This window comes from Staurois parvus, unplaced genomic scaffold (genome assembly GCF_062004578.1).
Source record: "Staurois parvus isolate SC_StPar_1 unplaced genomic scaffold, SC_StPar_1.0 ptg000989l, whole genome shotgun sequence".
Taxonomy (NCBI): Eukaryota; Metazoa; Chordata; class Amphibia; order Anura; family Ranidae; genus Staurois; species Staurois parvus.
Genome location: NW_028318785.1, coordinates 348,388 through 411,880, shown reverse-complemented (window position 1 = coordinate 411,880; position 63,493 = coordinate 348,388). Strand labels below are relative to the sequence as shown.

Sequence of the window (63,493 nt, the reverse complement as noted above, 5' to 3'; positions counted from 1 at the left end):
TTGGGAAATAAACTTTACTATGGCAGTTAATAGATGATTGGACTACAATTCCCAATGCAAGCTGGTTTTAAAGAGAGAGGGATGTATTTTCACAGGCTGAACACTCAGAGACCTTTTCTTTGCTGCAAGGAGACTGAGATGTGCATATCGCTGCACCTGTGTGGACATCAACCTGCCACAAGCCTATGGCCATATCCTGAAAACCAGAGGCGCTCCAGGCAGATCTGGAAGTGAGCTGATATCTGGACAGTGAGACCACTGTTTCTGTATTGCTGGGATTGATGAAAGGACACTGCTGCCATTAACCTATTGCTGCTAGCAGAGACTGAGTACATAGGAACTGGCCTAACTAGCAGCATTATTTACTGCATGCAGACTTTACTGTGACTGTACTCATGTGTACCACCGTAATGATTGGGCCCCAACCCTAGCCAGGTGAAGAAGTAGTGCTAAAGACTGCGCATTCAGATTGCTACTTCAAAAGAACTTTGCCTATTGTCCATTGTAAGGAGTACCTCTTTAGTGAGTTTTAAATTTCATCACTGCTATTCCTATAGAGTTCATCAAAGTATAGTAAACTTGATTACCATCTAATCACAATATAGTGTAAACATAATAGCAAACCCCAAAAATTAGATAATCATCCCAAAAAAAAAAAATATATAAAAATAAAAATAAAATATAAAATAAATAATAAAAAAATAAATAATAAAAATAAATAAAATATAAAAAAATATATATATATATATAAAAAATAAGAATAAATAATAAATTAAAATAAGAAAAAAAGTCACAATTCAAACACCCAAAAAAAAAAAAAAAAAAAAAATGTCCAAAAAGGAGTCCCAAATTTTCCAAATCTTTATCTGTGATATCTTAATTCTTCATATCTTCCAACATTCTTAGTGATATACTTCAAACCCGATCTTCATATACCTCAAGAAAAAAGAGCTCAACATGTGTGATATCTTCAAAAAAAGGTTATCTAAACAACCGTGCCACACGTGTTTCATGCACATAGAGAATAAATGTGCCACCATAACCGTGAAAAAGAAGATAACCTTCAGCCTTAGGAGTCAATCCACTGCATACCACCAACGGGAGTTCATAGTTACCCTCAAAGTGATATCAAGGGTCTGAGTATTTCCTTCCACTTTATAGGTATTCTTTCAGCCTTTCCAGCCACTTCCCACAGACCTCAATAACAGACCATGGATCAGTATATATCAAAAAACTTATAGCACTTTATTGTAGCAACTTACATTCAAGTAAGATGACATCAGCTTCACAAACAGTATGTTCACAATCCTTCCTGTCATCGCAAGTGTACAGATTGCCACACTATATCACCTCCGCAGGAGGAGCGATTGCCGTGGGTTCCCAGTCCCTCAAAACCCCATGAGGATTGCAATAAACACATCCGCATGCACCAGGATCAAAGATGGCCGTCGCCGCACTTCCGGAAGAGCGTACCTCCGTCACCACGTCACGTGCCCCGTCACGTGCGGGGCACGTGACGTGGTGACGGAGGTACGCTCTTCCGGAAGTGCGGCGACGGCCATCTTTGATCCTGGTGCATGCGGATGTGTTTATTGCAATCCTCATGGGGTTTTGAGGGACTGGGAACCCACGGCAATCGCTCCTCCTGCGGAGGTGATATAGTGTGGCAATCTGTACACTTGCGATGAGAGGAAGGATTGTGAACATACCGTTTGTGAAGCTGATGTCATCTTACTTGAATGTAAGTTGCTACAATAAAGTGCTATAAGTTTTTTGATATATACTGATCCATGGTCTGTTATTGAGGTCTGTGGGAAGTGGCTGGAAAGGCTGAAAGAATACCTATAAAGTGGAAGGAAATACTCAGACCCTTGATATCACTTTGAGGGTAACTATGAACTCCCGTTGGTGGTATGCAGTGGATTGACTCCTAAGGCTGAAGGTTATCTTCTTTTTCACGGTTATGGTGGCACATTTATTCTCTATGTGCATGAAACACGTGTGGCACGGTTGTTTAGATAACCTTTTTTTGAAGATATCACACATGTTGAGCTCTTTTTTCTTGAGGTATATGAAGATCGGGTTTGAAGTATATCACTAAGAATGTTGGAAGATATGAAGAATTAAGATATCACAGAAAAAGATTTGGAAAATTTGGGACTCCTTTTTGGACATTTTTTTTTTTTTTTTTTTTTTTGGGTGTTTGAATTGTGACTTTTTTTCTTATTTTAATTTATTATTTATTCTTATTTTTTATATATATATATTTTTTTTATATTTTATTTATTTTTATTATTTATTTTTTTATTATTTATTTTATATTTTATTTTTATTTTTATATATTTTTTTTTTTGGGATGATTATCTAATTTTTGGGGTTTGCTTTTATGTTTACACTATATTGTGATTAGATGGTAATCAAGTTTACTATACTTTGATGAATTTTTTGTACTTCAGGGGAAGGATTGTGGTGGTAACTTGATGGGGAGTCTGTTTTGAGAGAGGATAGTGCTATTCCTTTTATATTCCTATAGAGTGCACTCTAAAGTGAATACAGCCTAATGTTTACAGAGGAGTTAACACAGTATTGATTATTGTTGCTGTTACTGTTTTCTAATGCCATTATTTATTACTGATTTTGTGTATTACCAGGTTTACTCTAATTTAGCAGCATAGAATTTCATTCTATTTCATGCTGCTATAGCTTAGTTAACATATTGTCTAGTGAGCTGTGACTGAACTAATGCTTTGCTTACTCATTTACAATATGTGCATACTGCTATTTACAGCAACCCATGGCAATATATTGGGTTCATTTACCATTAACCAATCTGATGTTTGCTTTTTGATACTGAATCTTAGTTTCGTGCAGGATATCTATATTTGTACTTCCAATAGCAGTGCAGTATCCATTTGCTTAACCTGGTATGTCAGTGGGGCTGAGGTTCTCAGATTTAAGGCAGAAGAACAGGGAATCCAATCTACCAAGCGGCTCCTGTGGGGGTAGCGCTACATAAAAGAAAACCTATTAAGAGAAAAATACAGGTGCTGCCATGTTGACCTCCTCCAGAAAATGCCTGTTTGCTAGCTATCATGCTTGTCATGTGTCTTTGGTAATTTCAATGTTACCAGAGTCTATGATGTGAAAAAAGCATGTGGCTCAGGGGGTTTTGCAGCATGCTTGCTTTTTTGTATTTCAATGATTTTTATTAGCTTATAAACATTTAAAAAAAAACAAGAGCAACAAGATACGCCCACACAGGGGCCATCAACTGCACATAAAAAAATAAAGAAAACAGTGCTCTAACACCAACAGAGCAAAAGGTGCGCCCACGCAGGGGCTATCAATGGCACATAAATGACAAAAATATTTGTATAACATCGACAGTAACTTAAACCAAAGGCAGCTATCCACCACCACACCAAAAACAAACAGAAATAGAAAAGGAAGGAGGAGTACAAAAGGAAAGAGATGACAAGGCCATGAGCAGGGGTTCAGGAACACCAATACCAAGCAACATCACAACCCCAGACTAGCCAGGGGGAGCATGGGAAGGGCATATTGCAACCACGGCTCCCATATTTTCCATCATTTCCGTTGGGAGCCATTACAGATACTTGACATCTGTTCATTAAGCATCATAGTGGTCATATGGTCCCGCATCCCCTGGATGCTTGCTTTTTAACCAGGACCTTCTTTAGAATTCATGAGCTCCTTTGCCTACTTGACATGGCCCCCTCACCTCCCCCGCTTGGTGTGACCGTCAACTCTAGTGTGTGCAATGTGAGCAGTACATAGACAAAGCGCAATGCCCAGGGCAATTGGAATTAAGAGAGGGCAGTGAAGGGCTGGGGAGTGTGGTATGTAGCAGTAGGAAAGTGCAGGGCAGCGAGCCGTATGTAGTGGCAGCGTAGGGCAGTGAACAGTATGTAGTGGCAGGAAAGTGTCAGTATGTAGTGGCAGAGCAGAGCAGTGGCAGTATGTAGTGGCAGAGCAGAGCAGTGTCAGTATGTAGTGGCAGGACAGGGCAGTGTCAGTATGTAGTGGCAGGGCAGTATCAGTATGTAGTGACAGGGTAGGGCAGTGAACAGTATGTAGTGGCAGGGCAGTGTCAGTATGTAGTGGCAGGGTAGGGCAGTGAACAGTATGTAGTGGCAGGGCAGTGTCAGTATGTAGTGGCAGGGCAGGGCAGTGTCAGTATGTAGTGGCAGGGCAGGGCAGTGAACAGTATGTAGTGGCAGGGCAGGGCAGTGAGCAGTATGTTGTGGCAGGGTAGGGCAGTGAACAGTATGTAGTGGCAGGGCAGGGCAGTGTCAGTATGTAGTGGCAGGGCAGGGCAGTGAACAGTATGTAGTGGCAGGGCAGGGCAGTGTCAGTATGTAGTGGCAGGGCAGGGCAGTGAACAGTATGTAGTGGCAGGGTAGGGCAGTGAACAGTATGTAGTGGCAGAGCAGGGCAGTGAACAGTATGTAGTGGCAGGGCAGTGTCAGTATGTAGTGGCAGGGTAGGGCAGTGAACAGTATGTAGTGGCAGGGCAGGGCAGTGTCAGTATGTAGTGGCAGGGCAGGGCAGTGAACAGTATGTAGTGGCAGGGCAGGGCAGTGTCAGTATGTAGTGGCAGGGCAGTGTCAGTATGTAGTGGCAGGGCAGTGAACAGTATGTAGTGGCAGGGCAGTGTCAGTATGTAGTGGCAGGGTAGGGCAGTGAACAGTATGTAGTGGTAGGGCAGTCAATGAGAAGTACTGTATGTATTAGCAGGGTAGTCAGTCAGCAGTATGTAGTGGCAAGTCACTTTGTAGTGGTAGGTCAGTGAGCAGTATGTAGTAGCCAGTAAGGGATGTCAATGCAGTATGTATTGGCAGGTCAGGGCACTCAGAGAGCACCATACAGCCAAAATTATGTTGCAAGGGAAGTTCACTGGCCATCTGTTTTTGTACAATGTAGCAGGTATCTGTGGTGATCTGGTAACAGCAGGTCTAGTAGTGCAGTGGTCAGGCAGCTTTCCTGAATGCATTAGCTAGTATGTCTGGGCCACTGTCATGCAAGTGATGTGTACTGTTGATCTGGGCCTAATAGCAAAGATGTACTGAGGAACCTGTAATTGTAACAGAGCTGGTGGAATGGGGTTGGGCTATGCCACTTCTTACCTACAAAGCTGAGTGGGTACCAGGACTGAGAACCGGCTTAACAACCCATCCCCTTAGTTACTGTCATGTGGGGGTGGGGGCCTTGATCCGGAGCACGGAGCATTGTCGAGTTACAGGTAAGCTTTTCTTACATTCCGCTCCAGGTACTTCTGGTTAGTATGACAGATGGTGCAGTTGCAGAGAAGGACATGGGTGGTCTGTTGTGCACCACTGCTGAACCTGAGGGGCATTCTCTTTTCTGCTGTGTCCCAGTGAAGAGATGCAAAAAGGAGTACATTTCACTAAAGTAAAGAGAAATTCCCTTTTAGACAGTTGTTACAGAACAAGTATCCCATTTCATTCTGTTCTAAGCGTTGGTGGTAGATAAACTGAAGGATGGCCCTGGTGCCCTATAAACCTTCTGCATAAAAAACTTGGGTAAACCTTCACTTTGTTCTTTTCTGCACTTGATGATGTAGAGTTATTATTCATGCACCAGAAAACCAGTCCTCCACTAGATTCTTAGTTTTGGCAGTTTTATAATGACATGCACATTCTTCCTTTTGTAAAACAGCCAGTAACATTTTGACTTAACCCTTTGTTCCTTGGATTCAAGAGCTATCATTTCATCATTCTCTGGGACAATGTGTTTTAAATAAAGAAAGAGTGACATTCTCAGAATTGTTACATGGACAGTGGCCAAAGCTGCATGCGGATATTTCATGGATAGGTACAAAAAAACGAATGTGCAGAATGTGATGCAAGGAGGTGTCTGTGTGTGTGTGGGGGGGGGGGGGGAGCAATGGCCAGGAAGAAAGTATATAATAAAAATAATTTCATAAGCATCATTTCAAATTACACAGCTTCTCACCCATATGTGTATAAAGCTCAATTGAAAGGGACCTACCTATTTCATACCATTTTACATTGTAAAAAGCTTTGAAAGAAATATTTCCCATGGCTTTTAATGATGTCCTGGTGTCTATCGGTGGAGTTGGGTGCTTTCAAATATTGCACACTATTCTTCTTTTGGTACCTGTGGCCTTGTTATCTTGCCATAATCTTCTACAGAACTTCACTGGAGCTGTGCCTGATCACTACTGCAAGCTTCCCCTTGGCCGAGTAATGAACAATCAAGATGAGACACAGCTTTTCACCCTCTACATCCCACTGGACAAGGACAAAAAGCCACAGAGGTGTGCCCGGTACCAAATTGTTGAGGGATTTTTGCTCAATGCCACAATACATCATTGGGAAGGAAAGAGCATTGAATCTTGCAAGGATGGATGGACCTATGACAGAAGTGTCTTTTCATCTACAATTGTTACTGAGGTATGAAACCTGTATTGTAGCCAGAACATTACTCATAAGTAGCTTACAGTTAAAATATGCATCTTGAAGAGCTGAATTTTAAGAGGTCTAACAGGAGGAAACTTAGGGCAGACCTTAACATAGCAGGGGGAGTGTGAACTAACTTGTTCAGCTTGCTTGTGGTGCAACCCTTGCAGTAGAAAGCATTCTGTAAACGTTTATGATGATGACCACAAATTTATAGTCACTTTCTATATTGTGGTATGGTAGATGTTAGCAATAACAGTCAAAGGATGCTGGTACACATTTTCATTGTAGCCCAGAAAAATATAGCCAATAGCTGTGACTCTAACACATTCTTATGTGACCCTGATTCAGGGTATAGAGGAAGAGTAAAGGTCACAAGCCAATGGTCCAATTTATTTTATTCTATACATTATAACTAAGTGTGACTAACTGGAATAAATGTGAGGATTTGTTAAATCTGAAAGGAATATGATTTCAGAAGGAAAAGCTTTTATTGCCGCAAATGAGATAGTAAATGAAGTAAGATCACTCGCATAGGATAGGTAAAAAATATGAAGAAGTCAATCATGTAGGGTCGGTAACAAGGTGGAAGTAAACTGTAGAAATGTTATTTGAATGCAGAGTATAAAACCTTCCAGAAGACACTATTGTTGCTTGTCTTCTGGAAGGTTGTATACTCTTCATTCAAATAAAATTTCTACAGTTTACTCCCACCTTGTTGCAGACCCTACATATTTGACTTAATGATTTGAGTGGATGGAGACTGCGGGCATCACACGGTGAGATTTATAATCCTCCTGGAATATGTTATGAGGGTTGCAGCACTTGTCTTTTACATGTGTGATTTGATAAATAATATGAAGAGATTAGAGCAATAGAAGTGGTGTGATACGCACAGATATACAGTATGTTGGAGAAAGCCATAATCATTATGGCAGGAAATAATAGAAAATAAATCAACAGATATAATTAAAACTGAACTGCAGTTATCCATTTTTTAATTTTGGAGTAGTCAGAAAAATTGATGTCTGGTTGCTATGGGTTTTTGAGTTTTATGCATCGCTTTTCGTCTTAATAAATCGGTTAATATATTGACAAAGCACTAAGTGCAAAGAACTGTTATCAAAAGCAACCATTTAGAAATAGTCTCTGGGGCAGTCACATTTGTCTGGCTATTGTGGTGCATTAAGACATGATAGGGTGAACTATGTTGTGTGTTAATGTTTCTTGCATTAAGGCAGAGAGAGAGATTGTAAAACTTTGCATAGTAATTATTTAGTTCTTATTAAAATTACGTGTATGATACTACTACTATATGACTGTATACCATTGTCATGCAGTTAGTAAAACAACCGTACATTCTGTAGTGCCAAAGAGTTTGCTTTATACAATTGCTGGTACACACATTTCTGTTTTGTAGGCAAAAGATTTTGAGAAACAAATGTTAATTTTCAGTTATCACATTTTACTTTACATAGTGGATGTTTTCTGCTAATAGGTAAACATTCTCTAAAATACTTTCAATTTCTTACAGTGGAATCTGGTTTGTAACCATAGCTCACTGAAACAGATAGCACGTTCCATCTACATGACAGGCGTGCTTCTAGGAGCTCTAGTCTTTGGCAGCCTTGCTGACAAGTAAGTAATATCACATGCTAACAAGTATAACACAGCATGCTCATGTAGACTGTCTGGTTGTAGCACCACAAGTCATCTTGTTCTATAACCAAGCATAATAGTGTTCAAGCAATTACTTGAGTTTGCTATACCCCAATATTAACACAAATGTAAAATATAAAACACTGGTTGTGATATAATTTTCATATCCGCCTTTGAACCCTATGACGAATAGCTTGAACAATGGTTCAGTGGAGAAGAGCAATCAAAGTTAAATTTAAATAATGCTCAGAATGAAATTGATCCTTGACTTGGCTGTTTTTTTAGCTGCCATGTCTCCATACTAACTAGACCAGTGGTCTCCAAAATGAGGCCCTTGCTTGCTCTTTTCCGGTCCTTGGGCCACTTTTTGCCCCACTGTCAGCAAAAATGGAGCATAGTTCCTGCCCTTGACACCTACAGTGGGGCATTATTTCTCTCACTGACATGAAGGATGGGGCATTATTCCTCTCACTGACACCAACAATGGGGCACTATTACTCCCCCCAATACGGAAAAGAGGACACTATTTATTCCCACTGACACCAAGACATTTTCTACTCCCGCTGGCCACAGTCCAACCCTCATTATTATTTATTATTATTATACAGTATTTATATAGCGCCAACAGTTCGCTCAGTGCTGTACTTTACAATGGGAGACAATACAAGAGACACTACAATGACAATACAATGTGATACATGAGGGGTTCAAGGGCCCTGCTCCTTGGAGCTTACAATCTAGGAGGGAGGGGATAGTGGTACAGGAGGAAAAGCTGTGGTGGATGGAGTGGTAGGAAGAGTGGAGGAGATCAGCAATTAGCAGAGGGCGGGATAGGCTTCCCTGAAGAGGTGGGTTTTCAGGGTGCACCTAAAGGAGAGGAGAGTAGGTGATAGTCTGATGGATTGGGGTAAGGAGTTCCAGAGGATGGGTGATGCCCTGGAGAAGTCCTGGAGGCGGGCATGGGATGAGGAGACCAGGGAACTAGAGAGAAGGAGGTCTTGTGAGGAGCGGAGAGTGCGTTTTGGGTCATATTTGTTCTTGCTAAGATTGTGAGTTTCCTCCTTCTCAGTCAAAAGGTGATGGTAGTAGCTTAAACAGTTAATTGCTTAATTAATTAACCCAGTGACAATCGCTACTGGCACCTAGATTGTGGTCCCGCAAGCTGGAAAATCTTTCTGAACCATGCAGCTGAAAGTGGCATTGTTACGGATGTGACAGTGCGGTGTGAGATTGGCCAGTCCTTTGTTACGAGTTGGTGATAAGGACGGGGGTCTGACGTTTGCGTTTGTCACACACACAACCTACCTTAAAGAAGAATCTCTGGAGTATATAATGTACAGTGGTCAGAATATGTCATATAATGCTTAGCATATAGAGTGGTCAGGAGCATGAAATATACAATATAGTGTATATATAGTGTCTATGAAGCAGGACTCAGGGGTGTATAACATACAGCATGTAGGGGTTTGGAGTGTAGGGGCCAAGAGTGTATAATGTGCAAAATTCAGGGTTCAGGAGTGTATAACATAGAGAGTGCAGAGCTCTGTAGTATGTAATACAAAACGTGCAAGGCACAGGAAGGCATAACACAAAAAGTGAAGGGCTCAGGAGTATGTAACGAACAAAGTTCAGAGCTCAGGAGCATGTAACACACAGAGTGTAGGGGTCAGGAGTGTGTAACGCATAAGCCAGTGTACAAAGTACAACCAAAAATTAACCCCCTCCTCCCAGTACAATTCCACCCACCCCCTCCCATATCCCTCATAGTACAGTTCTCCACCAACAGCCTCAGTTTCCCCCATACGAATTTCACTACACAGTTCTAACCTTCCCCCGCCCCAGGACAGGCCCCTCCTCCCAGCCCCCCCACCTTCCATGTAATAACATGTAGCATCCCAGAGCATTGTGACATCACCAATAAGCATTGGCATATGCATTGCATTGAGTGCACTATGACTTCATCAGGGAAAGTCATTGAAGATTTAAGGAAGCTGTGAAATAAGTGATTATTGGTTACTGATAACTCAAATTACAGATACTGATAACTCTTGGGGGCAGGGCAGAGCTCTCTCTATATTTCATATTATATTCCTCTGTATCCTAGGGTAGGCCGAATGGAGATCCTGACCTGGTCTTACCTACAGATGGGTATAGCTGGCACTTGTGCTGCAGTTCTGCCAACCTTCGATGCCTACTGTGCATTCCGTTTCCTGTGTGGTGTGGCTTCTTCTGCTATCTCTGTCAATAGCATCTCTTTAAGTACGTGCATTCACTTATCACACATATTGTTTTCTGAACCATTACACATGAGGTAGTTTGATATGGTTTATAAAATCAGGTAAATAAAAATAACCAGCAGGCTTGGATGTTTTTCAGCATACATGAATTCGCCAGTTGCTCAATCTGCTTCAATAAAAAGTAATTTTCAAGAATAGAGAGAAAAAAAATCTAAGTTTTATTAAATCTGAATCCAAGCACTAAATACACAGTTGAAGTACATTATACTGTATGTTAACTGTCTTTCCTGCAAAAAAATGTGTCTTTCTGTCCAATCCATCTTGTGATACAGGTAGCTCTGCCAGACAGAGCAGTCAAGTCCTGCACATCCTTAGATATCACTTGTTAGTATCCTGCAGTTGGCCGGACAGGTCAAGTAGCCTGTGATTGAACAATGAGTCAGCAGCAACACATGGTTCAGATCATTACTTTACTCCAAACGTTTACTGTTGAGGGACAGGGCTGTGCAATGCAGTTGAGTCTGATTGGCTTTCAGAGCTGTCCCTCCTAATCCTAGTATAATTGCTGCTTTACAGAGGATTAAAGGAGGCCAATATCAGGACAGGTCTACGTAGTTTTGCCAGCTGAATGCAAAAATGCTTTGAATGCTTTTTTTTTTAATTCTTTGCCATAATTCCCAGCTTGGTTGCTGTTCACATAGGAGTTTTAAGTGTTTTGGTCATCTTTTGCATTCTTCATCACCCCTTTTTTATGTCCTTTATATGGGACCCCCTCAGAATGGCCCAGCATGTGTACAAAACCAGGACAGCAAATCTCACCAGAGATTGATAAGAAACTGTCACTCTAAGTCGGCCAGTCGGCCCTGTAAATGTTAGCTTTCTATACATCCCTGGAACTTTAGTTTGAAAAAAACCTGCTCAAATAAATTGTGGAATGTGGATTAAGTCCTCCAGTGTTCTAGGACTGTGTGTAGTCTAACTCATCTCATTATTCCCCAAGTACTAGAATGGATGCCCAATCATGGCCGCACACTGGCTGGAAACTTCTTTGGTTTCTCATACTCATTTGGCCAATTAGTTCTGTCTGCTATGGCATACAAGATCAGAGACTGGCGATGGCTTCAGTTTGCTGTCTCAGCTCCATTTTGTATCTTCTTCATCTATTCTTGGTAAGATCTCACTTATTATGTTTACTGGATTGAAAATTTGTCAGATAATGTTCACAGTAAATTAAAATATTATACTACTCCTCTGCAATCTCTGTATTTTTCATATAGGTGGTTACCAGAATCTGCGCGATGGCTAATTCTCCGGGATGAGCCGGAAAAAGCTCTGAACCACCTTCGAAAAGCTGCCTTTGTTAATGGAAAACACAAGGAAGGAGAAAAATTGACTGCACAGGTAAGCGAAGTTGGTACTTTAGTTAAAAGGAAAATCTGGATGGTAGACACTTACGGAACCAAATCCTGACCAAGGACATGAATGGATCAGCTAACATCAAGTTCCATTTATGTGCAGGCTCTAAGCTGTTGCTCCACAATAAGTAGCTGTAATAATAATCATCATCAGCATGCTAATGATAACAGTAATATAAACTGTATTGTCAGCTTCTGTCATTGTGAAAATAGGAAATCTTTATAATCTAGAAGTCAGTCCGCTTACCTAGGCATGATAATCTACCATCAAAGGGTAAATGTTGATCCACTTGTATGCTTTGACATTCTAGACATTATTTTCAGCCAATCTTCATAACCAATGCACTTGTTCTTCTGATAGATACTGTGCTCTGAGATGCAGAAAGACATCCTTATAATAAGGGCATCACACTCAGTGTTTGACCTTGTCCGTACTCCGACTATGAGGCGCATGTCCTTGAGTCTCATTATAGTTTGGTAAGTCTAAATAATATGCAGGTTTTTTACATGGGGTAAAATCAAAAGTGCAGTAACCTATAGAAACCAAGCATTAAATATTTTCATTGATCTGATTGATCTTGTACACCATTGCTATTGGCACTACGTTATTAAAAAAGAACAGGGAGGGCTAATTAGACAGTGTGCACAGGACACAGGACAACTTTAAATGTCTGATCAACATTCATTTTTTTGCACTTTTTGAACAGGTAAAACCAAACACTTACAATGGTGTACAGTATAAGCAGACCAAAAGAAAGCAAATAAGAGAAGTTTGTTGGTTTACATACCCACACTTTAATCTAGGGTACAGTATTTCCATATATTTGCTGGATAAAGTTAAGTTTAAATCTCCCAGGATCTTTACCCTAGGCTTGTGCTGAACATGGTTATAAACCTAAGACATGAAATATGAACAGAGCATATCCCTCTATAGTGTGTCAATTTAGAGCAGTAAGTGTCATTTCTTTCTGCTGCCTTCTTCTTCTGCTATCAGCATGAGTCTCTTCTGACAAATATTCCTGACACCAAGAGAAAAAAAAGGTGACGGGAGGGATCTCCAGCACACAGCCTGTGGTTAAGAGCCTCAGCTCTGTGCCAGTGTGCTGTGTTAAGGGAGGGAGTGTCCCTTCCCTCCAATCAGCTAGCTCTCAGCTCTCTTGCAAACTGTCTCCTGGGATGTGAGCCGCAACCATCCCAGGAGCCATTTGCAATATGCTGTGCAGAGAACTGGCAGAAACCTGCAACGTGTCTACACATGCATTAGGGGTCTCTGCCAGGGCCCATAGATCTAGCTGAGACTCACAGTGTGTCTATGTATGCACCGGATCCTCATTACCAATGGTGGCGCTGGAGAGGAGGGGCAAGGGGAGAACGTTTTCTTCAAGCAAGACAATAATAGACTCTGCGGTCTAGTGAATACAGGGACAGGTTTTTTTTTTTATTTTTGGAGAAGTTTGGCAGAGTGAAGTACCTTTTTAACATTCTGTTAAGATAAGAGTCTTTCAAAGTCTAGATGGCAGAAAGAGAGCAGATTTTGAATAAAACTCAATTAGATATTTGTCAGGGAAGGTTCCCTTGTTGAAAGCAATATCAAATATGAAATGCACTTAATGAATTAAATAGTACAAGGAACAAAGTGAAACATTACACACTCAGAATAATCGGTTTTGTACTAATATGACTGCAGTAAAGTACATTTTGATTGATTGCAATCAGAAACCATTTTGCACCTTGCACTGCTCTTTAAATACGCTTGGTAGATTTAGTCTCTGATTCTAGGCATAGGATAATCTGGAATTCGTATAGTGCACTCCTATCTGGTGTCTTTATACTCATAAGAACTAGGGGTATTGCAGTTTAAATGTAGCTTCTACTACAAATTGCTAATTGTGTTACATTGACTGCATGTAATACAGAAAATTAATATGTTAGGGTTACCTGTATGTAATACAAAGGAATATTTTAGAGTTACCTGTACCACATTCAAAATAGGGAAAGAGAAACTGATAAAATTGTTTTACTCCTACAGGTTTTCAAGTAATTTTGCCTACTATGGGCTGAGCATGGATCTGAAGGACTTTGGGCTTGGTGTTTTCGTAGCTCAGGCACTGTTTGGTGGTGTAGAAATGATTGCGAAGCTCATAGTGATGTTGGTGATGACCTTGGTGGGCAGACGAGTCATGCAATTTGCTTCCCTGATCATGGCTGGAGTAATGGTTGTATCTTACAGCTTCACGCCTCAAGGTGACCCATCTAAATTAAATACTATTTTTCAAAAGTAAAATCTTTGATGTAATATATAAAAAAAACAACTTTGTGATTTTGTCTTTTAAATAAAAAATGAAGGTAAATACAGCGAATGCATTGAATTTCATGGTAATTGAGCAGCAGTGTTGTATAATTGTTTATATCAAATAGCACTATTAGCATGAAACAAGGTGATAATCATCATCTGTAGTAAGCACTATACTCCTACATCCTAAACTATCATGTTTATCTGCTGTTGTCACTAAGGGCAGACTGATAACTCATGGGGCCCCCGGGCAATAGGGGATCATGGGGCCCCTGTGTCCTTGTCCAAACTCAAAAAAGCCTATGAAAAAAGGTACCAGGGGCATCTCATGGGGCCCCCTACTGACCCCGGGCCCTCAGGCAGTGCCCGAGTTTCCAAATGGTCAGTCCGCACCTGGTTGTCACAAGCTAACATTTACACAAAAACTGATTATACTGGAGATCAATAAAGTGGAGAATGTGGAATGGTAACCTGGTAGTTACTAGACTGCACAAAATGGCCAGAGACTGGACTGTATGGTGTGCTGGAGGGGAGAAAAATGTAATGTTATGGCAGAGTAGACCAGAATGCCCTGTATACACCACACCTAAAACAATTAGAACAAGTTATGCCAATAGGGCTTTGCTACATGAAATAAACTAGACACGTCTGTCTGAGAACCACTGCAGTTTTTGCTCCCTTTGTAGCAATATAAGCAAACCCTAATGCTGCCATGTAGATGTGATTGAATTAACACAACACCAGTTTATCTAAACATGCATAAGACAAACAGATCTCCCAGCAATCAGCTCCAAAAGCACACACTTCTCTAGTGACCACCGCCACACGTTCATGCACTTCTCCACTGACCATTAATAAACTGACATGCACTGACCAGTGTGACCACCACTGTACCAACATCCATTTTTGAACTGATCACAACAGTACTAACACATACAAGGTAGTATCAAAAAGTTTTGAGACTAGTTTTGCCAACAGATGGCAGCACAAGGCTGCATGCACAGTCCCAGGGAGCACTGACCTACATAAGTCAATAAGCCAAAAAGACATTTTCCTGTGTACATCGGGAGCTGTGCAACTGGTGCTTGTCTGACGACGTGCGTTACCACGCCTGCTATTTCCTCATGGACAGCTAGTTAGAACATAGAGCAAATGTGAATTCATGTGTTGCCGCGCTCTATCAATCATGCACCATCAAAAACATAAACTAATCTATAAACATAATTGTGCACCATATGTGTATATATATATATCCCTTATACCGATCATTACAATGCATTAAATCTAGACACTATTATACAATAGGTTCTTTAGTTGATAATCCGGTAGTGATCTTAAACTTTATAGGAGAAATCCTGTATACAATATGTTGTCAGTCTCCCAATAAATGCAATACACCATTCAGTTCAGTATACTCTCCTTTGTGGTGATTAAGATATGGTGAATGTGGTATACAATAGAAGCTTCACCGCAGGTCAGTGTAATAAACGGAATCCTTTCCTTCCTCAGCTGGCTACTTGATCACATCCTCCTGAGGTGCAGTAGGCTATGAACTGGTGGTGTTAGGGCACCACAGAAAAGTGTAGGAATTGCTGATGATGTTGATAATGTTGCCCTCTAGCTGCACCCGTTTTATGACTGTAGTATGTTTCTGGTCTGTGCTTGAGCAAATGTGAAATTCTATGTGAAACTGGGCAAATCTGCCACACAGACATTTGACATGATTCAGCAAGGTTACGGTGATGTTGCAATGAGTCGTTCAAAGTGTTTTGAGTGGCACACATGCTTCAAGAGCGGAAGAACATCACTTGAAGATGACGAGAGATCAGGAAGACCTTCAATAAACTTAACCCCTGGAAATATCGAAATGTCGAAACCATTCGGCATGATGATCATTGGAGAACAATCCACAATATTGCTGCAATTGATGGTGTCATACGGAACAGTCTAGGCAATCCTCATGTGTGATTTGAACATGCATCGTGTTGCTGCCAAGTTTGTCCCCAGACTTCAATGATCTCATTTCCACCTTACGCAAGATTTGACTCCTGTGGACTTCACCCTCTTCTCAAAGATGAAGATCTAGCTCAAAAGTCGCCGTTTTGACAACATTGCAGAGATCCAGTGTGAATAGCAGAATTTGCTTGACACGCTTCACAAAGAAGACTTCCGGGACACAATCCAGAAGTGGCAGGAATGCTAGGAGCACTGTATTGCTGTGCAAGGGGATTATTTTGAAGGTGATGGTGTGTAAATGTAGATAAAGTACTTTCTTGTAAACAGAACTAGTCTCAAAACTTTTTGATATTACCTAGTACTTCTCCACTGGGTACTACTGTAGTGGTGGCACCATCTTCAAGAACCACCACTGAACTGACATGCACTTTTTCACAGGACACCCACTGGCCACCACTGCACCAACACTCACTTCTCCACTGACCACTACTGTACCGGTGTGCATTTCTTCACTGAACACCACTGCAAAGATGTTCACTCTTCCAGTGAAAACCACTGCACCACAATTCACTCCTCAACTGACCACCACTGTACCAACATGCACTCCTCTGCTGACCAGCACTGTAATGTGCACTTCCCAACTGATCACCACTATAACAATGTGCACTTATTTACTGACCACCACTCTACAGTCACTTCTCCGCTGACTACCACTGCACCAATGTTTCATTTCCCAAAGACTACCACTGTACTGATGCGCACTTCTCCACTGACCACCACTGTACCGACATACACTACTCCACTGACTACCACTGTGTTGACATGCACTTTACTAACTGTAAACTAACGCAATACTCTTCTGACCACCACTGTACTGATGGGCATTTATCTACTGACCACCACTTTACCAATGCACATACCTCCATTGACCACCACTGTGTTGGCATGAACTTTAGTGACCACTGTGAACCAGTGCAATACTCCACTGACCATGACTGGAACCAGACATGTCTCTACTGACCACCACCATACCAGTAACGTTTTTTTTTTTACTAACCAATACCTTACTGGTACACCTCTCCACTGACCACTGTGAACTTAACAACACATTTCTCCATTGACTTATGCCAATGTAATGGTGTACCACAAACTGCTACATTATATACATTGTGCTAGACATTATATTCTTCAGACTGCTGAACTCTGTATTATACATTTATACCATTACAAATTTTTGTTAGGATTTCTCTATTTAATCCTGTTCAACAAATGGACATGATTTTGTTGGCATCTAAAAAAATCATACTGCAGTATGAGCTGTCACTTGTAGCCCAGTTCATAGAACAGGGAAAACAGAAATTTTGAAGGGGAAACATTTTTCTGTTTTGGTACTTGAACACTTTGAAACATAAGTCATCTTTATGATTAAAATGAAAAAAAATATATTGTACATTTTAATTACTTTCTACAGAAAGATGTGAGGCATATGTTAAATGTGATGACATCCCTGTTAAATAAAATATTCTCTAGGGTCCCTTTTAGTATCTAGTCTTTAAGTTACAATTAAGTAGCCACAATCAGATTTTATTTTCCTAATACAAATAGTAGAGTGGAAGCAGATTTATTATTGCTTACTGTACTGTACATTAACACAATAACAAGGGTTATTTGTAAATTGTGTCCACCCCACCCCTGAAGAGCAGTCTGTTCATAATTGTCAGCATTTTTACTTGTAGATAAGAATTTGCTGTGTACAGCCCTGGCAGTGACGGGAAAAGCTTTCCTGGCATGTGCTATAACCTGCATGTACCTGTACACTGGAGAGCTGTACCCTACAGAAATAAGGTAAGCTTCCTATGAGTAACCTTGTGTATTTGCAGAATATGGGCAGAGGATAAATATTACATGCATTTACATGCATTGTGTTTTGTGGCCCACAGGCAAACCGGGATGGGTTTTAGTGCTATGAATGCTCGTCTGGGCTCTGCTGTTGCCTCTGTCCTGCATCTAACAGGAGATTTCTCTTTTACAATACTTCCTATGATGTTCGGGATCACTCCTATTATTGCAGGCTTTTTCTCCTGCTGCCTGTTAGAAACCAAAGATTCCCCATTGCCTGACACTATTAATGAAGTGGAAAACAGGTGAGTTATACTTCTCTCTTTTCTAATTAAACCACGTTCCCCTTTTGCTTAGCTTTGGGATGGAATCCTTTGTCAATCCCTTTTGTTCTGGCTAAGTGGCAAGCAAAACATATAGATACAAGCACTATATAGGTGCAAAGGGCTTCACAATGTAAACTCTAGTATCCAGTTATAACCAGGGGCGGACTGACCATTTGGAAACTCGGGCACTGCCCGAGGGCCTGGGGTCAGTAGGGGGCCCCGTGAGATGCCATTGGTACCTTTTTCATAGGCTTTTTTGAGTTTGGGCAAGGACACAGGGGCCCCATGATTCCCTATTGCCTGGGGGCCCCATGAGTTGTCAGTCCGCTCCTGGTTATAACAGTTGTGTTAGCATCAGATGAAGATTTGAATAGCTGTAAAATTATGTCTGTGATCAGTCATAATACGTTTCTAAAAAAAACATATATTACAGCTTACCAGAATTTAGATGAGGTGGCTGCATTAGTTTTCTTTTTCAGTCCTTTCTCCTTAATTTTCACCTGCTGTTCCTCCCAGTAACACACATCCAGACCTAGGGTGACACTGCTCACTCACTGTACTGTATCTGTGGAGGAGCAGCATTGTCACCCGAGTCAGCTCTCATCATTTAGACCAGTGTTTCTCAACCTTTTTTTCAGTCAAGGCACCCTTTAAAATTATGGATAATCTCAGGGCACCCTATTCTAAAATGTAAAACCTATTCTACACACATCCAGTACACCCAACGTTAGAGGTGATTTATTCTTCTAAAGCAAATACACCTTTGTACACTGGTACCTACTAGTATTCCAGTATGTGTCTCTTTGTTTCTCTCCCTCACTCTGCTAATGTGACCCCAGTGCTGACGGAAAGGGACATACAAAGATGATGTGCATGAACTCCACGTCCTCCTTATCAACTGATGATGTCATTGGTTGTTAGGATGCTGGCAGCTAGAAGGTCGTAACAGTGAACAATGAAAGCCTGTGGCTGTGTGTACTAAAAGGCAGGATTGATCCACTTGCTGGCTTGTATACAATTTTTTGCCATTTTGCCAAGGCACCCCTGAAGAAGCCTGAAGGCACACCAGGGTGCTTGGGCACCCTGGTTGAGAAAGGTTGATTTAGACTACAAACACTTCCCCCTCTCCTTATCTCCATAATGCAGGGGGAGGTGTTCTGTAGTTCACATAAGATAATTGGGAAGACTGATAACATTGTTTGCGATAACGCCACAAGCGCACTGGGATTCTGGCAGAGTCAAATTATTTTTTTTTGGACTTGTAAACTACAAACTGCAATATATTAAATCTTTGTTTTTATATTTTATACGTCTAATGCTCACCACGCATGTTACAATGTGACTACCAACAACTGTATAGTGCAAGGGTCTGCCAGAATAGATACAAATTGATTGTATAGGTCAGGTGGGTCCTCTTATCACAAAGGTTTGGTAAATCTAAAGCTCTCGGTACAAAGATCATACAGCCAAATTGTAACTTGTATGATGAGCTATACAGATGTGTCCATGTGAGCACCAAGCAGAGGGAATCCCTAGGACTCTTTGAGCCCCCCCCCCCCCCCCACACACACACACACTTTCATGTTTATTGGCTGTAGCCTTCTACTTGGATAAATTCCTGCTAGATAGCATCAAGTAAGAGAAAGGACTGTCTTAGGGGGTTGAGAATCACATGACTAGCATTTCCCCATGATAAAGGTCACTTTTATTTACAATTGAATTTAATGGACTTTTGTCCACTCAGAGTATGTAATGGAAATTTGTAAGATCTGTCTGTCTAATCTAATGCAATGTAAATATGTAAGATCTACATGTCCTATGCAATGTCACTACAAGATCAAAACGAAGCCAACATATTGTTATGGTTTTGATGATGAATTATTAAAATTGGGCCTTGTGTGGTAAATTTGGGGCAATGTTTGTTTCCAACTGTGTTGCCTTTGTGGTGATAACTTTAATTAAACATAAAGGGGGTCTCCTAGTGCAATGACTCTTCAAAAGGGGTATTGTCCAATCATATTACTGCTATGAAGCCCTGAAGCACGGGGAGCCCACAGCTATCCGGTTGTGCAATGACTTAGCTAGCCTTAGGCAAGTACATTTTCAGTTTACTAAGAGTTTGTAAACATGTATAATAAACATGTATAAGATTTCTATGAAAGCAAATTGAATTCAGTACCATAAGAGAAATTGCCTTGTGATAAGGATTAGTGTGACGGGATGCTTTAATGGTTTTGCTATGGGGCCACTTGTACAATATATATATATATATATATACATAGGCAACTACCAATTTCTGACCAGATACTTTTTTTCCACAGAATCATAGATACTTCATCCGATTCCGAACAGTCTGACAGTGAAGAGTGGACTTATAAGGTTAATTTAAAAGAAATTCAATGATGGCCAACAGAGTATCTAGATGAGTCCTGACCAAGGATGTCTTGAAGAGTGAACAAGGTTGTAATGGCGTCATGGAGATTTGGTCAACATGATGTTTTTAGCAGATTGAAGAATTGCTTGGGGGTTCTTTAACCACTTGCCCTCCAGAGGATTTACCCCCCTTCCTGACCGGGCCATTTTTTTTGCATTACAGCACTGCATTACTTTAACTGACAGTTGTGCGGTCATGCAACAGTGCACCCAAATTACATTTACATCCTTTTTTTCCCATGAATTGAGCTTTCTTTTGGTATTTGATCGCCTGTGCGGTTTAAATTGTTTATGCTATAAAAAAAGACCGTCAATTTTGAGAAAAAACTGTATTTTTTACTTTTTGCTATTAAACATGTCCAGCAACATTTTAAAAAATCAACTTTCATCATGAATTTAGGCCAAAATGTATTCTGCTACATGTCTTTGCTAAAAAAAAATCCCAATACATGTAAATTAATAAGTTTACGTGAAAGTTATAGCATTTACAAATAGCAGTATATATACTGGGTTTTGTTTTTTTTTCATTTTTACTAGTAATGGCGGCAATCAGCGACTTATAGAAGGACTGTAGCGGGCATTCTGACACTGGGGAGAACTGACATGGTGTCACTGACATCCCCAGTGACACCAATACAGTGGTCAGTGCAAATAAAAAGCACTGACACTGTGTACTAATGTCACTGGGCAGGAAGGGGTTAATATCTGGGGCGATCAAAGAGTTAACTGTGTGCTGAGTGTGTTTTACTTGGGGCTGTGTCTGTGTGTTTCACAGTAAGCACACTGCTTTGCATGGCTGTGCTGTGCACAGCCATGCAAAGCAGTGTGCCTGAGCTGATAGACAGGAGAATTGTTTTGTTTACTAACAGTTCTCACCCCCGTCAGAGATCCTCGGCAATCATCGGGCACCAGCGAGTAATCACCGGCCGGGACCCGGTGATTCACAGCCGCTAATGGCGGCGTAGATAGGGTGCGTGTGTCCCCTACCCAGAAATGCTAAATCACGTATATACTGTATATAGCAGTATACTGTATCTGCTATAGCACAGACAGGAAGCGGTTAAAGGTGCTTTGTGATCATTTAATAACAACATTGGGGGAGTTGAATATACTTAAGAAAAGAGGTATTTACAGTATTTTGTTTTTCTCAATGAAGTATGTAGGAGAAGAGGAAATATAACATTTCCACAGTACAAATGTCTGTAACATTTTGTCAAATTTTGTAAAATATCCCAGAGCTGGTAGGATCCAATCAACTTTCAGCATTTCATCAATGTTTACTATTAGGAATGTTTGCAGTGGGGGAATGAAACTTCACTATATTACCAAAAGTATTGGGACACCCCTCCAAATCATTGGATTCAGGTGTTCCAATCACATCCATGGACATAGGTGTATAAAATCAAGCACCTAGGCATGCAGACTGCTTCTACAAACATTTGTGAAAGAATGGGTCACTCTCAGGAGCTCAGTGAATTCAAGCGTGGTACCGTGATAGGTTGCCACCTGTGCAATAAGCCCATCCGTGAAATTTCCTTGTTACTAAATATTCCACGGTCAACTGTTAGTGGTATTATAACAAAGTGGAAGGAACTGGGAACAACAACAACTCAGCCATGAAGTGGTAGGCCAGGTAAAATGATAGAGCATGCTGAAGCACACAGTGCGCAAAAGTCGCCAACTGTCTGCAGAGTCAATAGCTAAAGACCTCCAAACTTCGTGTGGCCTTCAGATTAGTACAACAACAGTGCATAGAGAGCTTCATGGAATGTGTTTTTATGGCCTAGCAGCTCCATCCAAACCTTACATCACCAAATGCAATGCAAGTGTCGGATGCAGTGGTGTAAAGCATGCCGCCACTGGACTCTAGAGCAGCTGAGACATGTTCTCTGGAGTGACGAATCACACTTCTCTATCTGGCAATCCAATGGACATGTCTGGGCTTGGCGGTTGCCAGGAGAATGGTACTTGCCTGACTGCATTGTGCGAACTGTAATGTTTGTTGGAGAGGGGATTATGGTGCGGGGTTGTTTTTCAGGGGTTGGGCTTTACCCCTTAGTTCCAGTGAAGGGAACTCTTAAGGTGTCAGCATACCAAAACATTTTGGACAATTTCATGATCCCAACTTTGTTGGAACAGTTTGGGGATGGCCCCTTCCTGTTCCAACATGACTGCGCACCAGTGCAAGGTCCATAAAGACATGGATGAGTGAGTTTGGGGTGGAGGAACTTGACTGGCCTGCACAGAGTCCTGACTTCAACCCGATAGAACACATTTGGGATGAATGACAGCAGAGACTGCAAGCCAGGCTTTCTCATCCGACATCAGTTTCTGACCTCACAGTTGCGCTTCTGCAAGAATGGTCAAACATTCCCATAGACACACTCCTAAACCTTGTAGACAGCCTTCCCAGAAGTGTTGAAGCTGTTATAGCTGTAAAGGGTGGGCCAACTCAATATTGAACCCTACAGACTAAGACTGGGATGCTATTAAAGTTCATGTGCGTGTAAAGGCAGGCATCCCAATACTTTTGGCAATATAATGTATATTTTCAGAATTTGACCCAAGATATTGTATGTTCACATTCTTCTTGTTAGAGAAAAGGAGATAATAACTAATAGATAATACTAGATGTATTTTTTTGTAGAATACTGTTAACAGGGGCGGACTGACCATTTGGAAACTCGGGCACTGCCCGAGGACCCGGGGTCAGTAGGGGGCCCCATGAGATGCCTCTGGTACCTTTTTCATAGGCTTTTTTGAGTTTGGGCAAGGACACAGGGGCCCCATGATCGCCTATTGCCTGGGGGCCCCATGAGTTGTCAGTCCGCCCCTGACTGTGAACAGGCTGAAAATTGGTACAAACAGTGATCCCAAGTCCAATTACCAATTGAAGTCAACACTGCTGGTAATACCACTGGCAATCCCAGGTGAAGTCATTTACCAAATTTGATCAATGATATGGGATTCCAGACGGTAAATATAAATGACCACAGCCATAAATCTGTCATTTAGTGGCGGGAGTATGGCATGTAGAGATCAGTGATTGACCTGAATAATTGACCATAATTGCTGTAGATTACTTTGCTGGATGCCATGATTGATGTGGAATTCCTTTTGAGGCATTAATAAACCTTATGTGTTTGCTTTTTGACTGATTAAAGGATTTTTGATTTAGTGAGTGTTTTTTTTTATTTGTAACTCTTTTTGGGAACAGGTAAGGATTAGTGCCTATGAACTCATTCTCCTGGAAGGGGGCAGATATCAGATCACTCCCTTATTATAGAGGGGCTTCCAGATTCTCTGATTCCCCCTCCCAACCCCCATTTTTACTATTACCCCACCTCATTTTTGGGGAACATAGAAGTGGAGAAGGGGCTGTTGCCCCTCAAAATTTGGGTAAGGATGCTTTGCAAGGTGGGAGAGGCTTGCTGTTCCTTCTTGCAAGGTACCCTCCAATGTTAAAAGGTTTAAGGCCTACTACTGAAAGAAGAAGGGGTTCAAATGCTCACTATGTTCCCTCCACTGCCCATTAAGGCTTTTAAAGAGCTGGACACGTAATTAGATGCAGAATGTCTAGTATGTGCACAAAATTATGGATGCTGTTTGATTTTTAGCACATTTTTGCCAAAAATGAAGTGCACTCTAGCTTTCCAGAACTGAATCTGTGATGCCTGTGATGAATTTACGTTTGCCAAACACAAACAGCAACCCTATTTGCCAGTCCTTGTCTTATTGACTGGAAATCTCTTGTCAAACTAATAAAATTGCTACAAAAATATATCTGACAACTTGCATGCAAAAATAATCCCTTTATTTTATTAGTCCCTTTTATATTTACAACATCACTCAGGATACCATATACATATTTTAAAATTATTTTAAAAAAATGTACTATTTGACGTCCTTCTTTCCTGATATAGAATGTTCAGTTACAGTTAAAGGGAATACAATATAAACATCTCTTTCTTTCAGACATTTAACTTACCAAACCCAAAGGAAAATGGTGATTAGCTAGTCTTTACATTCAAAGATAGCTACAAAAGTCTTACAACATCATCTATAGTCAAATTATGTGGCTTGATTCATCCATTAAATGAGCATTCCACTTTCATTAGAAAGTATTGGAGTCCCAAATTGAAGGACTATTCCAGGACAGTGAACAGACTTTTTCTAAAAGTTGTTTCAGTTGACTTTAAAGATATTGCTGTATACAGCCAATCTCAAAAAGGATATCAGTAATTGTAAATTGGTCTAAAAATCTATAAGCATTCATATAATATGAATATCTGTGAAATATCATGTTTGACATGAGTGAATAAAACTGATTTTTCTCTCTTCAACATTTTAATCTTCATGTCTTGCTTCAACATGATTCCTATGTGTACTGGTAATAGAATATTGTAATAAAAAGTATTTTTTAATATCAAGCTCATATATGTTGTATTTTGTTGAATGATGACAGTAATATACAGTTTATATAGTTGCCTTGCATTACTATCTCTAGAACATGTTTCTTATCCTTAACATTTATTTGGCAAATAATGAAAACTGTGGTTTGCATCTTCCTTATCTAAACAGTGATTTAACAAAAGGTCACTTTTATTAATAAAAACCAATGAACAAAACTAATTTTAAAGTACCGGTATACAAATGTTGTAAGAGAACACCGCTTCATTAATATGGGGAATCAATTTTCATGATAAATGATATGTTCACTATACTTTGTGCCAGAGTGTATGCTACTAGAGAGTCGTCAGTACCCTGGGCAGGTACACAGGTTATATTCTGTACTCCTATATACCAGATTCAGTGGTGGTTAATGGTCAACAACCAGAAGTCCTTGTTGTAATAGTCTCTGTGCAACAGAGTGATCTCACGATATACAGTATTCTGTCCTTTTCTCCTCTAGTGTTTGGGAGCTCAAATTGCATCACCTGATCGCCTGTGCGGTTTAAATTGTTTATGCTATAAAAAAAGACCGTCAATTTTGAGAAAAAACAGTATTTTTTACTTTTTGCTATTAAACATGTCCAGCAACATTTTAAAAAATCAACTTTCATCATGAATTTAGGCCAAAATGTATTCTGCTACATGTCTTTGCTAAAAAAAAATCCCAATACATGTAAATTAATAAGTTTACGTGAAAGTTATAGCATTTACAAATAGCAGTATATATACTGGGTTTTGTTTTTTTTTCATTTTTACTAGTAATGGCGGCAATCAGCGACTTATAGAAGGACTGTAGCGGGCATTCTGACACTGGGGAGAACTGACATGGTGTCACTGACATCCCCAGTGACACCAATACAGTGGTCAGTGCAAATAAAAAGCACTGACACTGTGTACTAATGTCACTGGGCAGGAAGGGGTTAATATCTGGGGCGATCAAAGAGTTAACTGTGTGCTGAGTGTGTTTTACTTGGGGCTGTGTCTGTGTGTTTCACAGTAAGCACACTGCTTTGCATGGCTGTGCTGTGCACAGCCATGCAAAGCAGTGTGCCTGAGCTGATAGACAGGAGAATTGTTTTGTTTACTAACAGTTCTCACCCCCGTCAGAGATCCTCGGCAATCATCGGGCACCAGCGAGTAATCACCGGCCGGGACCCGGTGATTCACAGCCGCTAATGGCGGCGTAGATAGGGTGCGTGTGTCCCCTACCCAGAAATGCTAAATCACGTATATACTGTATATAGCAGTATACTGTATCTGCTATAGCACAGACAGGAAGCGGTTAAAGGTGCTTTGTGATCATTTAATAACAACATTGGGGGAGTTGAATATACTTAAGAAAAGAGGTATTTACAGTATTTTGTTTTTCTCAATGAAGTATGTAGGAGAAGAGGAAATATAACATTTCCACAGTACAAATGTCTGTAACATTTTGTCGAATTTTGTAAAATATCCCAGAGCTGGTAGGATCCAATCAACTTTCAGCATTTCATCAATGTTTACTATTAGGAATGTTTGCAGTGGGGGAATGAAACTTCACTATATTACCAAAAGTATTGGGACACCCCTCCAAATCATTGGATTCAGGTGTTCCAATCACATCCATGGACATAGGTGTATAAAATCAAGCACCTAGGCATGCAGACTGCTTCTACAAACATTTGTGAAAGAATGGGTCACTCTCAGGAGCTCAGTGAATTCAAGCGTGGTACCGTGATAGGTTGCCACCTGTGCAATAAGCCCATCCGTGAAATTTCCTTGTTACTAAATATTCCACGGTCAACTGTTAGTGGTATTATAACAAAGTGGAAGGAACTGGGAACAACAACAACTCAGCCATGAAGTGGTAGGCCAGGTAAAATGATAGAGCATGCTGAAGCACACAGTGCGCAAAAGTCGCCAACTGTCTGCAGAGTCAATAGCTAAAGACCTCCAAACTTCGTGTGGCCTTCAGATTAGTACAACAACAGTGCATAGAGAGCTTCATGGAATGTGTTTTTATGGCCTAGCAGCTCCATCCAAACCTTACATCACCAAATGCAATGCAAGTGTCGGATGCAGTGGTGTAAAGCATGCCGCCACTGGACTCTAGAGCAGCTGAGACATGTTCTCTGGAGTGACGAATCACACTTCTCTATCTGGCAATCCAATGGACATGTCTGGGCTTGGCGGTTGCCAGGAGAATGGTACTTGCCTGACTGCATTGTGCGAACTGTAATGTTTGTTGGAGAGGGGATTATGGTGCGGGGTTGTTTTTCAGGGGTTGGGCTTTACCCCTTAGTTCCAGTGAAGGGAACTCTTAAGGTGTCAGCATACCAAAACATTTTGGACAATTTCATGATCCCAACTTTGTTGGAACAGTTTGGGGATGGCCCCTTCCTGTTCCAACATGACTGCGCACCAGTGCAAGGTCCATAAAGACATGGATGAGTGAGTTTGGGGTGGAGGAACTTGACTGGCCTGCACAGAGTCCTGACTTCAACCCGATAGAACACATTTGGGATGAATGACAGCAGAGACTGCAAGCCAGGCTTTCTCATCCGACATCAGTTTCTGACCTCACAGTTGCGCTTCTGCAAGAATGGTCAAACATTCCCATAGACACACTCCTAAACCTTGTAGACAGCCTTCCCAGAAGTGTTGAAGCTGTTATAGCTGTAAAGGGTGGGCCAACTCAATATTGAACCCTACAGACTAAGACTGGGATGCTATTAAAGTTCATGTGCGTGTAAAGGCAGGCATCCCAATACTTTTGGCAATATAATGTATATTTTCAGAATTTGACCCAAGATATTGTATGTTCACATTCTTCTTGTTAGAGAAAAGGAGATAATAACTAATAGATAATACTAGATGTATTTTTTTGTAGAATACTGTTAACAGGGGCGGACTGACCATTTGGAAACTCGGGCACTGCCCGAGGACCCGGGGTCAGTAGGGGGCCCCATGAGATGCCTCTGGTACCTTTTTCATAGGCTTTTTTGAGTTTGGGCAAGGACACAGGGGCCCCATGATCGCCTATTGCCTGGGGGCCCCATGAGTTGTCAGTCCGCCCCTGACTGTGAACAGGCTGAAAATTGGTACAAACAGTGATCCCAAGTCCAATTACCAATTGAAGTCAACACTGCTGGTAATACCACTGGCAATCCCAGGTGAAGTCATTTACCAAATTTGATCAATGATATGGGATTCCAGACGGTAAATATAAATGACCACAGCCATAAATCTGTCATTTAGTGGCGGGAGTATGGCATGTAGAGATCAGTGATTGACCTGAATAATTGACCATAATTGCTGTAGATTACTTTGCTGGATGCCATGATTGATGTGGAATTCCTTTTGAGGCATTAATAAACCTTATGTGTTTGCTTTTTGACTGATTAAAGGATTTTTGATTTAGTGAGTGTTTTTTTTTATTTGTAACTCTTTTTGGGAACAGGTAAGGATTAGTGCCTATGAACTCATTCTCCTGGAAGGGGGCAGATATCAGATCACTCCCTTATTATAGAGGGGCTTCCAGATTCTCTGATTCCCCCTCCCAACCCCCATTTTTACTATTACCCCACCTCATTTTTGGGGAACATAGAAGTGGAGAAGGGGCTGTTGCCCCTCAAAATTTGGGTAAGGATGCTTTGCAAGGTGGGAGAGGCTTGCTGTTCCTTCTTGCAAGGTACCCTCCAATGTTAAAAGGTTTAAGGCCTACTACTGAAAGAAGAAGGGGTTCAAATGCTCACTATGTTCCCTCCACTGCCCATTAAGGCTTTTAAAGAGCTGGACACGTAATTAGATGCAGAATGTCTAGTATGTGCACAAAATTATGGATGCTGTTTGATTTTTAGCACATTTTTGCCAAAAATGAAGTGCACTCTAGCTTTCCAGAACTGAATCTGTGATGCCTGTGATGAATTTACGTTTGCCAAACACAAACAGCAACCCTATTTGCCAGTCCTTGTCTTATTGACTGGAAATCTCTTGTCAAACTAATAAAATTGCTACAAAAATATATCTGACAACTTGCATGCAAAAATAATCCCTTTATTTTATTAGTCCCTTTTATATTTACAACATCACTCAGGATACCATATACATATTTTAAAATTATTTTAAAAAAATGTACTATTTGACGTCCTTCTTTCCTGATATAGAATGTTCAGTTACAGTTAAAGGGAATACAATATAAACATCTCTTTCTTTCAGACATTTAACTTACCAAACCCAAAGGAAAATGGTGATTAGCTAGTCTTTACATTCAAAGATAGCTACAAAAGTCTTACAACATCATCTATAGTCAAATTATGTGGCTTGATTCATCCATTAAATGAGCATTCCACTTTCATTAGAAAGTATTGGAGTCCCAAATTAAAGGACTATTCCAGGACAGTGAACAGACTTTTTCTAAAAGTTGTTTCAGTTGACTTTAAAGATATTGCTGTATACAGCCAATCTCAAAAAGGATATCAGTAATTGTAAATTGGTCTAAAAATCTATAAGCATTCATATAATATGAATATCTGTGAAATATCATGTTTGACATGAGTGAATAAAACTGATTTTTCTCTCTTCAACATTTTAATCTTCATGTCTTGCTTCAACATGATTCCTATGTGTACTGGTAATAGAATATTGTAATAAAAAGTATTTTTTAATATCAAGCTCATATATGTTGTATATTGTTGAATGATGACAGTAATATACAGTTTATATAGTTGCCTTGCATTACTATCTCTAGAACATGTTTCTTATCCTTAACATTTATTTGGCAAATAATGAAAACTGTGGTTTGCATCTTCCTTATCTAAACAGTGATTTAACAAAAGGTCACTTTTATTAATAAAAACCAATGAACAAAACTAATTTTAAAGTACCGGTATACAAATGTTGTAAGAGAACACCGCTTCATTAATATGGGGAATCAATTTTCATGATAAATGATATGTTCACTATACTTTGTGCCAGAGTGTATGCTACTAGAGAGTCGTCAGTACCCTGGGCAGGTACACAGGTTATATTCTGTACTCCTATATACCAGATTCAGTGGTGGTTAATGGTCAACAACCAGAAGTCCTTGTTGTAATAGTCTCTGTGCAACAGAGTGATCTCACGATATACAGTATTCTGTCCTTTTCTCCTCTAGTGTTTGGGAGCTCAAATTGCATCCTTAAAGCAGGTGTCTGGCTTCTGGGCGAGAGGCGTAATCTCCATTTTTAATGCTTCTTCCTTTAACCAATTGTTTTTTAACCTCCTGAAAAAGAAAAATATATTTTATTCTGCTTGTCTTCTCCTGCAGCCACCAATTTCATGTTAACAAACGTTGTGTATGGCTTATTGGTAACATTTTGGATTTTTTGTTGGCTGTTCAAGCAAAGTAAAAGAACTGTAGATATTGTGGCCTTGCTTTAAAGTATATCTAAACAGCAGAGGTTCATATTTTAGTGTTGGATAGAGCAGGAAACTGTACATTTATTTTCAGGGGTTTATTTTGCTGTTTTGCATTGGAGAGATTTCCTTTGATTCTAAAGACACACCAGGAAGTGGGAGAAGATCTTTCTAAAGTTTGGGGTACTCTGCTCTTATATAAAACTGTTGTAAGGACAGATGTCCCCACTGGAGGATATCCCTCACCTCCTATGACAACTGTAATTTTAGATTTTTCCATAGTTTAATGTTCCAGTGACTATAGTCACCAGGACTGATAGAGGCGGGTCTCCTAGATGGAGGTTTTAGGGCTTAATCTAAATGAAATTCAAAAGAAAACTTCAAAAGTAAGTTCTGGTTTTGATTACATTTTAAGTTATTTAATTCAGAGAACACATTTAGACTAATAATAATAATAATAATAATAATAAATAATGTAGACTGTTGATATACATGTCAAAAAATAACAAAAAATGCTGAGCCATTTTTACTTTTTGTCCTGCTCATTCCCAGTTTATTGGACCATGCTCTTATCTTAATATATTATAGCATTCAAATCAGTAGAATAAATTAGCTCGAGAATATAAAGCCCAGCAATGTAGAGATGGTTTCATTGGCTCTGAAGGATATAGCTCTGGTCATGGAAGCACAGTACTGACTCTAAATTTACAATGGGAATTATGGAAAAACACAGCATTGGTTAGTATTGTGAGTCTTTGAAGGTGTTTAAAGTATAACTAAAGCCAAAACCGTTTTCATTTTAGGGAATGGTTTAAATTTGTCTTTAATTTTTTTTGCCATCTGTATGCTATTGTGGAGATTTCCTTTCACCCCCTGTCCTGTAGACACAATGGGAGGTGAAAGTGAAATTACCTCTTAGGTTAGGTTCTCGTCTATCTATATGTGCTTTAGTCCACTTTCTAAGCATTTGAACATTTGTACATTGTAGCATGTTTACATGTTTTCATTATTCTATTGGGAATCACGGCTAAGACATGCCTCATTTTTCAGAGTGTAGCACAACACAGCAGAAATCTGAACAGCCTCATTGAATAACCTTGCTTATTATGACACCTGCATTGTTTTGCTTTACAACCCATGTGATAAAACATGATGGTGTGAACAGGGCCTTAAACAGTTGTCACTGAAACATTGTAAGATTTCCCAATTTCTAATCTGGTGACAACTCATAAATTGGAGATTTTAATCACTTTCAGTCCCTGAGACAGTAGTTACCAGGGCAAATAGATAGGACGCATCTCCCTATCAGAGACAGAGCAACAAAAAACAAAATAGACAGGGAGTCTAACCCTTCGCCACTCTATACAAAACTAGAAACGTTTTTGGCTTTATATACACAATAAGCTGCATTTGTGAAAAAAAAAAAAAGTATTTTACAGCTGTTGCCACAAGCTCTTAGGTAGACTTCATAGTCATGTGTCTTAATTCTCTTGACTTGATTGCTCTACTGAAAAAGTGTGGCAAAGTCATTGAAATAATTGATAGTATGGGCTAGTAGCAGGACCAACTATATGCAAAATACCAGAGAACCACCCAATGTCTCACCTTTCCTCCACCTCTTGTATGGTATCAGTCAGAGGCTGGTTGCGGGTCTCAGTAAGCAAACATGAAGCAGCAATACCCGACAGAATGGGAGCTGTACCAAAGATGATGGCTGGTAGGATAGGGATGTGATCGCCAATTAAATGAATCACTGGTGCCACAACAGAACCAACTCTAGCATTGACATCTGAAAATCCCATGCCAGTTTGCCTGTAATACATAAGAAATCTGAAGCATTATGCACTGCATGTAGATATTTCTACATTCTTTCTTTTGAGGTAGCTGACATTTATAGCATATACCTTTGCTGTGCAGCTTACTACTTTACATATAGCTCTAATTTTTGGCAACAGTTGACACCAAAATGACACTTGGTGATTTTCTTCCATGAGATCATTAGACAGGAAATAAACCATGTTTAACCACTTGACCTCCAGAGGATTTACCCCCCTTAATGACCAGGCCTCTTTTTGCTACTCGGCACTGCACTAATTCAACTGATAATTGCGCGGTCATGCAATGCTGCACCCAAACGAAATTTACGTCCTTTTTTTCACACAAATAGAGCTTTCTTTCGGTGGTATTTGATCACCTGTGCGCTTTTTATTTTTCACGCTATAAACCAAAAAAAGCCAAAAATTTTTAAGAAAAACAATATTTTTTACTTTCAGCTATAACAAATAAATAGTAAACTCAAAGTTGGTTATAAATTTAGGCCAAAATGTATTCTGCTACATGGTTTTGGTAAAAAAAAATCCCAATAAGTGTATATTGATTGCTTTGTGTGGAAGTTATAGCGTCTACAAACTATGGTATAGATACTGCAATTTACGCCATTTTTTTGCTATACAGCGCTGCGCTAGTTTAACGGACAATTGCGCGGTCATGCAATACGGTACATAAATGAAATTTACATCCTTTTTTTTCCCACAAATTGAGCTTTTTGGTGGTATTTTATCGCCTCTGTGGTTTTTATTTTTTGCGCTATAAACAAAAAGGCTGACAATTTTGAGGAAAAAAAACAATATTTTGGACTTTTTGCTATAAAACATGTCCAGTAAAAAAAAATTAAAAAATCAAATTTAGTCATAAATTTCTGCCAAAATGCATTCTGCGACATGTCTTTGCTAAAAAAAAAAAACCAATACGTGTAAATTAATTGGTTTACGTGAAAGTTATAGCGTTTACAAATGGCGGGAAAGATACTGGGATTTTTAGGTTTTTTTTATACTAATAATGGCGGCGATCAGCGACTTATGGCGGCAATCAGTGACTTATGGCGGCGATCAGCGACTTATGGCGGGACTGCAGCGGACATTCTGACATTGGGGGGTACTGACTTGGGGTCACTGACATCCCCAGTGACACCAATACAGTGATCAGTGCAAAAGAAACCCAACTGACACTGTACTAATGGCACTGGGGAGGAAGGGGTTAAGTTTATTTTTCAGGGAAAGGGTTATCTGTGTGAAGGGAGTGTTTTACTAGGGAGCGGGGGAGTGTACTGCAGGGAACACCGCTGATCGGGAGAGAAAAACTCTTCTGTCCCGTTCAGCGTATCCTGGAGTTGTCAGGGAACTGACAGAAAGCACAGCTACTGCAGCTGTGCTCTCTGTCAGCGATTGCCGCCGATCGCCGGGACATAGCCGGTAATGACCAGCTGTGACAAGGCGACTGACATCCGCAGCTGTGATCGGCGGGACAGGTAGGGCGACGGCGCACCTCACGCGCACACCCTACCTGTTTACAAAACACACGTTTTAAAACATGCTTTTGCCTAGCCGCGCCGCCGTATTTATACAGTGGCTGGGCGGCATGTAGTTAAAGGGTGTTTCCTGTGCCATGACCTCTTTTAGTGGAACAGGAAGTAAGGGAAATTTATCAAGTGGGACATTGCAAAAAAAAAAAACATTTTTTTTTACAGAAGTTCTAATCCTTCTTCTTTCCAAAAAATTGTTATTTCTTCTGTAATAATAACTTCCATGGGTTATGATTTATTTTACAAAAACAAAATTGTAAGCTAGCTGTAACAGCTCTATAATAGATTTTTAAAAGCAGTAATTACCGTATTTCGGTGGGGAAGAGTTCTCCAGAATACAAGTAGGCACACATGAAGGCCGAGGCACAGAATCCTTTACCAAGGGCAGCCAATGCTGTTCTCAGTACTCGCATGTCTAAAACAAGAGCAAGAGGATTATAATAAAACAGTTGCTGCAAGACTTTTGAGTTGAAAGCTGACCTCCAGGCCAGGGGCGGACTGACCATTTGGAAACTAGGGCACTGCCCGAGGGCCCGGGGTCAGTAGGGGGCCCCATGAGATGCCCCTGGTACTTTTTTCATAGGCTTTTTTGAGTTTGGGCAAGGACACAGGGGCCCCATGATCCCCTATTGCCCGGTGGCCCCATGAGTTGTCAGTCCACCCCTGCTCCAGGCAAACAGCTTAGGTGTCATTTTATGAAACTGAGATCAGCGGCTATCCTGAGGATCGTTGCTCATCTCAGATCATTAGTGGTTTAGAAAACAGAGATGATCAGAACATGTTCTCCTCTGATCATCTCAGCACACAGCTGGCCAGTATATGAAGGAGCGATGTCAGCCCTTCACTGGCGATCTGTGTTCAGAGCTGGAGAATCGGGGGAACCACAAATGAAGCAGCGATAATTTACCGCTGTTTAGTAAACTGTGTTTGACTGATCTCTTACTGTAATCTCACGAGATTACAGTAACATCAGCCGTTTTCTAGTGTTCAAAGCGTTTGTAGATCGCTTCTCTCCTCATTAGGAGAAGCGATCCACACCACTTCATAAAAAGGCATTCAGAGGAGAACTGTCTCCTCTGAGAATGCCAGAGAACTGAGCAGCGGTCATTTACCACTGGTTTATAAAAGGACACCTTAATGCACAAATGAAATACATATATGGGAACTGTCCATATACAGTCAGGTCCATAAATATTGGGAAATCGACACAATTCTAACATTTTTGGCTCTATACACTACCACAATGGATTTGAAATGAAACAAACAAGATGTGCTTTAACTGCAGACTGTCAGCTTTAATTTGAGGGTATTTACATCCAAAGCAGGTGAACAGTGTAGGAATTACAACAGTTTGCATATGTGCCTCCCACTTGTTAAGGGACCAAAAGTAATGGGACAATTGGCTTCTCAGCTGTTCCATGGCCAGGTGTGTGTTATTCCTTTATTATCCCAATTACAATGAGCAGATAAAAAGGTCCAGAGTTCATTTCAAGTGTGCTATTTGCATTTGGAATCTGTTGCTGTCAACTCTCAAGATGAGATCCAAAGAGCTGTCACTATCAGTGAAGCAAGCCATCATTAGGCTGAAAAAACAAAACAAACCCATCAGAGAGATAGCAAAAACATTAGGCGTGGCCAAAACAACTGTTTGGAACATTCTTAAAAAGAAGGAACGCACCGGTGAGCTCAGCAACACCAAAAGACCCAGAAGACCACGGAAAACAACTGGGGTGGATGACCAAAGAATTCTTTCCCTGGTGAAGAAAACACCCTTCACAACAGTTGGCCAGATCAAGAACACTCTCCAGAAGGTAGGTGTATGTGTGTCAAAGTCAACAATCAAGAGAAGACTTCACCAGAGTGAATACAGAGGGTTCACCACAAGATGTAAACCATTGGTGAGCCTCAAAAACAGGAAGGCCAGATTAGAGTTTGCCAAATGACATCTAAAAAAGCCTTCACAGTTCTGGAACAACATCCTATGGACAGATGAGAACGAGATCAACTTGTACCAGAGTGATGGGAAGAGAAGAGTATGGAGAAAGAAAGGAACTGCTCATGATCCTAAGCATAGCACCTCATCAGTGAAGCATGGTGGTGGTAGTGTCATGGCATGGGCATGTATGGCTGCCAATGGAACTGGTTCTCTTGTATTTATTGATGATGTGACTGCTGACAAAAGCAGCAGGATGAATTCTGAAGTGTTTCGGGCAATATTATCTGCTCATATTCAGCCAAATGCTTCAGAACTCATTGGACGCCGCTTCACAGTGCAGATGGGCAATGACCCAAAGCATACTGCAAAAGCAACCAAAGAGTTTTTTAAGGGAAAGAAGTGGAATGTTATGCAATGGCCAAGTCAATCACCTGACCTGAATCCTATTGAGCATGCATGTCACTTGCTGAAGACAAAACTGAAGGGAAAATGCCCCAAGAACAAGCAGGAACTGAAGATAGTTGCAGAGGCCTGGCAGAGCATCCCCAGGGATGAAACCCAGCGTCTGGTGATGTCTATGCGTTCCAGACTTCAGGCTGTAATTGACTGCAAAGGATTTGCAACCAAGTATTAAAAAGTGAAAGTTTGATTTATGATTATTATTCTGTCCCATTACTTTTGGTCCCTTAACAAATGGGTGGCACATATGCAAACTGTTGTAATTCCTACACCGTTCACCTGATTTGGCTGTAAATACCCTCAAATTAAAGCTGACAGTCTGCAGTTAAAGCACATCCTGTTCGTTTCATTTCAAATCCATTGTGGTGGTGTATAGAGCCAAAAATGTTAGAATTGTGTCAATGTCCCAATATTTATGGACCTGAATGTATATCTGTCCATCTCTTTCTGAGATTTACACAGTTCTGCCACACAGTACAGCTCTGTCTGGGAGGGCAGGGAAGCTTATTTTTTTCAATACTACACTTATGTCTTGTCTCTGCCCCTAGTCTGTGGATGAACAGTGATGTAGAAGCTGCACAGCGATGAGTGGATCCCTCTGTTACTCTCTTCTCTCCCCCATCCAGTATGTTCTGTGTTAGCATATGAGTACTGCAGCGCAAATGTGTGGCTCCTTCTGCTTATCCTCCCTTTCCAAATCTGAGCTCTGCTATACAGTGAACTGTAAGAGGTTGATACCAAGTCAAATTCAGGTACTTATTCTTCTTGTATATAAACAAATATATATATACTCATAAAAACAGAGCTGCAACAAGTCTTTTATATCAGTCTGGAGTTCAGCTTTGATGTTTCCATACTAGTATAGTTGGAAAACTGGTAAAAACTAATTCTGGCCCCTTCAAACTGAAGCCCATTTACTGAATATACAATGTGCAAATCCGAAAGTTAAGAAATTACTGGACAGAAATTAGACTAGACAATATGATGAATTAGAGCGCCTTACCTACTGGTACAAAAATATTGATGATGATCATGGTACCAGCAAGGATAAGGAAAGTGGCTTGTGTCACTCGTCGTCCTACATAACTCATTATTAAGGCTGCCACAAACTTGGCTGGGACATCAATGGCACCAAAACAGAACTGCACAAGGTAGACACTGATTCCAAATTTCTGCAGGTCCATAGCCAGGCCATAGTATGCAAAACTTGTGGAGAACCTACACATAATAAAACAAGGAATGTATACTCTGGAATGCACATATACACATTCATTACTATTCTCTATTTCAAATACATATTATCTTCTCTCACCATATTCTATTGGGTTGATTTACTAAAACTGGCGAGTGCAAAATCTGGTGCAGCTCTGCATGGTAGCCAATTAGCTTCTTCAGCTTTTTCAGTTAAGTTTTGACAATAAAACCTGGAAGCTAATTGGTTTCTATGCAGAGCTGCACCAGATTTTGCACTCTCTAGTTTTAGTAATTCAACCCTAATGACCATTTATATGTAATTCCAGAATCCTTTATATTATAATCATTGCAAATCCTTCCTGAACTTCTGTGAATTATTTTTCAAGTCCTATCTATTCTAACATCTCTTTTTAATTTTAAATAAACAGCATGTTGAAACTGCCTTCATCATATTAAGCAAACGTACATCTAAAGCTGAACTTTACCCATATACAACTTGATAAAAAATAATGTTCGTTAGCAAGGAACATACATTCCACATTAATAATTTTGCTACCACAATTAGTGCTGTAAATTGCCTCCAGCATTGCTCCAGTTTCTTCTTGCTGAAGGCTGCCATTTTGCTGAAACCCAGAGCCCCAGTACAGCAGTAAATCATAAAGTGAAACTAAACCCGTCACTTTAACGGTTTTGAAAAACGTTACATGCCTGGATTGCTATCTGTCACATTTGCTTGTGTCCGCAACCAAACTGTCAAACCATCCAAAGGCAGGTATCATAACTGATCACATGTGCAGCGCCATGGCAGTTGCAGATCAAACAAAAGCAGCTTCCTTGGCTGTAAACGATAGGAGGGTTTAATTCAGCTTTAAGGCTGTAAGCAGATTGGCCTCTAAAAATTTGGCAGCGCATAAATATAGAGAGCAACTGAGCACGTGCAGAGCAGGGTTAGACAGTGGGGTTGATTTACTCTGAAGAGTGCAAAATCTGGTACAGTTCTGCATAAAAACCAATCAGCTTCCATTTTTTTATTGCCAAAGGTTAATTGAGCAAGCTGAGATTAGAAGCTGATTGGCTACCATGCACAGCTGCACCAGATGTTGCACTCTCCAGTTTTAGTAAATGAACTCCAGCATATTACTGGATTGTAAACAGTATAGGCACTTATGTTTTAAAGTGGTTGTAAAGAATTTTTTTTTTTAAATAACAAAACATGTCTATACTTACCTGCCCTGTGCAATAGAATTGCACAGAGCCACCCTGACCCTCCTCTTCTCGGGTCCCCCCGCTGGCTCCTTCTCTTTTGCTGGTGCCCCCAATATTAAGTCGATTCCCATGGGGGCACTCATATGGGCTCACTCCCGAGCCCCTGCTGCTGCATCCGTTGACACAAACAGCAACGGATGCAACGGATGCTCCCTCGTCACTGGAGTTGATTGGCAGGATCCAATCGCTTCCGCTGCTATCGATCTGCCCGGTGAGGAGGGAAAAAGCAAAGAGAGGCACAGCTCTCATGCACAGCGCTGCATTGGTCAGATAAGCATAAGGGGGGTAAGGGGGCAAGTCTATGACACAGAAGGTTTTTTACCTTAGTGCATAGATTGCATTAAGGTAAAAAACCTTAAAGCTTTAGAACCACTTTAATGTGTTACATAGGTATACCTGCAAAAGTGGCCAGAAATGATCTAGCAGGACTCAAGTTTCTTACTAAAGTTCCACTTTAGGGGTTTGAAAACAGTTGCAGGCAGGGGCGGACTGACCATTTGGGAACTCGGGCACTGCCCGAGGGCCCGTGGTCAGAAGGGGGCCCCATGAGATGCCTTTCATAGGCTTTTTTGGGTGTGGTTTGAGTGTGGGCAAGGACACAGGGGCCCCATGATCCCCTATTGCCGGGGGCCCCATGAGTTGTCAGTCCACCCCTGGTTGCAGGTTAACGCCATGTTCCTTAAAAAAAAGTATATATGTGGATGGGGGCTGAATGAACAAGCATCACCTTTACATAGGTATTCTGCCATTGATCTATCTATAACTGAAGACTGAAGGGAACGTTCAAGCATGTGAATAGAACAGCATTAAACAGGCGCACAACCCCCAATCCATTAAAAGAAATGTGTGCTTTGCCAAAATAGAACACAGCAACAAGTTCACTTTAATACTGGCCATACTTACCTTCTCTTCACTATCTCCTGTTTGGCTGTTAAGATTGCTGGCCCTGTTTAAGCTTTAAGCCTCAAGTCACAAATTGGAGCTTACACAGGGCAGAATGCTATTTCCTCAGACCAGGGGCGGACTGACAATTCATGGGGCCCCCGGGCAATAGGGGATCATGGGGCCCTTGTGTCCTTGCCCAAACTCAAAAAAGCCTATGAAAAAGCTACCAGGGGCATCTCATGGGGCCCCCTACTGACCCCGGGCCCTCGGGCAGTGCCCGAGTTTCCAAATGGTCAGTCCGAGTCACATTCCCCCCCCTGCTCAATAGTACAATGGTTTAACTCCTTAGTCCTTAGTGTAGGTTACAGAGAGATCACAAATACCCAACATGGACAAAATTTTCTCTTTTTTCTCTCCAAATTTCAGTAATCAGCTCAACAACTGTGTATAATCTATCAACAGAAAAACACTTGTTTTTAATTGAGTATCACTAAGAACTCACCAGACCATCATCAAACACCCCGTGATACGTCTCATTCCTGGAGTTCGCACTAGGTCCAATAAGGTGTGAGAAGATTTTCTGTTAGAAATTTCATGTCGCATCTCCGCAATCATCTCCTACAAAAAGGAGCATATTCTCTCACTGTAGATTGTAAGCTCCAAGGAGCAAGGCCCTCCTAACCCTCTAGTATTGAACTGTATCATTGCTGTATTGTCTCCCATTATATTGTAAATCACTGAGCAAACTGTTGGCACTATATAAATCTTGTATAATATTAATAATAATAATAATAATAATATTCACTGAGGCTTATAACAATTGTATAATCAAAGAATAAATGGTGAACGCAAGAAAAAAAAGGAAAAATTAAAGCAGCTAGCACAACGTCTCCATCTCCAGCCCGCAGTGTACCAAGGAAAGGGATTGGAGCATATAGTGTAGTATGTTTTATTAAAAAGATAGCAACCACATGGAGCATAAAATCATCAATGGATAAAAACCACTTACAAAGATGGTCACTGGACCATCATGTGGATGTATCGGCGTGACATCAGCACATAGGCTCCTCTGTGACACGTTTCGTGCTCATGCACGTTCTTAAAGGGATCCACCTAGGTCTATGAGCTTGCCCTCTAGGAGGAATCCCTTTCCTTGGTTCACCGTGGGCTGGAGATGGAGGCTTGGCTACTCTACCTTTGATTGTTCATTTGGTGTATCACTGGCTTCTGGAAAGAACACACCTTCAACCGGGTCACCGGCAGGAGGAACAAGCAGGAACACCCTTTAGTGTCATTCCGCTCTGGGCTTGCTTGCTACTTACTTCTGGTGAGTGCATTATGGTGGAGGTGCAGCGCGGAAATCACAGAAGTCACTACATTTTGTTGATTTGATCACATCACTATTCTTGGGACTATTATGATATTTAGAGGACTTATATATTTTCATTTGTTATTTGTTATACCATCCATTTTGTTTCTTCATTGAAGTATTCACTATTCTCTATTTCTTTTTTATGATGTTTCCTTTCTCTTTTACTGTCACACTGGTCATCATTGATTATAATACTCATAACAAGTGTATATTTGCCTATTGGCAAAGACCATATTTACCATCAGTCATATATTTACTGGTGCCTAAGACAGAAGTGTATGGAGGGGAACACAACATTCAAAAACTGTGTCTATATTTTCTTTGTACTTCTATGGCCAACTATGGACATTTGTAAGTAGACTCAGCATAAGAATGGAAGAGGGAGAGGTAGCAGGGGCTGCTACTAGAAATCAGATTGTAATTCAGGAAACACGCTTCTTTTTCTCTACAGGCTTATATGCACTTTTTGAATTTTAATTTGTAAAAAAAAAAACATGGTTTTTGACAAAAGGAATAATAACTATACAGCTTAGTGTTGTTATTATTGTACTGCATGTAGATGATTGTATGACTTCATACAACATATAACAGCATAGCTTTTAATTAAAGCCCTGCAATTTCCTCAACCATTTATTATCCAGCATTGTCTTTGTGATTCCAAACTCACATCTTTAGTCATCTTAAGTCCCTCTTCAAGCTTGCCATTCATTCTTGCCACACGTCGAAGATTAGTCAGTGCTTGGTCTGTCTTCCCATTTAAAATAAGCCAGCGACCAGACTCCTGCAGGAACCTTCATACAACACACATAGAAGCCATCAGTTCTAAGCACTTGTAGTGATACTTCATTCATGCATATATACTGTACATCAGATTAAAGAACTATTTTTTCAGAAATGTTGATAATGGTGAACTTAACTAAGACTTGTCATAATTTTGCCACTGGTGACACCTTACTGGCAACAGAACCACAGAAATGCCTCTGATTTATCTACAGAGGCCAGAATACTGCTGAATCTCTAACACTAGAGAAATAGCAATGACAGGGAGACATCTTACTGGTTCACCTGTTACCTTTAGGGCACACATATTAGGGCATACAGAACCATGTTACTATAATCATGTTAAGTGGGACCTAGCACCAGACATACTATTTAATGCTAATTGCATGCATGATAACTACATTTTGTTAAGGGGAGGTAAAATCCCATGGTTGAGCCACACTTTTACTTCCCCCCAACTGCGATCCCTTTTAGCTTCAAAGGCAGCAGCTGGGGGTATATACACACTGTGGTGGCAAGAATTATACCCTCTCTTGTTTTTGGCAGATTGAACTCATTCAAGTGAATGCAATGCACACGGTTGTGGCATGCTACCTCAGGGATCAAGCAGTTAAAGTGCGGTGGTGAGGAGGCAATACAATGCATGTCAAGTGCTCTCTGAAGAGCAATCCAAATATCGCTCTTCAGAGAGCACTGCTAGTGTGTCAGTTTCTATTTCTTGACCTTTGATGTTGGCTCAGAGGTGACACAATCATCTCTTTGCAGATCTTTTTTCGCATGTTGTCTTAGACAAATTAGATCTCTCAGCTTGTGATTTGGTAAAAAGTTACAATGTTATAGCATGATCACTGGAGGAGAGAAGACTGAGGAAATGCTTTCTCCTCTGTGCAGAATCTAGGCTGTTACTTGACTAGAACAGCACATCCAATTCAATGGTGGCTATCAGCCAATATTGCACCCCTTCTTATTGCAGGCCACTGTATTGCCACCACTGGTATAGTGTAAATGGTCCTTTATAAAAGTCCTCATTACAATATACCCTCTCTGCATTGTGGTATGGCAGTGAAAAGCAGGGGCGGACTGACCATTTGGAAACTCGGGCACTGCCCGAGGGCCCGGGGTCAGTAGAGGGCACCATGAGATGCCCGTTACCTTTTTCATAGGTTTTTTTGAGTTTGGGCAAGGACACAGGGGACACAGGGGCCCCATGATCCCCCATGAGTTGTCAGTCTGCCCCTGGTGAAAAGGTTCCTTGTAACATTATTGATCAGCAGTGTGTTTATCTGGGTAAAAGCCCCTCTTTAAATTGGCGGTAAGGCAGTGGAGAGGCCCTCTATAGGCCCCTTTTACATTGATGATCAGTGGCACTCACTTTGAGCTCTGGTGTATATGTAGATCATGTAGATCATCTCTGTGACTGATTATTGAAACAAAAAGGTTCCTCTAAATCCCCTTTGCCAGTTGGCAAAAACAGACTCAGATTCAGTGACAAAAGGATTTGATTTACAAAAAGCAAATAGGATTATTACTTAGCTAGGGAAGTTGCACTTTGGAAGGGAATTTTCCCCAGAGCTTAGTGAATGTGGTGAACTTTCACTTTGCAAAGGATACCTAATCACATGGCAGGAAACAAAAATAGCATTTTTGCATGCACTAAGCTTGGAGGAAAATTCCCTTGCAAATAGGATGTTTACTTTGCAAGGGAAGTTGCACTTTGGAAGAGAATTTTCCTCAGAGATTAGTGAATGCGGTGAAATTTCACTTTGCAAAGGATACCCATTCACAGGACAGGAAAATACAAAAATAGCATTTTTGCATTCACTAAGCTTGGAGGAAAATTCCCTTGCAACTTGCAGCTTCCTCTGCAAAGTGAACAGACTGTTTGCCATTAGTAAATTGACCCCTCAGAGTCCACCCTTATGTTACCTGGTTACCATCCTACCTGGCTCCAGGAATACAGCACAAGGACAATTACATTTGTTAATCACCCCATAGGACCTGTCAATGTTACCCCTGACCCCATACTCCATAACAGTCAGATCAATTACTATTGCAATAATTACCCCACCTATGTCCAAAGGGTCATAAAGATCCAAAATCAATTATTCCAAGCACTTTTCTACTCCGCTTTAACATATATCGTAGAGCTAATGGAACATTAATACCCACCATGAATATATGAAGAAAACGTAAAAAGGAGCGGTGACAGAAAACTGCAGCCAGCGCCAGTCACGAATAGCATATGCCAGTCCTGCTAGCACCATTTGACCAGAAGTGAAAACGTATCCGACGAATGTGCCAGCGAGAGTACGTCCTTTGACTGGCATCCATTCCAGCACTGTCAAATAGAGAGAATGGGTATAGGTATATGTGTTCATGTAACCTAGGGCATCAGCTTTGACCAATCTAACATAAATTTATAAGTCCTATGCTGCTTTGTGTTAATTGAAATATTTTATGTTGGTTAAAGTATCAGTTAATTGTTAGTTGTTTAAATCTTTTCATCTGTACATAGCTTGATAAATAGTTACATAGTTAGTCTGGCTGAAAAAAGACAAAAGTCCATCCAGTTCAACCTAAAAAAAAAGTTATAATCCTATACCCACAGTTGATCCAGAGGAAGGCAAAAAAAACCCAGCAAAGCATGATCCAATTTGCTCCTGCAGGGAAAAACATTCCTTCCTGATCCCCCGAGAGGCAATCGGATATTCCCTGGATCAACTTTACCTATAAATGTTAGTATCCAGTTATATTCTGTGTATCTAAGAAAGAATCCAGGCCTTTCTGCATTCATCAATACATGACTATAAGTTGTTACAATATAGAGCAGTGAGTTGGTTTATAGCAATATATGAGGTTTTCCACTAATGCAATCCTACGTATTTGAAGATTGTTTAACAAATATCCCCTGATGTGAGTATATACAACAATATAATATCTGGCATATGACAATCATTCTGGTGTATGTGGAAGGTTCTGTGGGCTGGTATGAGCTTTGTGGTCTACTTCAGGGCCCGGACAAGGGGTGGGCAGGAGGGGCAGCTGCCCAGAGCAAGGAAGCAGAGAATGAATGTAGGGTGGTGCATAATTTCCACAACATGCATTAATAGTGGGGAGGGGGTGCAGTTCTGCATCCTTTCCCTGGGCGCTGGATAGACCTGTCCTGGTACTGGTCTACTTATCAATATTTATTCACTAAAATATTCTATAGCCTACGTAATCTGCATGGCCTCAAATACTTTACCGAGTCATCATGATAACAGCTCATGAGCTTTGTTGTTCTGTTTGGCACAGGAAATTTTGGTTACGTGCAGTGATATGGGCTACTTGCATGTCCAGACTAGTACTGAATTATCGAATAATTTATGTTTGCATGCTTCTGTACTCAGGGTTGTATTTACCACAAGGCAAACAAGGCATTTGCCTAAGGCGGCATTTTTCAGGGGGGCAGCACTGCCCCACGGAAGAAGGGACACACGCGGCATGGGGACCTGGTGGGTTCCAAGAGAGGCTGCGGGTTTCATGATAGTGTATGCATAGCCCAACTTTTGTTCCCAGGGATGTCCACAGCTGTGAAGGTAAGTGTCTTTCTCTCTCTCACCATGGGGGATGGTGGCTGATGCATGGGGGGCAGTGGTAGTGGAAGGCTCTCTTGGGTGGGAGGCAGGGGTGTTGGTGGTCAATGTCAGGTTCTCTCTGCGGGGGGCGCCGATTTTTGTGTTGCCTAGTGCAGCACAAAACCTAAATACACCACTGGCTGTACTGTACAGAATTGCTTTGTGCTGTTTTTGCAGTTCTGCTCCTTGAATTAAAATGATTTACTCTATAATGAATTGCAAAAGTATCAAAACATGTATGGAAAACATTTCACATGAATGATGGAAACTCACTTAGGCAGAGTGTGTTAAGTAAGACGCTGGAGAAAGTCATTCCACTAATAAGTCTGAAGAATACATAGCATGGGAAGTTAGGCAGGAAAGCAACAAGAGAACCGGCTACTGACATCTGCATGTATGACCAGATGAGGATTGTCCGACGACCGAACCTGCAGCCAAACAGACCATTCACTTTTTAATGTAGGCAGTGATAGGTATCATTCCAAATGGGGTTCAGGGCAACAAATTACACAGGCCTTTATCTCAGAAAGTACAGGTTGCCTTGTTAGCAAACATCCACTTTACAGATGATAAAGTCATTGAATTTGCACAAATTATTTGATTTTAATGTTAATGTAGTTTTATAATGATTTTTTTTTATTTTCATCTTTAAAATTTAATTTGTGACATTTGCGAGAAGGAAAATAGAGGTGTAGAATATCTTCCAATAAATTATTGTGGAGATGCTAATTTCTTGTTATGTATTAAAGTGTTACCAAACCCACAACAGTAAAATCAGTCTGTATATGCAGTACAGCATGCTTGTTATACTCAATGTGGAACCTAAGGGGTTAATCCTCTGCATTGTGTAAAAAGGATGTTTGATCCTGACTTCTCTGCGCCTCCCCTTCTTCCAGTGTCTCCTAAATATCTCCTGATAGAAAAGAGGCTCGGAGGCTAGCTGCACATGCTTAGTTTGGTGTGTATTACTATAGAGTGTTTTTTTTTTTCTTGGGAGAGTGCATGTGATCAGGACTGGGCCAATCAGCACTCTCCAGACAGAGGTCAGGGGTTCTGCATTCTCCTACAGGAGAATGAAAACTCCTCCTACAAGCTGTAACCAGTGCTTTGCCGGACACTGATAGAAGTCACAAGACTGCTACAGTCAGGTCCATAAATATTGGGACATCGACACAATTCTAACATTTTTGGCTCTATAAACCACCACAATGGATTTGAAATGAAACAAACAAGATGTGCCTTAACTGCAGACTGTCAGCTTTAATTTGAGTATTTACATCCAAATCAGGTGAACGGTGTAGGAATTACAACAGGTTGCATATGTGCCTCCCACTTATTAAGGGACCAAAAGTAATGGGACAATTGGCTTCTCAGCTGTTCCATGGCCAGGTGTGTGTTATTCCCTCATTATCCCAATTACAATGAGCAGATAAAAGGTCCAGAGTTCATTTCAAGTGTGCTATTTGCATTTGAAATCTGTTGCTATCAACTCTCAAGATGAGATCCAAAGAGCTGTCACTATCAGTGAAGAAAGCCATCATTAGGCTGAAAAAACAAAACAAACCCATCAGAGAGATAGCAAAAACATTAGGCGTGGCCAAAACAACTGTTTGGAACATTCTTAAAAAGAAGGAATGCACCGGTGAGCTCAGCAACATCAAAAGACCCGGAAGACCACGGAGAACAACTGTGGTGGATGACCGAAGAATTCTTTCCCTGGTGAAGAAAACACCCTTCACAACAGTTGGCCAGATCAAGAACACTCTCCAGGAGGTAGGTGTATGTGTGTTAAAGTCAACAATCGAGAGAAGACTTCACCAGAGTGAATACAGAGGGTTCGCCACAAGATGTAAACCATTGGTGAGCCTCAAAAACAGGAAGGCCAGATTAGAGTTTGCCAAATGACATCTAAAAAAGCCTTCACAGTTCTGGAACAACATTCTATGGACAGATGAGACCAAGATCAACTTGTACCAGAGTGATGGGAAGAGAAGAGTATGGAGAAGGAAAGGAACTGCTCATGATCCTAAGCATACCACCTCATCAGTGAAGCATGGTGGTGATAGTGTCAAGGCGTGGGCATGTATGGCTGCCAATGGAACTGGATCTCTTGTATTTATTGATGATGTGACTGCTGACAAAAGCAGCAGGATGAATTCTGAAGTGTTTTGGGCAATATTACCTGCTCACATTCAGCCAAATGCTTCAGAACTCATTGGACGCCGCTTCACAGTGCAGATGGACAATGACCCAAAGTATACTGCAAAAGCAACCAAAGAGTTTTTTAAGGGAAAGAAGTGGAATGTTATGCAATGGTCAAGTCAGTCACCTGACCTGAATCCGATTGAACATGCATTTCACTTGCTGAAGACAAAACTGAAGGGAAAATACCCCAAGAACAAGCAGGAACTGAAGACAGTTGCAGTAGAGGCCTGGCAGAGCATCACCAGGGAAACCCAGCGTCTGGTGATGTCTATGCGTTCCAGACTTCAGGCTGTAATTGACTGCAAAGGATTTGCAACCAAGTATTAAAAAGTGAAAGTTTGATTTATGATTATTATTCTATCCCATTACTTTTGGTCCCTTAACAAGTGGGAGGCACATATGCAAACTGTTGTAATTCCTACACCGTTCACCTGATTTGGATGTAAATGAATGCTGACAGTCTGCTGTTAAAGCACATCTTGTTCGCTTCATTTCAAATCCATTGTGGTGGTGTATAGAGCCAAAAATGTTAGAATTGTGTCAATGTCCCAATATTTATGGACCTGAGTGTATATACTGCTGATGAGAAAAGTTATTTAGCAGTTTATATTTACTAAAATAATTGCATTTCCATGTTCTGTGTACTGTGGGAGACCAGAGCTAGTGCAGGGTCCTGGGTTTAGTAATACTTTAAATTTGAATACTTTACATATAAATACATGAATGAAGGCATGTAACTATTTCATTGGGCAACCATATATTATAGAGATGGAGGTCCTGGATATGGCCCTGGGCTTATTGATCTAGCCTTAAAGTGTATTTAAACCCACATAATTAAAAACTATCAGCAAATGCTATTTTCTGCAAAAAGACTGGTTGATACCACTATTCTCTATCTCCCCTTTCTGTCCATGTCCTCACTACAGTTGGGGATTTTGCAGAGAAGTGTAGGCAGCTATTGCACATGCTCAGTTTTCACTGTATTTCTAAGCTGTTTGTTTCCTCTTTGATCACGTCTGAGCAGCCCATGTGACTACAGAGTCACAAATGTGGGCATATACACACTGGTAAATGATGGCCCTTTCTCTCTCTACTCCTCGATGCCCACTAACCAGCTAAACACAATAGAGGTGGGATATTATGTCTTGATTGATGGAGGCTTCACATCCTTGTTATTCTAAAACACAGAATCGAGGGGCATGACACAGCCTGTGACTGGCTGAAATATGCCTATACCATGTGATTGATAAAAAATAATAGATTTGATTTCAATTATATATTTGTATGACAATTTAAAACAGTTAAATGATATCAACTATTGTGATGTGACCAGTAGCAGAGGACTAGAAGCTCCTCCTGCCACTGTTTCCCTGCAGACAAGTTGGGAAAGAGCTGGGTCATGTGACAGCTGTATATTAATTAGGAAAAATATATATATATATATATCTTTTTTTTTTTTTAATTGAAATAATTGCAGTGCCATCATTCACATACATAAAGAGAATGGATAATGTAAATTAAACAGTCTGTGTTTAGTATCACTTTACTTGACCACTATCTCTGGGGAGGTAAAATACCATTTACTGGATGTGCAAGTACAGAATATGCAAGACTGGGTTAACCTAGTCCAAGTGCTTCTGTAGTATGGACTCCCCGGTAAACTGTGGTTCCATAACAGATTATAATAACTACAATTCTAAAAAAGTTTAATAACTATAACTGATGGTAAAATGGAAATAAATGAAACTTGCTACAAAGAAGTAAATCCTACCTGTCTGAAAGGCCTCCAAAAATTGCTCCGCCCAGCAAAACGCCAACCATGTACACAGACTGTGCCATCTGCTTCATGGGACGCAGGTCACATATCAGATCCCACTGAAATGGAAAGGATACATTTAAATCCTCGTATAACTGCCAGTCAGAGCTAAATACATCTAAACAAAGTTAGTTAGATCTAAATAAATTTCAGCCTTTATAAACTTTGGTGTTCTGAGCCCCTTACATTACACCCATCATTTTTGTAGGTTCCTGGATTTGTACTGAAGATTGCCTGGTACAAAAGTTCATCTCACTTGAAGGCAGGGGCGGACTGACCATTTGGAAACTCGGGCACTGCCCAAGGGCCCGGGGTCAGTAGGGGGCCCCATGAGATGCCCTTGGTACCTTTTTCATAGGCTTTTTTGAGTTTGGGCAAGGGCACAGGGGCCCCATGATCCCCTATTGCTCGGGGGCCCCATGAGTTGTCAGTCCGCCCCTGCTTGAAGGACTTTTAATGGTTAAGAGTATCAAATACAGCTAATGCATTTCAGGGGAAAATGCCTCCCCCTGCCTCAGGGCTTGAGCAGTCAATGTTAACAAAATCATGACAGAATGCTCAAGTCGACTTGTGTTAAGGCTTAAAGACTAACATCTCCTAACAGCACTAAAGGCAGCCGGCAGGGGAACGCTATGGAATTTATTTTTATTTATTTTAAGTACTTATATAGCACCGTCACATTCACATCAGTCCCTAACCCTCAAGGGGCGTACAATCTAAGGTCCCTCCCTAACTCACATTGATACACATACTAGGGCCAATTAACCTACCGGCATGTCTTTGGAGTTCACATATTCACAGGATATGATATGATGGCTCGGATCATTTCACACTGTCAACAGATTAAGCTTTTCTATTTCAATGGTTTTTATTAATTTTTAAACAGTATAAAAGAGAGGCAATAAAACACGCCCACGTGTTTTAAAAAAAAAAGAGGAAAAACGGTGCTCTAATGGCAACAGGGCAAAAGGTACGCCCACGCAGAGGCTATCAATGGCACATAAGTTACAAAACATTACTGTAACTGACTATAACAACTAAATGCAGCAGTCCAGTCACACCAAAACAGAGAGAGAATGAAAAAAGAAGAAAGAGGGGAAGAAAAGAAAGAGGAAAAAAATAAAAAAAAGGAGGGGCAAAGAGCAGGGGTCCAAGAGCGCCAATACCGAACGCCATTACATCCCCAGACTAGCCGGGGAGAGTGTGGGAAAGGCATATTGCAACCACGGCTCCTATAAGATTAAGCTTTTCAACAGGTAAATTTGCCCACTACTGTGGTGACTAGACAGACACATTCTTTTTCCTAAACCCCATATATGTAAATGTATTTATTTCAGGTACTTATACAGCGCTGTCAATTTACGCAGCGCTTTACATATATGTTATACATTCACATCAGTCCCTAACCTTCAAGGGGTCTAAGGTCCCTATTCATATACTAGGGCCAATTTAGACAACATGCAATTAACTTACCAGCATGTCTTTGGAGTGTGGGAAGAAACCAGAGTACCCAGAGGAAACCCATGCAGGTACAGGGGGAAAAGGCAGACTCCAGGCAGGTGGTGCCATGGCTGGGATTTGAACCAACGACCCTAGTGCTGCCAGGCGGAAGTGCTAACCATTTACCCACTGTGCTGCCCATGCATATTTTGTGACAGTAGGTGATCAGAACTAGGACAATAGCTGACAAGGACCAACAGAGATCATACATTAACAGATATTTTAGGTGTACAAATTTACATGAAATAGGAAGGTTATGATGGCACCAGTGACTCACCTCTGTGATGATTGATGACCGGATAACACTTTTGTCATACACCCATCCATCAACACAAGACTCTGTTTCTATTCCTGTGACATTTGGCAGGGTGGCATTGGGATGAAGAAAGCTCCACTGGGGTTCAGTAAATCTCCTGCATTTCTCTGGCTGGCCCTTCTGATCATTGGGCACAGTTATCCTTAACAATTCATGGTAAGTTAAACTCTCAGTGCCATTTATTCCGGGTTTTGGTTCACAATGGTGAGCTGGGAAAGCTGCGGTGAAGTTCTGTAGAAAGTTGTGAGTTGCCACCATGAGGACGGGAAATGCCAGAAATATACTGTGCACAATCTGAAATGTACCAACCCCACCCAGTCGATCAAGAAGATCTGCAAATGCCATGTTGCCAAATCTATATTGTAAAGAGGAAATGCGAGAATAATAAGCAAGACAGTTTTCTTCAAATACTGAATGTATGTTATTGATTATAAAGTTTATATATTTTTTTTAATTATCTTAAAAAACAAAGAAAACTAACGCTATACTTAACTGCTCTGTGCAATGGTTTTGCAGAAAGCATCCCTGATCCTCCTCTGCTGGGGTCTCCAGCCAGCACTCCTGGTTCCTCCCCCTCTCTAAGTGCCCCTGTAGCAAGCAGCTTGCTAAGGGGGCACACCTGTGGGCTCGCTCCCAAGCTCCACTGCCTGTGTATTGACACAGACAGTGCGGCTTGGACCCACCCCCAATCCCTCCTCACACCATTTGATTGACAGCAGCAGGAGCCAATGGCTCCTGCTGCTGCCTGAGTCCCTGTAAGAAGAGAAAGGGAGAAATAACTGCAGCACATCACTGGATCTCTGGCAGGATCATGTAAATGTAAAATAGTTAATGTTTTTTTTTTTGTATCCTAATGCATTCCCTGCATTAAAATAGAAAAAACACCCCACTAAGTATTAACCCCACCACTACCACAGTAAACACATACCTGAGCCTGTCAACAATCCAGCCTTTAGACCTCAACCTCTATGCAGAGAAGATATCTAGCTATGTTCCAGATTTATAGACCCTTACCTATTTTATCTTTTTGTTATGGATAGCAAGGATAATGGTTAAAACCCCCTATTCAGTTATTATTTTGCCAGCTGCAACCCTCTGTGGAGAACTAAATTCGCATTTTGTCCCATAGATACAAGAGAAAGTAAAAGGAATTTCTCCAAATATATAGAAATCCCCTTTTAGATAGTTAACACCAGAACAAGTGTCCCCATTGAAAGATTCTACTCTGTTCTACCGTCAACTCACTAAAGCAATAGATTTCATCAATGATACATGATGTGCACCCTGAATAGGTTACAGGTGATGCCACCTATGAGGATGCCTAATGCCATTTACTTCTTGCCACAATTCACTTTACAGTTAATGTACGGTCACCTGATGAGTTATCTGGTGTTTTGTTGAGAATTTGATGATGTCAGAATGGCTGGATCCCCTCCCGTCTTTGGGTTTCCAGTGGAGGACTGTGTGTCTGACGAAGTCTAACAATATCCTGATCCCTTATATACAGTTCACACCTTGGAGGCCAAGCCCACATAGGTTAATAACTCACCTTTGTTCTTGGATGTTTCATTACGTGGTTCAATAGTTTTAACCTTCAGATTTCGTCAGATTCTTTTTAATTCAGTTTCTTAGGAGATTCCTGCATAACTTTAGAACAGTATGTCTGCCAGAGATTAAAGGAATAAAAAAGGAGATTGGAAACTTTTTAACATCCAGACAGTTTAGGAGAAAGAAGAGAAGAAACTACATAAGTTAAGATACTTTAAACCATAAATGTAATATATTGCAGCTTACCAATCATTAGTTGTGGTGGCTGCATTAGCTTTCCTTTCTTGTTCTATCTGTTTTCACCTGGTGATCTGTCCAGTAACACACCTCCTATATTAGGGTGTCCCCACTCTGGATGAAGGAGCACAAGAGGCAACTTTGGACAGCAGCATTGTCAGTTTGGGGGGGGGGGGGAATACAATAGGAGGAAGATACATGAATATAGTGTGTATTTATTGATCCATAGGACACACAAAACACCAGGACATGAATACAGGACCTGTTAACGCGTTTCACACAATCTCATGCTTAATCATAACCCAGTCTGGGGGGGATGGTAGTGTTAAATGTACTAGCAGATTTAAATACACTAAAAAACTGGAATGCCAGCTTACACTTTATAATCTCTTATAGCAATCAGTTTTTTTACTCTTAGGATATAGGTTTTACATGAATAAATAAAATCAGACCATTGTAAGCAGACCCGTCAGCATTAAATGGTTTGTCTCATCCCTGTAAACTGATACATCTGGAAGAGAGCTTGTTCTTTTGAAAAGCAACAGACTTACTGGCTGGATCACCAACAGAAAATAAAGGAAAGAAAGCATAAAAAAGAAAACAAATGCAGTCACCGCATCTACGAATTGGAAAGCTGCAATATAATAAATGTTTGCCTATGGGCTAAATACTGCTTCAAACCTTTTATCCCAAAAGAAAAAATAAAATGTTTCTTTGCCTAAAAAGTGTCAGCTGCAGTTAGGGCTCATGTACACGGGACGTTTGGAAAACTCTTCTGAACGATGGAAACTGACTGCCGGAAAACGTAGGTTAAAAAACAGTTTAGCTGCGTTTGCATACCGCGTTTATGCGTGGTTAGCCACATTTATGCGTTCAGAAATGTTTTTAAAAGATAACCTCAGGAGACCCTCCCAAATGCCCAGAATGCACTGAAAAATAGTAAATAATTAACTATTTCAGACATTTTGAGAGAAATAGAGAGAGCAGAAGCAGAGAGAGCAGTATGTGTTGAGAACTTGAGATGACCTGTCTTTTCTGGTTGTATTCACTATGGATCCCATCATGAGCATAATGCGGCACGTTCTACCATTTTTTCCTTCATGTGAAACCTGGAACTGACTGCAACTGCCTGTAAACGACTGTAAACGACGATGTGTACATGGACACATAAGAAAACATTAGGGAGTTCAGGGGCTGCTGAAAAAAACGCTAAATTGCTCCTGAACCTCAGTTTATCAGCTGCAGTGTACGTGAGCCCTTAGGGTTTATGTACACTGCAGCTGATAAACTCACGTTCAGGAGCTTTTCTGCGTTTTTTTCCAGCTGCCCCTGAACTCTCCCTATTGTTTTCCTATGTGTTCATGCACACATCGTCGTTTACAGTCGTTTACAGGCAGTTGAGTTTACATTCGTTTTTTGAAAGCACCAAACTTGTGTCCTGGAGTAGATTTTATCAGCGTTTCAAAAGCCAAACGCTTGTAAACGCGGCTAACCGTGTTTATAAGCATTTGCGTTTAGAAGCGTTTTTTAACTATCCATATCTAGATGCTGTCCAGAGCCTTTTTTCATCATTAGAAATGCATGCAAAGTGTTTTCCATGTATTCAAATGGACCTAGCACTCCAGCGCAGTCAGTTCCAGGTTTCGCGTGAAGGAAAAAATGGTAGAACGTGCGCATTATGCTCATGATGGGATCCATAGTGAATACAACCAGAAAGATAAGTCATCTCAACACGTCTGAAACAGTCTGAATAGTCTCTCAAAATGTCTGAAATAGTTAATTTTTTACTGTTTTTCAGTGCATTCTGGGCATTTTGGAAGGTCTCCTGAGGTTATCTTTAAAAAACGCTTCTAAACGCAAACGCACATGAACGCGCATAAACGCGGCATGCAACCACGGCTAAACAGAGGTTTTTTTAACCTACGTTTTACAGCAGTCAGTTTCCATCGTTCAGAAGTGTTTTCCAAACATCCCGAGCCTTAGAGATTGTTTGTCTTTAAGCCGTGTACCGGGGTGGGCTTCCCAGGATACAGTGAAGTCAAGAACCAGGAAGGCAACCCCAACACCAGCTTTTGCCAAAACAGAATTTTACTTAGATGTGGCAAATAAACACAACCACAAATGCTGGAAACATACAATAAACATACATACACCCAGCCCGAAGGCTGAGACCCTTGTGCTGCACAGCACGGCGCCTCCTGCTGGATGATGGTAGACGGTGTAGTAATTTACCTACTGGCAGGCACAACTAAGCTGCCACACCTTACCTGTTATTACCCTAAAAGAGCAAGAATCAATGGGTGTATGGTATGGGCTAGCCTGCGGTGCAGCACAACAGCTTACAATCTTACACAAATCTACAGTATTCCCTCTCCCATAACTGGTCCTGTAGCATGTGCCTGAGTATTCATTCTGAGCAAAACGCCAGTGTGGCGTTTGTTTGTAGGATTTTATCAGCTCTCCAATGTGAAATGTCACTTTAAGTTGTGGAGTTCTTCCAATAATCAGTAACAACACTTGTGGCCTGACACAAATAGAGACCCTAACTAAGTAACTATAGGCCTGGACTCAGTCTCAAGGCGCCAACACTGAAATGAGGTGCGTGCACGATCTTACCGACCCGGGTCTGCTTAGCATCCGCTGGTGACTCTAAACAGAACAAATGTCTCTCCAACAAGCATGCGGTATCGCAGTATATGCTGCTTAGTTCCTCTGCTCTCATCAGCATTCCTGGAAGCAATCTTCCTTTCTCTGAACAGGATCAGGGTCTTGGACACCATCAGCTTCACTTAGCTGCAGCTCTGGTTACTGAGGGATGCTCTTACACCTGGATGCCATCAGATTCTCTGCTCACATAGCTCCTTCAGTCACCATCCTCTAAACATGGCTTCTCTCTCTTCTTCCTGTTCTCTCTAAACTCTGTGTGAAAACCCCACCTCTTCATGAATATAGAAATATCTATGCAGTCTGAGGCTGTGTTAGAAAAACAGTGACATCTTGTGACTAAACCGCAGAATGTCAGTCAAAACATTTAATTTACTCCACACAAACAGTGTTCAGACAATGAGAGCTGTTTCCCCATCTCACATGTCTGTAGTGCTACCTCCGCAGGAGCTGATTGGTAGATTGGGTTCTGTGTTCTTCTGCCTCAACGTCTGAGAACAACTTCAGTTCCACTGATACACCAGGTTAAACATCTGTATACTGCACTGCTATTGGAAGCACAAGTATAGATATCCTGCACACAACTAAGGTTCAGTATCAAAAAGCAAACACTAGACTGGTTAGTGGTAAGGGAACCCAATATATTGTCATGGGTCGAAGTAAATAGCAGTATGCATATAAATGAAAGGATCAAGTCAATCACCGTTCACTAGATCATATGATCACCAGTCTCACAGCAGCGTAGAATGGAGTTCCATGCAGCTAAATTAGAGTAAACCTAGTAATCAGCAATAAGTAATGGCATTAGAAAACAGTAACAGCAATGATAATCAGTACTGTGATAACTCCTCTGTAAAAAGCAGGTTCTAGCCACTTTACAGTGCACTCCATGTGATGTCAGTGATGAAATTTAAAACTCCCAAAAGGGGTGCCTCTTACTATGGACAAGAGGGAAAGTTCCTGGGAAGCAGCTATCTAAGTGAGCAGTCCTTTTCAAAGATTTCAAGTGGGGGGGGAGTGTAACCCATTGAAATGTGATTACTTGCAGTACATTAAAGTGGACATTCGATGGCAATGGTCTACCATTCAGCGTCACTCATATGGACAGAACAGCTCTCTGGAACTTGTATGCCGTATAGCAGGATTTAGCTGGTGAGTAAGGCAGTCAGGGACTACATTTCCCAAAAGAGGTAACATGTGGGGCATATAAATATCAAAGCCCGGGAGATCAGCCAGGAGAGTATGGGGAGAGACTGAAGGAGAAGGAAATATGCTGACTGCTGAAGTGCTGAACTAGGCTGCGGAGCCAGGGTTGGAGAAAGAGGAAGAGCGGAAAGAGCCTACTGAATGCTCAGTCTGCTATGCTGCCCAGCAGGCCAATCTGACAGCAGCAGACCAGATGGGATGCCGAGACTGAGACGGAGAGTCCGTGGACTCTCCCTGTTTGCAGAGAAAGGCAAACAGCTACAATCTGCAGGACTACTTAATCGGGTGAGAGAGACCCATGCACCCACTAACCAAGTGAATACTGACAGCTTTCCACCTCAGCCATCTACCTACACATAGTTGTGAACACTATATATAGTTGACTCAATTTGCGGCCTAGTTCTCCCAGCTGCCATCATTGAGATACATCTACATTGCAGTTTATTGTACAAGCTGGCCAGCATATAGCAGTGCCAACTGAAGCAACACGTTTTTTTTTTTTGTTTAAAGTCCACGGAGGTGCGAAAAAACCGAAAAAACAGTAAGTGAACAAAAGCATGCAAGTGTAAAACACAAACAGAAAAAAGGGCACTTCGGAGTGTGCTATAGTCTACCCCCTGAAGGGGTAGGACCTCTACCCTGATTCCCCGGGGCGCAAGGCTCCTGACAGGGACTAAGGTTTCCACATGGTCCATCTAGCCAAAAGGCCTGGCGAACCCCTTTCCTTGTGGCTAGCCAAAGCTGACCACCAAGTACTAGGTCAAGGGGCTTTCCCGAAGAGAGACCCCTTAGGGAAAGGGGAGGAAGGAACCTGATGGCCATGCATCCTCCCCCTAGACTTCAGGGCAGGTCCAAGCACCCACATCCTATCATCTTAGTGAGAAAAAAACACACACAAAAGTTAAAGGTGACAAAACGTGGGAGAAATAAATAAATAAATAAATAAATAAGTGGTCGTGCAATTGTGCACTGGCTAGGCCCTGAGGCCTGTAGCAAAAAAATTGCCCTGGACTTAGCCAAAAGGCCTAGCCCCAAAAGGCACAGTGCAGAAAGAGTGTTTTGAACAGTGACGTGCACTTTTCACACTTGGGATCCCACCCCCATGTGTTACTAAGAGCACCCCTGACGCAACCACTCAAGGGGGCACTGCTTCATGGACTCTCTGCCTCCCCGGCCCCTGGCCTGACTAGTCCCCCTAGGTAGGGGACTTCGAGATCAACTGGACGAACTGAAGAAGGCTGGGATTATTCTGGAATCATGGAGTCCGGATGTGTATTGACTATAGAACCCTAAATAAGAGGACAATCCCAGACCAATATACAATCTCCCCGAAGATGCTTTGCAGTGTCTATCAGGAACCAAATGGTTTAGTGTCCTGGATTTGAAGAGTAAATACTACTAAATCCCTATCCCTGAAGACAGAGAAAAAAACATCTTTCAGCCCATTAGGGTTATTTGAATTTGACTGTCTGCCCCAAGGCCTATCCGGGCACCTGCCACTTTCCAGAGGTTGATGGAGCACATGATGGGAGACATGAATCTAATCAAGGTTCTTGTCTATCTAGACGATGTAATAGTGTTCAGAAGAACTTTAGAGGAGCATGAAGAGTGGCTAGAGAAGGTGTTCCAAAGTATTCCCAACGAAGGCTTGAAATTGTCTCTGGAAAAGTGCCAATTCTATAGGAATTCCATCACCTATCTGGGCCATGTGGTCTCTGCAAAATGGGTGGCTACAGACCCAAGTAAGATTGAAGCAGTGACTACCTGACCTTGACCCAACAATATCACAGGTCATTCCTGGGATTCTGCTCATACTATCATCAGTTTGTGGAGGGATTTGCGAAGACAGCTGCACCCCTCACTGACCTTTTGATGAATATGAAGGGCAAAACCAGTGAGCCAAACAAGAACCCTCCCAAGAAAGGGCCTCATAGACCTCGGGAGCCCATCAGTAGTCAGTGGACTCAGCAGTGTGAGCACTCTTTCATCAAGCTTAAGCGATGTCAGATGCAGGCCCCCATGCTGGCTTATGCCGGCCCCTCCAAGCCAAATGAATTTCATGTGGACGCCAGTCGTGAGGGACTAGGGGCAGTTCTCTACCAAGAGCATGCTGGTTTACTGAAACTTGTGGCTTTTAAGAGCCAGAGCCTCTGCCCCACTGAAAGATATTATCCGCCATATAAGCTGGAGTCTCTTGCTTTGAAGTGGGCCGTGGTGGACAAGTTGAAGGATTATTTATATGGGGCTGAATTCCTTGTGAAGATGGATAATAATATCCTAACCTATGTGCTCATCACATCTATACTAGATGCCACTGGACACCGATAGCTGGCTGCGCTATCTGGCTTTCATTTCAGTCTGAAATACAGACCTGGAGCAGGGAATAAGGATGCAGATACACTATGTAGAAGAGCCCATGACCACCATACCACTGGACCAGACTGGTTGCAGGTATCCCCTGAGGAGGTACAGGCTATGAGTCAAGGAGCTGAGTACATAGCCAAAGGCATGGCATATGCTACAGTGGTGGGAGCCCAGAGGGCCTGCATCCCACCATATTATTGCAACACATCTTAGTTGAAAGGTGAAGAGTTATCACAGCTTACCACCAAGGATATGAAAGAAGCTCAGGATCAAGAGCCCTTATGAAGAAGCAACCCGAGCTCTTGTGGGTGGAAGATCCCCTTGATGCTAAGGTTGTCCATCAGGATTGGGACAGATTGGAACTGAGGGATGGGGTGGTCTACCGAAGGAGCCCCTTGGAGCGAAGTGAAGATCTTTGGCAGCTCTTTCTACCCACAAAATTCAGGAAAATGGTGCTGAAGTCATTGCATGATGACCATGGGCACCTGGGGCAGGAAAGAACCTACTTGCTAGTGAGAGACCGGTTCTATTGGCCACCTATGATATCCAAAGTGGAGGAGTATTGTTGCACCTGTCTTAGCTGTATACAAAGGAAGACGTTACAAAAACAAGCTGTCCCCTTGGGCCACCTCCAGAGCCAAGGACTAATGGAGTTGGTGTGTATTGATTTCTTTTGTCTGGAACTCGATTCTAGTGGACAGGGGAATATCCTAGTAGTGACAGATCACTTCAGTAGATATGCTCAGGCATTCCCTACAAAGAACCAGCAAACATCTACTGTGGCCAAAGTGTTAGTGGAAAGGTTCTTTGTGCACTATGGGCTTCCACAGAGAATCCACTCAGATCAGGGCAGAGACTTTGAATGCAAACTGATTAAGGAATTATTGATCCTATTAGGAATCAAAAAGTCCAGAACTACTGAGCGCTGTGCTGTTGGAGAAGAAGCAACAGTGGAAACAACACATTGCTGCAGTGGTACATGCCTATAACAGTGCTGAGAATGATGCCACAGGATTTTCCCCCTATCATCTGATGTTTTGATGGGAGGTTGAGTTGCCTGTGGACCTGGCCTTTGTCACTGCTCCTGATCACTTAACCCCTTTATCACATCAAGGGCATGTTGAAATACTGAAATATCAGTTGGAGTTCTTGAAGAAGCCTGGCAAGCCTCTCAATTAGCAGAAAAGAGAAATAAACAATGTTATGATACCAAGGTGAAACTCCACCAAACTGTACCCTGGAGATCAAATGTTATTAAGAAACCTGAGAATCCCAGGGAAACATAAAATTGCAGCTTGCTGGAAAACTCAACCGTTCATTGTCTGTCAGAAGTTACCCGATCTACTTGTTTATCAGATTTGCCCAGAGGGAAGAAAGGCCAAGTCAAATCATGACATTGCAATCATCTTCTGCCTTTATCTGATGTTGTGTGAGTCCTAATCCAGATAGATGAACCACCTGTTGCAGGGACACAGGCTCCCAGATCTCCCCATCTCCTCCTCAGCCCTTCCCAGTCTCAGAGGAGGAGGGGAATAAAAAGGAAGAGGGGGTGGAAATGGGAATAGACTGGTGATCACTTCTCACTGCTATAAAAGATGGCCTTTTGGCATCCATCCCTGCCTCAAGTTCAACTACCCCTTCTACAAATTTCCATCCAGAAATTCCATCTACTTTGGAGACCATATCTACAGGCATTGCTGAGCCCACTTCTTTGTCAAGCTTCAATCTTGGAGACTTCCTTCTCCCTGAATTTAAAATTGATTCCCCAATGGATTTTTTAACAGAATCTGAAAGCCAGGAAGCTGTCAAACTCCTAAACCCAGAAGAGGCAGAGGGTGCTTCCCCTCAGGAGAAGTCTAGCGAAAGAAGGGAGATAAGGGCACCCAAAAGACTGACTTACATTGTTTTGGGAGAAAGCTCTGAAGAAGCCTTCCATGGCAGTCAAAGAAGCTCCCATTTACAGTTTGTTGGAGCAGACTTGAGAATCCGTAAACTCCCTTGCTGACATTATCTCTGGGGAAGTCTTTGAAACTATTACCTTATTGGATAAAATTCAATAACCTGAAAACCCCTCTGCTGACACCATCCCTGAGGAGGTTGCTATAGCTATTGCTTTGCTCCTTGGGCAATGGGAGTCTCCTAACCCTGAGTGGGAGTCACTAGAGCAGCAGCTGAGGCACAGTGTGTATTTGCAAATAATTGTTCCACCTGACTGATGGGGCTTATCCCTTTGTTTAATGTAAATATGTTGTGCCAAATGTTGTCTGTTAGTTTGTTCAATCACAGCTAACCACAATAAAATACACTGAATGAATCAGTTTCATTCAGGAAAAATAGTTGCTAATATCAATGAAATACATTGGTATAAGTAATCATAATGTATTAAAACAAATTCCTTATCACTTGCCCAGAGTATTACAATGTTACTATGGTAACATTGTATTGCTCTAGTCACAGTGTGTTGGAGAAAATAGTAAAAAGGAAAGGAAAAAAGAAAGAAAGAAAAAAATAGCAAAAATTAAAAAAAAAATTAAACTAATTTTGTATTTGTTATACTGTCACCAGTGTCCCTGATCACTGCCACACCAGTTAAATAATAATTCTTTACTTGACTGGTGACAATATGTAAAAGAAAATTTATTTTTTATTTTCATTTCTTCATTTTTAAAATAAGTGACAAAAAATTACAAATTCAAAAAATTTGCTGTGCCTCTCACTAAATACCTTGGACTCTCTATTTATAAAAATGGGCCATTTGGGGCCATTTTGCAGTATGCAGCACAATGAACATAGGAGTGGCCAAGACGGTGTGTCGTTAAGCCGTCGGAGCCACGTGGAGGCCCGGCGGCCATCTTACTTTCTGGACGGTTAGTCCGATGCACACCGGTGTCATACTCTGCAATGTTCATTGTGCTGCATACTGCTATTTTAACCTGCATTCATTTTAAGTGGATTTTATTTGTTTTTTTACCATGGTTACTTTCTTTAATAAATGCTATATTCATTAATTACTACACTATGAGTACTTCCTATACTCCCCCTGGTGGAGTTATTTATTCATAGCACCTGCCTGATCCAGCAACATTAAGGATTCCAGAGAAGGGAGATCCTGTATCCAGGCAACCTGCACCCACCTATCCCTTAAGGGGACCTCTGGCCAGCTGGATCTTCTCCTTACCATTCTGTGTGCTCCCACCACCACTACCCACCTAGAGGGAGGATCATTTCCGTGTGTTCCTGACCAGACCAACCACCTAGGGGGAGGATATCTTCTCTTATCCCAGACCAGACCCTAAAGGAGGCTTCTGTGGATTTTACTCAATGCACATTTACTTTGTGCATCTGGTGAGTGTACAATCTCTCTACATTACTTGGAACATCATCACGGATTATTAGGAGCGCACTATATAGATTATCCATTCGTCTTTAGCGACATTACGGAACATTTATTCATTTTTCTATATTTTATTTTATTTTTCTTTACATATGGACTGTTTTACTGTACATATAGTCATTTAGTTTATAATTTGCATATCAAATTGCATTACATTTGTAGCGCTGCACTATTTATTTGTATTTGTTATAAGGCTTTAGTTTGGTTTCCTTGAGTGTCCAGCAGCTTACTCCATAGAGCGCTCACTTTTATTGCTATCCCAGATATATACCATAGTTTGTAGACTCTATAATATACACTAATTTGGGTTATTTTCCCCAAAGAAATGTAGCAGAATACATTTCTAACCTAAATTTATGAAGAACGGTTATTTGTTTGCAAAATTTATAAGAGAAGCGAAGAAAAACGCATTTTTTTTAAAAAAGTCTCTGTCTTTTTTTGTTTATTTAGCATAAAACCCCCCCAAAAACTCAGTGGTGAATTAATACCACAAAAAATAAAGCTCTATTTGTGTGAAAACAATTTCAATTTTTTTTTTATGGGTACAATGTTGCATGACCGCGCAATTGTCATTCAAAGTGTGACAACACTGAAAGCTGAAAATTGGCCTGGAGAGGATTGGTTAACCATTTGAATACTGGGCAATTTTACACCTTCCTGCCCAGGACATTTTTCAGGTTTCAGAACTCTCACACTTTGAATGACAATTGCATGGTCATACAACATTGTACCCAAACTAAAATTTTATCATTTTCTTCACACAATTAGAGCTTTCTTTTGGTGGTATTTAATCACCTCTGGGGTTTTTATTTTTTGCTAAATTATAAAAAAAAACCTGAAAAGTTTGAAAAAAAACAGGTTTTTCTTTGTTTCTGTTATAAAAGTTTGCAAATAAATAATTGTTCTTCATAAATTTAGGCCAA

At 41.1% G+C, this 63,493-nt stretch overlaps 2 protein-coding genes across 2 annotated transcripts; one reads left to right on the top strand and one right to left on the bottom strand.

Moving 5' to 3' along the window:
• The first annotated feature begins 6,083 nt into the window (after positions 1 to 6,083).
• On the top strand, positions 6,084 to 21,740 carry LOC149441395 (solute carrier family 22 member 20-like). The gene is made up of 10 exons (XM_089657405.1): positions 6,084 to 6,458; positions 7,999 to 8,102; positions 10,228 to 10,382; positions 11,361 to 11,529; positions 11,638 to 11,761; positions 12,137 to 12,252; positions 13,805 to 14,019; positions 17,761 to 17,869; positions 17,965 to 18,168; positions 20,511 to 21,740. The coding sequence occupies exons 1-10, from the start codon at positions 6,084 to 6,086 to the stop codon at positions 20,590 to 20,592; spliced, it is 1,653 nt and encodes a 550-aa protein (XP_089513531.1). The 3' UTR covers positions 20,593 to 21,740.
• A 9,041-nt stretch (positions 21,741 to 30,781) lies between these two features.
• Positions 30,782 to 52,622, bottom strand: LOC149441394 (solute carrier family 22 member 20-like). The gene is made up of 11 exons (XM_089657403.1): positions 52,532 to 52,622; positions 51,119 to 51,512; positions 49,297 to 49,400; positions 45,594 to 45,748; positions 43,873 to 44,041; positions 41,591 to 41,714; positions 40,054 to 40,169; positions 37,210 to 37,424; positions 34,118 to 34,226; positions 32,056 to 32,262; positions 30,782 to 30,806 (listed from the first exon to the last, which is right to left on the bottom strand). The coding sequence occupies exons 2-11, from the start codon at positions 51,500 to 51,502 to the stop codon at positions 30,782 to 30,784; spliced, it is 1,608 nt and encodes a 535-aa protein (XP_089513529.1). The 5' UTR covers positions 51,503 to 51,512; positions 52,532 to 52,622.
• Positions 52,623 to 63,493: the final 10,871 nt, after the last annotated feature.

Excerpts from the sequence above, each read along its gene's own strand:
- LOC149441394 (XM_089657403.1), bottom strand. The coding sequence starts at position 51,502 with ATGGCATTTGCAGATCTTCTTGATCGACTGGGTGGGGTTGGTACATTT. Across the intron at positions 41,715-43,872 it reads GTTTTCTTCATATATTCATG|GTTCCTGCAGGAGTCTGGTC; the intron begins GTGGGTATTAAT and ends TGTTGTATGAAG. Across the intron at positions 37,425-40,053 it reads GGGTGTTTGATGATGGTCTG|GTTCTCCACAAGTTTTGCAT; the intron begins GTGAGTTCTTAG and ends TATTATGTGTAG.
- LOC149441395 (XM_089657405.1), top strand. The coding sequence starts at position 6,084 with ATGGCTTTTAATGATGTCCTGGTGTCTATCGGTGGAGTTGGGTGCTTT. Across the intron at positions 12,253-13,804 it reads TTGAGTCTCATTATAGTTTG|GTTTTCAAGTAATTTTGCCT; the intron begins GTAAGTCTAAAT and ends TTACTCCTACAG. Across the intron at positions 14,020-17,760 it reads TTACAGCTTCACGCCTCAAG|ATAAGAATTTGCTGTGTACA; the intron begins GTGACCCATCTA and ends TTTTACTTGTAG.